General features: G+C 38.8%; 1 protein-coding gene and 1 non-coding gene across 2 annotated transcripts; one reads left to right on the forward strand and one right to left on the reverse strand.

The window, feature by feature from the left end:
* The first annotated feature begins 27,216 nt into the window (after positions 1 to 27,216).
* On the forward strand, positions 27,217 to 32,108 carry LOC118498473 (nuclear RNA export factor 2-like). Its single transcript, XM_036016600.1, has 3 exons — positions 27,217 to 27,526; positions 31,860 to 31,920; positions 32,054 to 32,108. Exons 1-3 carry the CDS (start codon positions 27,363 to 27,365, stop codon positions 32,096 to 32,098), a joined length of 270 nt encoding a protein of 89 aa, XP_035872493.1. The 5' UTR covers positions 27,217 to 27,362; the 3' UTR covers positions 32,099 to 32,108.
* An 18,514-nt stretch (positions 32,109 to 50,622) lies between these two features.
* Positions 50,623 to 50,733, reverse strand: LOC114505824. Its single transcript, XR_003685291.1, has one exon. It is a non-coding gene; the product is annotated as a U6 spliceosomal RNA (small nuclear RNA).
* Positions 50,734 to 72,089: the final 21,356 nt, after the last annotated feature.

Genomic DNA, 72,089 nt, shown 5'->3' on the forward strand with positions numbered 1-72,089 from the left:
ACATCAAAGAAGGATTTATTATTTATTACATAGAACATTACTGTCTACATTTTAGGTACAATCAAGGAAATGAAAATAACAAATGCAGAAGGGAAAGGTGGTGAGCTTATTATCCTTGAGACAATTCACACAGGCTTTGGAAATTACCTTGAAGATAGTCAATAAACATCTACTGTTTTAGACCAGGGTGAGGGGGTTTTAGCAAGAGCAAGCCATAACACTCTGTATGCATCTCTGTATGCATTTTCTAGGCCTGATTCCCATGGGAAAACAGGGTTTGAGCATCTGGCTCCTGCCCACCACATCACTCCTGTAGGTGTTTTCATACAGGGCTGAGTCACATTTGCCAGATTTAAAACAAACCAGTTTTCTTTAAATAACCATAACTATAATTGTTTATTATTGGATAAACAATATTAAAACAGGTATGTTGTAATATTAATAAACTAAAATGTGAGGGAGGCAGTAAAAGTATAAAGTTTAGTAATGCTATGACTGTTAGGTTGTTATCAGCTTAAAGTAGGGTGTTATAAGATAATTTATGTAAGTGTCATGGTAGCTGCATGGGGAAACATGTAGTACAATAGTTACCCAAAAGGTTTTGATAAAAGAGTCAAAACACAAAGCTGTAAAAAGTCATCAAATCACAAAAGAAGACAGCAAGATCAGAAAAAAAGGAGCAATGGACCAAACAGTCAAAAAACAATAAACAAAATGAACAATAGTAACTCATTACCTAATAATAATTACTTTATAGGTAAATAAATTATTCAATCAAACTTATAGGACTGCTGAATGGATAAAAAAGATCCACCAACATGCTACCTGCAAAAGATGCACTTTAGCTTTAAGGACACACATAAAGTGGGAGTGAAGGGATGGAAAAAGATTTTCCAAGAAAATAGTAACCAAAAGAAAGCAGGGATAGCTTTACCTTTATGAAACAAAATAGAATTTAAGCTAAAAATTGTCAAAGGAGACAAAGGAGTTCTCTTTATAATTAATAAAGGTATTAATCCATTAAGAAGATATAACAATTGTAAATATAGGAGTGGGCAGAAGTAAGTTTACAATTTTTCGTATAAAAAAGACATGCAGGTTCTGATTAGAATAATATAAGAACAAACTCTGTGTTCCATATAATCACAACTGTAAACCTACTTTTGTCCACTGCTGTATTTATGCACCCAATATCAGAGCACCTAAATATATAAATAAAATACTAGCAAAACTTAAAGGAAAAAATAAACAGCAATACAATAATAATCAGGGACTTTAATCACCCACTCTCAGCAATGGGTCATCCAGGCAGAGAATAAATAAGGGAATAGCTGATTTCAGAAACATAAACCAATCAATCTAACAGACATTTATAGAACATTCCATCCAATAACAGCAGAGTACACATACTCCACAAGCACACATGGGGAACATTTTCTAGGATGGATCATAGGTTAGATCACAAAATGAGTTTTAGTAAATTTAAGAAGATTGAAATCATACCAAATACATTTTTAACCACAACGGTATGAAACTAGAACTAAATAATGGAAGGAAAACTGAAAAATTCACAAATACATGGAAAATACGTTACTGAACAATCAATGGATTCACCAACAAAAAAGAGAATCCAAATCAACAAAATTATAAGAGAAAGAGGAAACATTACAACTGATACCACAGAAACATAAAGGATCAGAAGAGACTACTATAAATAACAATGCATAAACAAATTGCACAATGTAGAAAGATGTATAAAATCCTAGACACAAACCACTGTTTGTTTCTTCCTAGAAGAAATGGATGAATTCCTAGAAATGTACTATCTAACAAGGCTGATAAGAAAGAAACAGACAATCTAAACTGAACAATAATCAGTAAGAATAAGAATATTGAATCAATAATAAAAAAATTCCAAACAAAGAAAACCCATGGGATACCAGATGTCTTCAATGGTGAATTCTACCAAATATTTAAAGAACAATAACCTTCAACCTTCTCAAGCTCTTCCAAAAAAACTAAAGAGGAGTAAACATTTTACTTATTTATAATGATATTTTATTGATCATGCAATTATAGTTGTCCCAATTTTCTCCCCTTTGTCCCTCTCTGCCCAGCACCCCTTACTCCCTAAGGCAACCCCCACACTATTGTTCATGTCTATGAGTCATGTGCATAAGTTCTGTGGCTACTCCATTTCCTATACTGTACTTTACATCCCCATAGCTATTTTGTAACTACCTATTTGTACTTCTTAATCCCATCACCTCTTTTCCCATTCCCCCACACTCCCTCCCATCTGGCAACCATAAAAATGCTCTCTGTATCCACGATTCTGTCTCTGTTCTTGTTTGCTTAGCTGATTTTCTAGACTCAATTGTTGATAGATATGTATTTATTACCATTTTATTGTTCATAGTTTTGATCTGCTTTTTCTTAAATCCCTTTCACATTTCATATAATAATGATTTGGTGATGGTGAACTCCTTTAGCTTTTTCTTGTCAGGGAAGGTCTTCATCTGCCCTTTGATTCTCAATTATATCTTTGCTGAGTATGAAGGGGCAACTTCTGGCCAAGATGGAGGCATAGGTAGATAAACTGTTCCTCCTTGCACAACCAAAAGAAGCACAACAAATTTAAAAACAAAAACTAACCAGAACTCACAGAAAATAAAACTGTATGGAAGTCTGACAACCAAAGAGTTAAAGAAGAAATATTCAGCCAGACAAGTAGGAGGGGTGGAGATGTGAAGCCAGGGCAGAGAGGGCTCCCATCAAGGTGGCAGCTGGGGAACTGGGCAAGGTGGAAGCTGGCAGAGTGGGAAGTCCCACACATGCATGCAGATAAACTGGGAGGAACAACTGGGGAGCAAAAACAGACTACACAACCCAGGGTTACAATGTGGGGAGATAAAGCCTCAAAACCCATGACTGAAAAAATTTGTGGGGGTTGAGGTGGTGGGAGAAACTCCCAACCTCACAGGAAAGTGCGTTGGAGAGACCCACAGGGTCCACAAACCCACCCACTCAGGAATCAGCCCCAGAAGGGCCCAGTTTGCTTGTGGGTAGTGGTGTAAGTGACTGAAAGCTAGCAGAGAGCTGAACAAGGTGCATTGTTCCCTTTCAGACCCTTTCCCCACATACAGCACCACAACGCAAGAGACATGGGTTACCCTGCCCTGGCGAATACCTATGGCTCCACCCCTTACTACTTAGCAGGTGCACTGAGAAAAAAAAATGCCCAAATGAAAGAACAGATCAAAGCTCCAGAAAACATAACTAAGCGATGAAGAGATAGCCAACCTATCAGATGCAGAATTTAAAACACTGGTAATCAGGATGCTCACAGAAATGGTTGAGTATGGTCACAAAATAGAGGAAAAAGTGAAGGCTATGAAAATTGAGATAAATGAAAATGTATAGGGAACCAACAGTGACAGGAAGGAAACCAGGACTCAAATCAACAGTTTGGACTAGAAGGAAGAAACATTCAACCAGAACAGAATGAAGAAGTAAGAATTCAAAAATATGAGGAGAGGCTTAAGAATCTCCAGGACCACTTGAAATGTTCCAACATCTGAATCATAGGGGTGCTAGTAGGAGAAGAGAAAGAGCAAGAAATTGAAAACTTATTTGAAAAACTAATGAATAAGAGCTTCCCAAATCTGGAAAAGGAAATAGACTTCCTGGAAGTCCAGGAAGCTCAGAGAGTCCCATAAGAAGTTGGACCCAAGGAAGCACACACCAAGGCACATCATAATTACATTACCCAAGATTAAAGAGAAGGAGAGAATCTTCAAAGCAGCAAGAGAAAAGGAGACAGTTACCTACAAAGAAGTTTCCATAAGGCTATCAGCTGATTTCTCCAAAGAAACCTTGCTGGCAAGAAGGGGCTAGAAAGAAGTATTCGAAGTCATGAAAGGCAAGGACTTAAATGCAAGATTACTCTATCCAGCAAAGCCATCATTTAGAATGGAAGGACATATAAATTGCTTCCCAGATAAGGTCAAGTTAAAGGAGTTCATCATCACCAAGCCCTTATTATATGAAATGTTAAAGGGACGTATCTATGGGGGAAAAAAGATAAAAATATGAAGAGTAAAGTGATAAACTCACAACTATCAACAACTGAACCTAAAAGAAATGAAAACAAAAGCAAACTAAGTAAACAACTAGAACAGGAACAGCATCACAGAAATGGAGATCACATGGAGGGTTATCAGTGCAGTGGGGAGCGGAGAAAGGGGGGAAAGGCATAGGAATAAGTTGCATGAACTGTAGGTAGAAAATAGACAGGGGGAGGTTAAGAATTGTATAGGAAATGTAGAAGCCAAAGAACTTATATGTACAACCCATGGACATGAACTAAGGTTGGTGGGAGCAGTGCGGGTAGGAGAGCACATGCAGGGCAGAGGGTAATAAAGCGGTTGGAAATGGGACAGTTGTAATAGCAAAATCTAAAATATATTAAAAATATAAATTATGTCTTTGCTGGGTAGAGCAATCTTGGCTGTAGGTCCCTGCTTTTCATGGCTGAATATTTCTTGCCAATACCTTTTAGCCTGCAAAGTTTCTTTGAGAAATTGCTGATAATCTTACGGGAACTCCCTTGTACACAACTATATTCTTTTCTCTTGCTCCTTTTAAGGTTCCCTCTTTATTTTTAAACTTTGGCATTTTAATTATGATTTGTCTTGGAATGGGCCTCTGCATCCATCTTGTTTGCGACTCTGTACTTCCTAGACTTGCTTGTTCATTTCCTTCACCAAATTAGGGAAGTTTTCTTTCATTACTTTTTAAAATAGATTTTGTATTTCTTGCTCTTTCTCTTCTTCTCCTGGCACCCCTATGATGCAATTGTTGAAGTGCTTGAAGTTTTCCCAGAGGCTGCTTACAGCCTCTCTCTCTCTCTCTCTCTTTTTTTTAATTCTTTTTTTCTTCTTGTGCTTCTGATTGGATGTTTTTTCTTCCTATGTTCTAAATCATTGATTTAATTCTCAGTTTCATCCTCTCTATTGTTGTTTCCCTGTAAATTCTTCCTTATTTCAGTTGGTGTATCCTTCATTTGTGGCTGGACCTTTTTTATGCTTTTGAGGTCGTCACTAAGTTCCTCGAGCATCCTTATAACCAGTGTTTTGAACTCTTCATCTAGTAGATTGCTTTTCTCTATTTTGTTTAGTTTTTTTTTTTTTTCTGGAGATTTGAACTGTTCTTTCATTTGGACCATATTTCTTTGTCTCCTCATTTTGGAAGCCTCCCTGTGTTTGTTTCTGTGTATTAGGTAGAGCTCCTTTGACTCTATGTCTTGGTAGCATGGCCTAATGTAGTAGGTATCTTGTAGGGTCCAGTGGCACAACCTCCCCTATCACCCAATATGGGTATTCCATTTGTGCCCTTCATGTGGCCTGAGTTCACCCTCCTCTTGTAGTCAATCTTTGGTTGCTGTTGGCAGATCAATGGGAGGGATTTACCCAGGCTATTCAGCTGCAGTGACTGGCTGTGACTATTTACCACCAACCTCTGCCCTCTGTGGATGATCAGCTGTGCAGGGGTAGATTGGTGGTGCTCTGACATGGTCTGTAGCTGTCCACTGGGTGTGCAGGCTTTGTTTTTCCTGGGTGCTGCAGGTCAAGGTCAGTCAGTCCTCACCTGAGTTCTGCCTGGGGCCACCCTGCCTGAGCTATAAAGCAATCTGAACTGGCTGCTACTTGTGCCAGGTTTCAAGATTCCCAGGTGAAGCCAAGCTGAGTGTCCAGGCTGGCTGCTGCTAGTGCTGGGCCTGGGGCCACTTAGGAAGTGGTGTGTAGTCTGGGAACTCACTGAGGCTGGCTATTGCCTGAGAGGGCTTCGAGCATATCAAGCATGAGCCAAGAGCAGCCATTCATGTGGAAAAGTCATAGTTAACAGTTTGGGTGGGCCTTTAAATTGGGTGGAACAGGGTCTCAGGGGATCTCTAGGGCAGGGTGAACAGTGTTAGCCAGGTTGATGGAGTCTCAGACATGGGACCTGCCTGCTGGCTCCGTGGCTCTATCAGGGGAGGGCTCAGAAAAGGGACAGTGACCTCTGCCTGTCTTTCTCTCTTGGAGAAAGCTATCCCACAGCTCCTGCCTTGATGCCAGACACTTGAGATCCTCCCTGTATGCCACTGGTGCCTTTCAAGCTACTACCCCGGTGCTGGATCTCAGAGAGAGTGAGTCTGAGTAAGTCTGTGTGTGGTTTCTTTAAGAGGAACTGTTTGTGACTCCAGAAGTTTCTTCTACTCAGTCCCCACTGGTTTTCGCAGCCAGAAGTTATGAAGACTTATCTTCCTGGCATTGGGACCCTGGGGTGTAGGGCCTGGTGTGAGGCTGGGATTCCTCACTCCTGAGATATCCCTCTGAATTTTTATCCACCACATACTGATGTGGGACCAGCCCATTCCACCTCTCTGCCCCTCCTACCGGTCTAGGTGTATGTGGTTTCTTTAATTCTGTAGTTGTCCAACTTCCATTAAACTCAATTTCTGATGGTTCTGAGTAATGGTTGTTCTATATTTTAGTTGTAATTTTTATGTGGTTGTGTGAGGAGGGAAGCCATGTTTACCTATGCCACCATCTTGACCAGACATCTGGAGTGAACATTTTAAAACTCATTTTATAAGGTCAGTGTTACTCTGATAACAAAGTCAGATGAGGACACCACAACCCCCCCACCCTGAAAAAAAGTACAAGCCAATATCTGCAATGATTAATACTCTGAAATATACTAGCAAGCCAAACACAGAAGCACACTAATAAGAGCATACACAATAATCAAGTAGGATTTGTCCCTTGGATGCAGGGTAGTTCTGTGTAGGCAAATCAATAAATGTGATACATGACATTGATAGAATGAAAGACAAAAATCATATAATCATATTAATACATGCAGAAAATTATTTGATAGAATTCAACGTTTTTATCATAATGACTCTCGACAAATTAGGTATAGAAGGAATGTACCTCAACATAATAAAGGCCATGAGGTTTTTCTCTTTTTTCTTTTTTGCTAAATCCCCCCACCCCACAACCCAGCCCATCAACCCCCTCACAGTCGTTGGCCTGTTCTCTATGAGTCTGTCTCTATTTTGCTTGTTAGTTCATTTTATTAGATTCCACATATGAATGAAATCATATGGTACTGGTATTTGTCTGACTAGCTTATTTCACTTAGAGTAAAAAAATCATGGACGCAAACAATAGTGTGATAATTGCTGGGGGCAAGAATCATAGGGGGAGGTAGAGGAGGGCATAGAGGGGATAAGTAGTGATGGAAGGAGAGTTGACTTGGGGTGATGAACACACAATACAATGTATAGACGATGTGTTGTTGAATTGTGCACCTGAGAGGTGTATAATTTTGCTAACCAGTGTTAACCCAATAAATTAAAAAAATAAAAAAAATCCATAACAAAGTCCATATATGACAAACCCACAGCTAACATGGTCAATGATGAAAGGTTGAAAGCTTCTTCTAAAATCAGGAAAAAAAAATACAAGGTTACCCACTCTTACCACTCCTACTCAACATAGTATTGGAAGTCCTAGCTAGAGTGTTCAGGCAAGAAAAAGAAATAAAAAGATAACAGGAAGAAGTAAAATGGTCTCTCTTTGCAGTTGACATGATTTCATATATAGAAAATCTTAAAGACTACCAAAATTTTAGATCTAATCAACCAATATAGCAAGGTTGCAGGACACAAAATCAACATACAAAAATCAGTAGCATTTCTATTTATTACAACAAATTATCTGAAAAAGATATAAACATCTTATTTACAATAGCATCAGAACAATAAAATACTTAGGAATAAATTTTACCAAGGAAGTGGAAACTCTCTACACTGAAAACTAATATATTGATGAAATAAACTGAGAAAGATGCAAATAAATGGAAAGATATCTCATGTTCATGGATTAGAAGAATTATGAATTCAATGTAAATCCCATCAAGATTTCAATGTAGAATTTTTCTACATAAATAGAAAAAAATTCTAAAATATGTATGTAACCCCAAAGACCCAGATAGCCAAAACAATATTGAAAAAGATTAACAAAGCTGGAGGCATTACACTGCTTGATTTAAGCTACACTAAAAAGTTTCAGTCTATAACTGTAGACTATAGGTAACAATACTATATTGCATATTTGAAAGTCATTAAGAGTAAATACTAAAATTTCTCACCACAAGAAAATGTAATTATGTAAGGTGACATATGCTAACTAGATTTATTGTAGTGATCATTTTACAATGTATACAAATATCAAATCATTATGTTGTACATCTGAAACTAATATAATGTTATATGTAAATTTTACTACAATTTTAAAATATACAATCAACAACATAAACTTTAGTAATAAAAACGATATGTATTGGCATAAAATGGACACATAAACCAATGAAAAAAATGAGTGCCCAGGAATAAACCTAATATTTGACAAGTGAACCAGGCATGCTCAATGGAGGAAAGACAGTCTCTTTAATAAATGGTGCTAATAAAATTGCATATCCACATGCAAAAGATTGAAATTAATCTGCTATCTTACACCACCCACAAAAACTAACTCAAAATGGATTAAAGATTTAAATGTGTAAACTGCACATATATTCTCCTGGTGCCAAACCAGATTTACAGGAAAAATACAGGGCAATCAATGTGAATGACCAACTGATGGACAGCTGGACAGGAGTATTATATACAAGGATTTATAGAAGAAACTACACAGAGACTGGTAATCAGGAAGAAGATACAGAGAGGGCTGGTCCCTATACTCAGGTGCAGCGGTTGAGAAGCTGGAGGGATATTTTGGATGCAAAAGTACCCCCTGATTAGTGTGGGGTCATAACCCCATGCTGGGACTACCAAACCAGAGCACCAGGGCTGGGAAGAGGAGCCTGTATAGCATCTGGCAGCAAAAATCAGTTGGGAAGAGGAGGGAGTCTGCTAGAATCCCAGGTGCTTTCCTAAAAGGTTATCACAGAAGCTTGCATTTTGGGCACCTACCCAAGGCTCTGGTAGAAGGAAGGGCATATAGGAGCCATAAAGAGAAGAGCTGGGGAGCATGACTCCAAAGAGAGCTCTGGAGGGTCAGGTACTGAGGTCCTGTTCCTGAGTCAACATCCTACACCTCCATTAGGTGCAATCTCCCAGGGTCCAGCACTCCTATTCTTACAGCACCAGCTGGGGGAGTGCTCTAACGTGGTCCTCCAAATATTGGTGATGCCACCCTGCCAAGCTCAAATCCAGCAGAAAGGACTTTGGCTGCACCCAATACAGACCAGTGGTGAGCTCTCTTTCTGAAGAAACTATAGGCAGAATCTCAGATGGTCATTGAAATGTGTGCTTTGAATGTGGCCAATCTTTCCCCCCTCCCATGAGTTTGGCAGGAGCCACCCCCAACAGATGACTCCCTTGTTAGGGTTTCTGGGATCATGGCTATGGAGCTAAGGGAAGGCATACAGCTTGCTCCCCTCCCGTGGTCCAGTGCCACACCCAGTGGAGGGCTGACTTGATCTTTTTTCTAAGTCCCACCAGCTGGATCCTTCCAGCTGGGCTCAGTTATGCAGGGGAAAAGGGCATGGCTTGGAGCTGGAATCTTTGGAGCATGGCTCTGTCGGGGTCTCTGACAGCATGGCTGCAGATCTTGGGGGAGGTATGCAGCTTGCTCCCCTTGACACACTAGTGCCAAACCCCAATGGAATACTGCTTTGATCTTTTTTTTAACAAGTCCCATTGGCCCTTGTAAAAGGACCAGTTCCATAGGATGGGGGGAAGGCAGCTCCACTCAGAGCTGGGATATTAGGAGTGTGTCTTCCTCTGGCTCCAGTCTGGGCCTCTAGGAAGCATGGCTAGAGAGATAAGGGGAGAAGCGCAGTTTGCACCCCTCCCACAGCCCAGCAAATGCCACTCTCAACAGAAGGCTTTCTTGATCTCTTTGCTCAAATACTGGTGGCCCTGCCCTGCTGAGGTTGCCTCTACAGTGGGGATGGATGGCTGTACCCAACCTAAACCTGTGGTGCGCTCCTCCTTGAGGAGTCAGAGTTACAGACTCCAGCAGAGATTGAGTTGTATGTCTCCAGAGAAGGGGCCACATTCTCCCTAATGAATGCCTGATCACACTCCCCTGAAGTAGGAGACCTACTAGCCCCTTCCTGCCAACTTGATTGCCTTTCCTTACCAAGCTTGGGCCATGTGGAAGTCAGGGGGGTATGGACAGCTTGGGCCCACTCTACAGTCTTTTTCGTAAGTTTCTGGAGGAAGTCCAGACAAACTCTGGGAGTGAGAAAGGTAGAGGTAGAGTAGCTGGCATGTGACACTGACCTCAGAAAGTCTTGGACTTTTATTTATCTGCCCCCAGATCAGAACTTCAAGAAGATAATCCTGGTATGTATCCTGGCCCCTCCCAAACACACCAAGGCACAGTAGACACAGTCGCAAACAGGGTATAGCATGGTAGCTACAGACAGGTAGCCAAGGCTGGCTACATACACTGTCTGACATCAACCTCTACTGGAACCCATGCCAAAAGGAGCAAACTGTCACAAACAGTGGTGGGCTTCAAACCACACCAGAGCTCTACTCAGCTAGCCAAACAAATGGGACAGCCAAAGGTGACTCTGGAAGACACTAGACTCTGCTGGGAACAACTCTCTCTTGGTGCGGGGGGAGCCCCTAAACAGCAACTTATACACGGTGAACAAGGTCTATCCTTATAGTAAGTCAGCCTAAAGGTTAACTATCCACAAACAGACAAGCAGCATTCAAGACTCAATTACATCTGGAAAGAACACATAACCCACACAAAAATCATTTCTGCGGAAGTCAGCTCAGGTGATCTAGAAGATTGCACCACTGAGACCCATAAGGTACCCACAATCAGACAGCCCTCATAATGAACTTGGAAGTCATAGTGGATTTACCTAATACACAGAGACAAACACAAAAAGGCAGTCAAAATGAGGAGACAAAAATATGCCTTAAATGAAAGAACAAGAGAAATCCCCAGAAAAAGAATTAAATGAAATGGAAGCAACCAGGATACCAGGTGCAGTTTCAAACAATGATTATAAGTATGCTCAAAGACCTTAGAGGAAGAATGTATGCTCTTAATAAGAACTTAAACAGAAGTAAGAATTAGAAGGGACATAAAAACCAAAGAGAAGAATGAGTCAGTCATGAAGAATACAATGTCTGAAATGAAGGAATCAACAGATTGTTAGATGAAGCAGAGGATGGAGTCAGCAAAAACCACCCAAAAAGAGCAATAAAAACAAAAAGATAATTAAAAATTAAGAAAAGTCTAAAACACTCTGGGATAACATCAGGTGTAACAACATTTGCATTATAGGAGTACCAGAAGGAGAAGAAAGTGAACAAAGGATTGAGAAACTGTTTGAAGAAATAATAGCTAGAAGAGTTCCAGCCAAGATGGAGGAGGCATAGGTGGAAACCCTTTGCTTCCTTGCACAACCAAAAGGAGGATAACAACCATCTAAAATCAAAACACAACCGGAAATGCCAGAAAATCAAACTGCATGGAACTCCAACAACCACGGAATTAAAGAAACAATCAAACAGAACAACCACACCAGTAAGGCAGCAGATGGAGAGAAGGAAGCCAGTGGATGGTGTGGGCAGGGCTGGCTGTAGTGAGGCAGCGGGTGGCATGGGCAGGGCTGACTTAAGGGGAAACTGAGATTCATAGCTGGCTGTGGACTATAGTGGTTGCCACAGTGAGAGAAACTCCTAGTCTCGTGAGAGTTAGTTGGAGAATGGGCTGGAATGAGCAATAAAGCTGCATTGTTCCCCTTCTGGCGCCTCCCCTACAAGCAGTGCTGCAGCACAGCAAGGAGGGTCGCCCTGCCCAGGTAAATACCTAAGGCCCTGCCGCCTTACAACTTAACAGGTGCCCCAAACAAAGAAATAGAGCCCAAATGAAAAAACAGAGCAAAACTTCAGAAAGAGAGCCAAGCAATGAGGAGATAGCCAACCCATTTGATGGAGAATTTAAAGCCCTGGTAATCAAAATGCTCACAGAACTGACTGAGCTTGGTTGAAAAATGAAAGAACAAATGAAAGATACCCAAAATAAAATAAAGCAAAATATTCAGGAACCAACAGTGAAAGGAAGGAAACTAGGACTCAAATAAACAACTTGGAACAAAAGGAAGAAATAAACATCCAACCAAAACAGAATGAAGAAACAAGAATTCAAAAAAATGAAGAGAGACTTTTGAACCTCTGGGACAACTTGAAACATTCCAATATCCAAATTATAGGGTGCCAGAAGAAGAACAGCAAGAAATTAAAAACTTATTTGAAAAAATAATGAAGGAAAACTTCCCCAATCTGGCGAAGAAAATAGACTTCCAGGAAGTCCAGGAAGCCCAGAGAGTCCCTAACAAGTTGGACCCAAAGACGAACACACCAAGGCACATCATCATTAAGTTACCCAAGATAAAACACAAAGAGAGAATCTTAAAAGTAGCAATAGGAAAGAGTTACCTACAAAGGAGTGCCCATAAGGCTATCAGCTGATTTCTCAAAAAGAAACCTTGCAGGAAATAAGGGGCCAGAAAGAAGTATTTGAATTCAGGAAAGACAAGGACCTACATCCAAGATTACTCAGCAAAGCTATCATTTAGAATGGAAGGGCAGATAACATACTTCCCAGATAAGGTCAAATTAAAAGAGTTCATTGTGGCAGACTCCAGCCAGTAGAGTTCCGCTTTGTTGTGGCTGGAGACAAGAATAAATGCACAGGTGACAGCAATCCTGTGGAGAAAAAAGGAACAGCATGGCTACTCTCTCAAGGGGAGAGTGTCTATGAATGCCTTGGCCACTCTCTCAAAAGGAGAACACCCGACCCTTGCCTAGACAGGCTTTTATTGTTTTTCTTGGGGCTTATATCAGAGAAAGATTTATTGTCTATTACATAGAATATTATTGTCTACATTCTTAGGTACAATTAAGGAAATGAAAATAACATGCAGAGGGGAATGGTGGCAAGCTGATTAGCTCTGTCCATGAGTGAATTTACACAGGCTTTGGAAATTACCTTGAAGATGGACAATACACATTTGTTGTTTTAGACCAGGTTGATAGAGTTTTAGCAAGAGCAAGCCATAACAGTCAGCATGCATTTCTAGGCCTGATCCCAATGGGAAAACTCGTTTTGAAAGTCTGGCTCCTGCCCACCACTTCGCTTCTACAGGTTTTCCATACGGAGCTAAGTCACATTTGCCAGACTGAAACAAACTGGTCCCCTACAGTTCATCATCACCAAGCCCTTATTATATGCAATGTTAAAGGGACATATCTAAGAAAAAGAAGATAAAAAATATGAACAGTAAAATGACAACAAAGTCACAACTATCAACAAATGAACCTAAACAACAAAAAAAGAAAAACAATGAAAACAAAAACTAAGTAAACAACTACAACAGGAACAGAATCAGAGAAGAGGACATCACATGGAAGGTTTTCAGTGGGGAGGGGGAAGGGAGGAATGGGGGAAAAAGGTACAGGGAAGAAGAAGCATAATTGGTAGGCATTAAATAGATGGGGAGAGGTAAAAATGGTATAGGAAACAGAACTAAAAGAACTTATATGTATAACCCATGGACATGAACTAAGGGAGGGAATGCTGGAGGGTTGGGGGGGGGTACAGGGTTGGAGGAGTGATAAAAGGGGAAAACTGGGAAAACTGTAATAGCATAATCAATAAAATATACTTTAAAAAATAAGTGGAAAGACAAAAGAAAAAAAATAATAGCTGGACACTTTCCTAACCTGGCAAAGGAAAAAGTCACACATGTAAAGGAAGCTCAGAGGATCCCGATCAAGATGAACCCAAACAGGCTCATATAAAGACACATCATAATTAAAACGGCAAAGGTTAAATACAAAGAGAGAATCTTAAAAGCAGCAAGGGAGAGAGAGTTAATGTCCTGCAAGGAAGCTCCCATAAGGCTATCAGCTTATTTCTCAGTGGAAACTCTCAGGCAGGAATGGTTTGGCATGAAATACTCAAAGAAATGAAGAGCAAGGATCTACAACCAAGACTATTCTATCCAGCAAATCTATTATTTAAAATTGAAGGTAAAGTGAAGGGCTTCCCAGACCAAAAAAAAAAAAGGAGCAAACAGTTCAATACCACCAAACAAGTACTGCAAGAAATGTTAAATTGCATGTATTACGAAGAAAAATGAGAGAGAGACAGACAGACAGAGAGAGAGTGAGAGAGACATAACAATAAACAATAAAATAGCAATAAATAACAATGTATCAAAATAACCTTAAATGTAAGTGGATTAAATGTTCCAATCAAAAGACATAGGTAGCTGAATGAATATGAATACTTGACCTGTGATGGAAGATGGTGGAGAGGTATGTGGGAGTGGAGCCCAGTTCTCCCTTTGTCCAGCTGGAACACCTAGCCAATCTTTTGAGGAACAGAGTGAACTGCCAACTGAATCCCAGCTTACATGAAGTTTGGAGGCAAAAAATTGCAGAGGACATTGAAAAACAGACAGTGAGGAGATTGTGTTGGGATGCTAAAGTGCCTGGGATCTGCTCAGGGACCTAGGCTGCTATGGCCCCCCACCCAGCTCCTGCCACAGGATACTGGGAAGAGAGTTATTTCACCAGCTCCCTCCCCTACTAGAGCAGGGAGGGCAGCCCAGCACTAAGAGGGACCTGGATGCTTAAAGTTACTGAGGGGAACAGAGATGAAGTGGGAGACAAACAGAGGCAGTGTAGACCCGCTGGGACTGTGGACGTTGGCTAGGTCATTACCAGATAAATTGGGGAGCCAGGCAACATCTGGGGAAGGGAGAAGAGTTGGGCCATGTTGGACCCTGACCTGAACCGTCTCCCTGTAACAGGGTGCAGCCAGGGGGACCCCAAATAGGGATTTGTAATGGGGTCCACAACTCAGCGTGTCCAGGAAATATTAAAAAAAAATATGGGATGTCCTAACCCCCACAGGTCTGAACTGGGGGATGGGACACATGGAGCAGGGCCATTGAGAGTTGTTTTGCAAAGCAACAGTTTTGCAAATAACCTCACTCATGGTCATTTAACATATCTGTATTCTTAACTTGTTTCATGGGTATGTTAAATAGCTGTGGCCATGCTTTGAGCTGGGGGTATGGGACTGACTTCCACCCAGGATGTCACTGGGAGGCAACTCCCCCTTGTTACAGAGCCTGCATGGGAGCTTGGAGAGGATTGGCTCCACACCATGGGGCCACACCTGCCCAGACTTACTATGGCAGCCAAGGAAGGCTGAAAAAAAAAAATCCAGGAATGCTGGCAGGTGTAACTGATTGTGGGAAGAGTTGGAAATGGGGCTGCAGAGGAAGATTGGCACTGGGATTTAAATGCAGGCATGACAGCCATGCTGGAGGGTTGGGATTATGCAGCTTTGGCAAGGGTTGGTACCACACAGCTTTGGGGTGCTCCCTTTTGCCACGTGGCTTAGGAAGCAGGAGAGACCTTGCTGGGAAGGACAGCGGTGAAAGGACTCTTGCTGGTGGGCCATGAGAAGGTGCCACATGGTTTTGGATTAAGAACTTGAGATCGTGGTGGCAATGCAGCAGATGGTGCCGGTAACCAAGGAGCTACCTGAGCAATAGACTTCTACTTCTTTTCCAGAGATATGGTACCCTGGACTGGACAGAGGGAGAAGGAAGGACTGTGTGCATTTGTGGGTATTCTAAAGGACTTTAGTATTTTAATGAAGACATTAAGTCATTATTCCAAGATTGTATAACTTTTTAAATAAGTAATTCCATTCCTTTTCACCAATCTCTGGCATTGAGAGATGTCTTTCTCTGGTGGCGGGCAAGGCCGATCTAGTATGGGGGGGCCCCCAGATCACAAGAGGGGGTCCATTCAGTAATAGTATATCATTCAGTCCCCCGGGTCTGTTCTATAATATCCAGCCTGGTTAGAAAGTTGGGCTGTGTGAAAAGTGGGCGTTTGTTAAGAATGGTGGGCTTAAACAGAGGCATTTACTAAAAAAAAAAAAAAAAAAAAAAAAAGTTCACAGCTGCTTTGTAAGGAACTCTTGCACAGAGGCTGGCTTGCCCCAAGGGTGATTCAAGCGGTTTGCTTGTGCCTTACTCTGGCTGCTGGCTTGGAAGCTGAGTCACACCACTTGCCTGGAGGCTGACTCTGGCTGCCTAGCTGCACCACTCGCCCCCAGGTTGATTTGAGCCTTGACTCCTGCTGCCTGCTCAGAGGTTGAGTGACACCTTTTGCTCAGCAGTTGACTGGTGCTGCTTGCCGGGTGGTGGGCTGCAGCCACAGTGGGCTCTCAAAGAGCAAGGAGGAGGACCTCTGCACGGACACTGGTGCACCTGGTGCATTAAAGTCACAGACCTGGCACAGATGAACGGTGGGGGCCCAGCAGCTCACAGGGGACCTGGGCTGGAGGCTGGGCAACTGTGAATATTGCAGACCAGACCTGGCCCCCATCCTCATAAAACCATAGGAAGGGAAAAAAGCAAAGACCAGCCACCCTCTTCCTGTGGCATCCAGGAAGATCAGCAGGACTTGCTCAATGGGTTTAAAGTCAGAAAAAGGCTTATTTTTTTCTTTCCTTTCTCTTTTTTTTTTCTTCCCACAAGTGAGACAATAAGATCTGGAGTTGTCAAAGGTCCAGAGACAAATCCAAGGGGGAAGCAAAGACTAACCCCCGAAACTGAGAAACTGAGACAAATTTCACTTTACTATCCCATAGAACTGACATATTGTTTATTTGTATTATTATTATTTTTCATTATTTTTGCTATTTTTATTAGTAGTTTTTATTTCTCTTCTTTCTGTTCAGTTTTCTTCATTTTATTTCTTTGATTGATTGCACTGTTTGACTGGTTTTCCTTATTCTCTTTCATGTTGTATTTTAATTTTCCTTCTTTCACTTCACTCGTGGTCCAATAACCCACTACTCTTAATTGTGTACTTTCTATTCTTATTATCCAAATTATATATTTCCTGTCATATTATTGTTCCAGTACTATTGTAAATAGTTGTTTTTCTATGCAATTGTAAATACTGTGCAACACACCTCCCTGCTCTTAGCCCATTTCACTTTATTCTTGAGCTTTATTATTGTTGTGGTTAACTCTATTCTATACACACTACACCTACTTTCTATCTTTTACTCTCACTATATCTCATCTAACCTTACACAAGTGCTCTGTTTTCTGGATTCAGCTCACAGTCCTCCTCCCCTCTAACAAAAGTCTTATCTCTCTTTCACATTTTACAAAAAGTGGCTAGTTGGATGAAATATTACGGTTAATGCTATACTTATCCAAAGGAACTCCTACCTATTCTCTATTTGCTGATACTTTAAATCCCATAGAATACTCTCCCGCTATCTTAATGCATTTTGCCTACCCACTGCCACTGACCACATACAAGAATAGGTGGGAGCTGCAAACATCAGTATACCCACAGGAGGACAGAACCTGCCAACAAAGGAACCACCAAAAGGTAAAAACCCAAATACAACAAGAGAGTCCACACAAACAGAAGAAAGGGAAAACCTAGAGCATCCAGACAAGGAGTTCAAAAGGACCACACCACTGAATCCTACCATAGAAGTTCACCCTACAAAGACAGCTAGCAAAGAGAAACATCAGGAAGCACAGGAAAAAAAAAAGAAAAAAAAAACTGGGGAGACAAAAAAAGAACCTGCAATCAAAAGGAATGGAAGACTCCCCACTACAAGAGCTAAATGAAATGGAGGTAAGCAAATTATCATATATAGCATTGAAAATAATGGTTATAAAGATGCTCAAGGAACTCACAAACAACAATAAGGGGCTGAGTGAGGACTATAACAGCATGAAAAAAGAAATAGAAACTATAAACAAAACCAGGAAGAAATGAAAAGTACAATTTCTGAAATAAAATCACACTACAAGGAATTAGAAGCAGGCTGGAGGAAGCAGAGGACAGAATTAGTGATTTGGAAGATGAGGTGGAAAGAAACACCCAGGTAGAGCAGCTGAATGAAAAAAGACCCAAAAGATATAAAGACAGCTTATGGGAACTCCAAGATAACATGAAACACAACATTTGAATCATAGGAATACCAGACAAAGAAAAGGAACAAGGGATAGAAGCCCTGTTTGAAAAAAAAAAAAAACATGATAGAAAAACTTCCAAATTGAGAGGGAAAAACCATGCAAGTTTAGGAAGCACAGAGAGTCCCAATCAAGATGAACACAAAGAGGCCAACTCCAAGACACATCACAATTAAAATGCCAAGTTTTAAAGACAAAGAGAATCTTAAAGTAGTAAGGTAGAAACAAGAGTAAGATAAGAAAGGGCTCTGATAAGGCAAGCAGCTGATTTCTCAACAAAAAGAGTCCAATCTCAGAGAGCATGGCAAGAGATATACCAAGTAATGAAAAACAAAGGACTGCAAACAAGATTACTCTAATGAGCAAGGCTCTCAATTAAAATGGAAGGTGAAATAAAAGTCTTCCAGACAAAAGAAGGCTGAATACATCTCCACCAAACCAGCTCTACAAGATTTACTAAACAGACTACTATAAGAAGAGAAAAGAAAGGAGTGAAAGAGAGAGGAACACAGGTACAAAGGGTAAAAAATGAACAAATACCTATCAATAATAACCTTAAATATTAATGGATTAAATGGGCCAATCAAAAGACATAGACTAACTGAATAGATAAGAAAACATGACCCACACATATGCTGCCTACAAGAGACCCACCTCAGAACCAAAGACCTATACAGACTGAAAGTGAAGGGTTGGAAACAAATATTCTAAGCAAAAGGAAAGGAAATAAAATCCAGGGTAGCAATACTCATATCAGACAAAATAGATTTCAAAACAAAGGCCATAAAAAGAGACACAGAAGGGCACTTCATAATACTCAAGGGAAGAATCCATTAAGAAGACATAAACATTATAAACATATATGCACCCAATATAGGAGCACCCAAATATATAAGGAAAATCTTGGAGCATATCAAGAAAGATACACACAGCAACACTATTACATAGGGTATTTTAACATCTCACTGCCGAAAATGGATAGATCTTCTAAACAAAATATCAGCATGATATTCTGGCATTGAACAACATCCTAGATAAAATGGGCTTATCTGATTATATATATATATATATATGGAGAGCCTTTCATCACAAACAAGCAAAGTACACATTCTTCTTAAGTGCACATGAAATATTTTAAAGATAGACCACATGACAGGACACAAAACAAGCCTCAATAAATTGAAGAAAATTGAAATCATATCAAGCATTTTCTCTGACCACAAGGGACTGAAACTAGATACTAAAATCAATGAAAAAAAAAAACTCAAAGACTCAAACTCATGAGGATTGAATAGCACGCTATTAAACAGTAAATGGTAAAGAATGGTATCAAGGAAGAAATCAGACTGCTTCTGGAAACAAATGAAAATGAACTCACAACAATCCAAAACTTATGGGACACAGCAAAGGCAGTCCTCACAAGGATGTTCATAGCGATACAGGCCTACCTAAAAAAGGTAGACACATTTGAAATAAACAAACTAACCCTACACCTACAAGAACTAGAGTAACAATAATAAAGACAGCCCAGAGCAAGTAGACAGAAGAGAATAAGCAAGATCAGAGTAGAACTAAATGACATAAACACTAAAAGCACAATTCTACAGATCAATAACTCCAGGAGCTGGTTCTATGAAAAGATAAACAAAATCCACAAGCCTTTAAGCAGTCTCATCAAGAAAAAAAGAGAGAGGATCCAAATAAACACAATCAGAAATGAAAGGGGGGATTACAACTGATACCACAGAACTACAAAGGATGATAAGAAATTACTATGAAGAACTCTGTGACAAGATATTTGAAAACCTGGATGAAATGGTCAAATTTCTAAAAAAAATATAATTTTCAAAAACTGAATGAAGAAGCAGAAAGCCTGAACAGACCAATAACAGCTGATGAAATTGAAGCAGTAATAAAAAAACTCCCAGCACACAAAGGCCCTGGACCAGATGGTTTCACAGGAGAATTCTATGAAGTATTTAAAGAAGAGTTAACACCTATCCTTCACAGACTATTTTAAAAAATCAAAGAAGATGGATGATTCCCAAACTATTTTTATGAAGGCAACATCATCCTAAACTCAAAAACAGATAAAGACATAACAAAGAAAGAACACTTCAGGCCAATATTTCTGATAAACATAGATGGTAAAATCCTCAACAAAATATTGGTAAAACACATTCAGAAATACATTAAAAGGATCATATACGATGATCAAGTGGCATTCATCACAGGGATGCAAGGATGGTTCAATATTTGCAAATCAATAAATGTAATACATTATAAAAACAAAAGCAAAGACAAGTATTGATCATATCAATAGATGCAGAAAAAGCATTTGATAAGGTACAGCAACCATTTATGATAAAAACACTCAACACAGTGGCAAGAAAGGAAGCATTCCTCAACCTAATAAAGGCCATATATGAGAGACCTACAGCCAACATCATACTCAATGGACAAAACCTAAAAACTTTCCCACTAGGAAAGTTTCATGATTAGGAACAAGACAAGATTGGCCAGTTTCACCACTTCTTCAACATAGTATTGGAAGTCCTAGCCACAGCAATCAGACAAGAATAAGGAATAAAAGGCATCCAAATTGGAAAGGAGAAAACAAAACTGTCATTATGTGCAGATGACATGATAGCGTACATAGAAAATTCTATAGAGTCCATGAAAAAACTACTCTACCTAATGAATTAATTTGCAAAGACAATGGAGTACAAAGTCAATATTCAGAAATCAAAGGCATTTTTGTATGCCAGCAATGAAATATCAGAAACAGAAATCAGGAAAAAAAATCCCATTTGATATAGCAACAAGAAAAATAAAATACCTAGGAATAAACCTAACCAAGGAGGTAAAAGACCTATACTGAAAAAACTACACAACACTGAAGAAAGTAATCAAGAAAGACACAAACAAATGGAAGCATATACAGTGTTCACGGATTGGAAGAATTAACATCATCAAAGTATTCATACTGCCCAAAGTGGTTTATAGATTCAATGCAATCCTTATTAAAGTATCAACGAAATATTTCACAGATAGAGAACAAACATTTCAAAAATGTACATGGAACCATAAATGACCCCAAATAGCTGCATCAGTTGTGAGAAAGAAGAACAAAGTAGGAGGGATCACAATACCTGATATCAAACTGTATTACAAGACCACTGTAATCATAACAGCTTGGTACTTTCATAAGAACAGACGCATAAACCAATGGAACAGAATAGAGAGCCCAGAAATATACCCAACTCTCTATGGTCAATTAATATTTGACAAATGGGGAAAAAGCATAAAATGGAGTAAAAATAGTCTCTTCAACAAGTGGTGTTGGGCGATCTGGACAGCTACATGCAAAAAAATGAAACTTGAGCACCAACTTACACCATAAACAAATAAACTAAGGGGGGGTTAAAGGACTTAAATATAAGTCATGACAACATAAAAGTCATAGAGGAAAACATAGGTAGGAAAATCTCAGATATCCACACAGCAATATTTTCACTGACATGCCCCCTAGAGCAAGGGACATAAAGGAAAAAATAAACAAATGAGACTTGATCAAAATAAAAAGCTTGGGCACAGCCAAAGAAAACAGCATTAAAATGAAAAGAGAACCAACTGTATTGGAAAACATTATTTGCCAATGATACCTTAGACAAGGGTTTGATCTCCAAAACATATAAAGAACTCACATGACTCCACTCCAGGAAGACAAACAATCCAGTTAAAAAATTGGGAAAGGACTCGAACAGACACTTCTCCAAAAAGGACATACAAAGGGTCCAGAGATATTTGAAAAGATGCTCAATATTGCTAGCCATAAGAGAGATGCAAATTAAAACCACAGTGAGACACCAATTCACACCTTTGAGAATGGCTATCATAAAAAAAAATCAATAAACAGCAAGTGTTGGAGAGGATGTGAAGAAAAGGGAACCCTAGTCACTCTTGGTGGGAATGCAGAATGGTGCAGCCACTATGGAAAACAGTATGGAATATCCCCAGAAAGCTAAAAATGGAACTGCCTTTTGGCTTGGCAATTCCATTGCTAGGATTCTATCCTAAGAACCCTGAAACACCAATCAAACATACCTATGCACCCCAATGTTCATAGCAGCACAATTTGCAGTAGCCAAGTCCTGGAAGCAACCTAATTGCTTATCAGTAAATGAGTGGATCAAAAAACTGTGTACATTTGCACAATGGAATACTACACAGCAGAAAGAAAGAAGGAGCTCCTACTCTTTGTCACAGTATGGGTGGAACTGGGGACTATGATGCTAAGTGAAATAAGCCAGCCAGGAAGGCAAAAATACCATACAATCTCACATTGAAGTGGATCCTAATCAACAAAAACACAAGCAAGCAAAATATAACCAGAGGCATTGCTATTAATAACAATCTTACAGTATCCAGTGGGGAGATGGGAGGGAATAGTGGGGGGAAAGGGTGAAGGGCTTTCAGGAACAGCTATAAAGGACATGTGGAGAAAACCAAAGGGTGGGAATCATGGGAGGTAGGTGTGGATGGCTGGGCTGGGGGGCTGAAGTAGTGGAAAAATGCAGACAACTGTACTTGACCAACAATAAAATAAATTGAAAAGAAAGAAGAAAAGAATACATGACCCATATATATGCTGTCTATAAAATACTAACTTCAAAAAAATATACACACACTTAAAGTGAAGTCATGCAAAAAATATTCCATGCAATTGTAAATGGAAAAAAATGGGATAACAATACTTATATCAGACAAAATAGACTTCAACAAAGGCTATATAGCAAGAGACAAAGCAGAACACTACATAATGATACAGGAAGTGATCCAACAAGAGGATATAATCCCTGCAAACAATTTGCCCCCAACATTGGGGCACCTAAATATGTAAAGCAAATACTGATGGACATAAAGTCATGAAAGTCAAGGACCTACATCCAAGATTGCTGTATCCAGCAAAGCTTTCATTTAGAATGGGAGGACAGATAGAGTGCTTCCCATATAAGGTCAAGTTAAAGGAGTTCATCATCACCAAACCCTTATTTTATAAAATGTTAAAGGGACTTATCTAAGGAAAAGGAGATAAAATGACAGAAAGTAAAAGAAAGTAAAATGACAGCAAACTCACAATTATTAACAACCACACCTAAAACAAGAACAAAAATAAACTAAGCAAACAACTAGAACAGGAACAGAACCACAGAAATGGAGATCACATGGAGGGTTAGCAACAGGGGAGTGGGAGGAGGAGAGAGGGGGAAAAGATGGTAGCATAGATGGTAGGTAGAAAATAGACAGGGGGAGGGCAAGAATAGTATGCGAAATGTAGAAGCTAAAGAACTCATGACACATGGACATGAACTAAAGAGGGGGTGTGAGTGGGAGAGGGTGTGCAGGGTGGAGGGAAATGAAGGGGGGTTAATGGGACAACTGTAATAGCATAATCAATAAAATATATTTTAAAAAAGACGTGACCCGGACTTCTGGCAAGATGGAGGAATAGGTGGACGCACTGTATCTCCTCGCACAACCAAGATTAGAACAACAATAATTTACAGACAGAATAACACTCAGAACTGACAGAGGATTTATCTGAATGGAAGTCGGCCAGCCAAGAAGTTGAAGTAGACCCGTACATCCAGACTGGTAGGAGAGGACGAGCCAGGCGGGCCCGGGGCTGCTGCGGGTCGGCGCACAGAGGTCGGAGAAAATTTGGCACGAAATCGGCGTGACAGCCATCCTGGGTGCAAGAACACAGCGGTGATCCCTGAGTACGCAAGCTGGGGCTGGCAGACCCAGTGAGGCGGCGATTGTGGACCAGGGCAGAGCTCGCAGCCCAGGATCCCAGAGAAGGGTCTGAGCCCAGGAGAACGGAACTACTGCCATTGTTCCCTCCTGTCCCCGCTCCTGCCCCCGCCCCCACATATAACGTCACAATCTAGCAACTGGGGTGCCCAGCCCCGGTGAACACCTAAGGCTCCGCCCCCCACTGTAACAAGAGTGACCAGACTGAAAAAAAAAAAAAAAAGGAGTGACCAGGAAAGACAGAAGATATGTTTCCAACAGAACAGATCAGTCCCCCAGGACTCATCCTTTTGAGCGACCAAGAAATAGCCAATCTATCAGAGGCACAGGTCAAAACATTGGTGATCAGAAAGCTCACGGAATTGGTTGATTTTGGGTGCAAATGAGATGAAAGGATGCAGGTTACCATAAAAGAGATGCAGGAAGATATACGGAGGAGAGCCAATAGTGAAAGGAAGGAATCTGAGTCTCAAAACAATACAGTGGACCAGAAGGAAGATAGAATCAACCAAGTAGAAAAGCATGATGAAATAAGAATTCAAAAAAACGAGGAAAACCTTAAGAGCATCCAGGACACCTTTAAACGTCCCAACATCCGAATTATAGGGGTACCAGAATGGGAAGGGGGAAAGCAACAACTTGAGCACGTATTTGAACAAATAATAAAGGAGAACTTCCCCAATCTGGCAACGGGAACAGTCTTCCAAGAAATCCAAGAAGCTCAGAGAGCCCCAAAGAAGTTGGACCCAAGAAGAAACACACCAAGGCACATCGTAATTACATTAGCCAAGGTAAAAACGAAGGAGAGAATCCTAGAAGCAGCAAGAGATAAGGGGACAGTAACCTACAAAGGAGTTCCCATCAGACTGTCAGCTGATTTCTCCAAAGAGACCTTACAGGCAAGAAGGGGCTGGAAAGAAATATTCCAAGTCATGAAAGACAAGGACCTACACCCCAGATTGCTCTATCCAGCAAAGCTCTCATTTAGAATAGAAGGGAAGATAAAGTGCTTTTCAGATAAGGTCAAGTTAAAGGAGTTCATCATCACCGAGCCCTTATTTTATGAAATGCTAAAGGGACTTATCTAAGAAGAGAAGATAAAGAAAAGACATGTAGAGTAAAAGGACAGCAAACTCACAATTATTAACAACCACACCTAAAGCAAAACCAAAAGAAACTAAGTAAACAACTAGAACAGGAACAGAACCACAGAAATGGAGGGCACATGGAGGGCTAGCAATAGGGGAGTGGGAGGAGGAGAGAGGGGGAAAAGGTATAAAGAATAAGTAGCATAGAATGTAGGTAGAAAATATTCAGGGGGAGGGCAAGAATAGTACGGGAAATGTAGAAGCTAAAGAACTCATAAGTATGACACATGGACATGAACTAAAGGGGGGGGAACATGGGTGGGAGAGGGGGTACAGGGTGGAGGGGAGAGAAGGGGGGAAATGGGACAACTGTAATAGCATAATCAATAAAATATATTTTAAAAAAAGACGTAAAGGAAGATATCAACAGTAAGGCAGTCATAGTAGGGTCATACTGCTTTGACAAAATCAAAGAAGATCTTAGCAAATAAGATCCTGTAATACATTAAAAAGATAATACACCATTGTCAGGTGGGATTTATTATGGGGATTCAAGTTTGGCACAACATTTACAAATCAAGAAGTGTGATACATTAAGTGAAAAAAAATTAAGAAAAAAATTCATAATTATATCAATAGATTAAAAAATGTATTTGATAAAATTACGTACCTATTTACAATAAAAACTCTCAGCAAATTGGGAATAGAAGGAACATACCTCAAAATAATAAAGGCCATATATGACAAGCCTACAGCTATATCATACTCGATGGGCAAAAACTAAATTGTTTCCCCTAAGACAGGAACAAGACAGGGATGTCTGCTTTCACCGGTGTTATTCAACATAGTACTGGAAATCCTAGCCATAGCAATCAGACAAGAAAAAGAAGTAAAAGGTATCTAAATTGGAAAGAAAGAAGTAAAACTGTCATTGTTTACAGATGACATGACTGTGTACATAGAAAACCCTATAGACTCCACCAAAAATTACTTGACTTAAGTGAATTTGGCAAAGCACCAGGATACAAATTAGATATTCAGAAATCAAAGGTATTTTTGTACACCAACAATGAAATATCAGAAACAAAAACTAGGGAAATAAATCCCCTTTACCACAGGAACAAGAAAAATAAAGTACTTAAGAATAAACTATTCAGAGAAATGTGTACAGCCCCCTCTCCAGATGCCCCACTTGTCCCTCCTGCAGGTTGGGATCTTTCTCAGAACTTTACCAACTTCCCTGATCCCTCCTTTTTTTTCTATTTCCTCTCTGTTCTCCTGGCTCCACTCTGCCCCCAACCCATCTTGGTATGACCTGCATCCATGCCTGTCAGCACCACACAGCTGGGCTGTTAAGGACATAGAGGTGGGGTTTGGTGGCTGTCATCCAAGATCCTTACTTTGAGAACTTGGACCAGTTATGTATAACTCTCATTTTCCTCTTTTGAAAACAGGGGCTAATAATGGCCCCCTATTGGATAGCTACAGAAAATGAATCAAATGAACTTGTGAAGTGGTTGTCCCAGGGCATAATAGGGTCCAATCTTCTCCCACAATGGGAGAAGATTGCTCCTATTGTTGTTCTCTTCATTCCAGCACACTCCCTCCCAGTGAACCACTGTCCCCTTGGGCATGTATGGAGTCTGACTCTGACTGAGGAATGCAGTGGGAGCCTGGGAAGCATTGCATCTCTAAGGAGTAATCGCTGTTGTTGTTGAAGTGGAAGACGGTTTCAGGGTTGTGTGCATGCCTTCACCTGGACCTTCATCGCTACCCCTGCCAGCAGTTCCAGGTGAGTGCTATGCTCTGGGTAAGAACAGGCAGCCCAGTCTTGGATCAGGGGTGTCGGAATGTAGCAGTGCAGGTTTTGGATTATTTTTTAAAGCATTGTGGGGAGCCAACAGTTATATCCAAGGACCAGTCCAGCATTGGGGTTAAGAATGTGGGCTCTGGAGTAGAACACTGGGTTCTCTTTGTGATCCCAACACTAAGTAGATGTATTCCTTAGTTAAATCATATGACCTCTCTGTGACACTATGTGTTCCTCTGAAAATGGGCTTAGACTGTCCTCTCCCTTGGTCTGTTTTTCAGAGTAAATTCAATGGGGTTAAACATACAAATCTAGTGAAGCTAGTAGACCTTCTCTCCAAAGGTGAGCTCAGTGGGAGCAGCATAGTTACCACACAAGGAATCTGGCAGGTAGGTTTAGCCAGGCTTTGGAGGATCTGGTTGCTGAGTGGTGATGGAAGGAGGGTCATTGTTGAGGATCTGGATTTGCCCATCTATCAGTTGTCTGAGGACACATTTTCCCTTCCAGTATGTTTATCATGACTGATGTTTGTGAGGGATGATGCTACCACCAGGGAAACTCAGAGAGCTTTCTCTATCCCACTACCCACATCCTCCTGCAATTCTGAGCCCAGCCTCTCCCAAGGGCAACAAGATATGGTGCTGTTTTTCTCCATCCAGTCTGGCATGAAACCACAGTGGTTTCAGAAGTGAGTATTGGCTTTGCTTGAGAGTAGCAGGTAGCTCAGGGATTGTTTGGCCAAATAATGGGAACACATAGGCAATTTGGAGAAATAAGCATTTAGATATTTTTGCTTCCAAAAATAGTAGGTCCATGAAAAAGGCATCCTAATTTTATGGATATATATATATATATATATATATATATATATATATGGAGAGAGAGAGAGATATCCATATCCTAAGGAATATCCTTAGGAAAATCCTAAGGAATCCATTTAGAAAATATTAGGAAAGATAAACAACTTTAGCACAGTTTCAGGATACAAAAGTTATATCTAAAAATCACTTGCATTTTTACATGCCAATAACAAACTAACAGAAAGAGAAATTAAGTACACAATTCCATTCACAATTGTATCAAAAAATACCTAGGAGTAAACCTCAACAAGGATGTAAGGATCAGTACTTGGAAAATTATAAGACACTGAAGAACAAAATTGAAGAAGATAAACATAAGTGGAAGAACCTACCATTTTCATGGATAGGAAAAATTAACATCATTAAAATCTCCATGCTACACAAAGCAACCTAGAGATTCCATGCAATTCCTATCAAGATTTTAATGACATATTTCACAGAACTAGAACAAATATTTCAAAAATTTATATGAAACCACAAAAGATCCCACATGGTAACATTGGTCCTGAGAAAAAAGAAAAAAGTTGGAGGAATCACTCTACTTATTATCAAAGTGTATGATGTGTCCATGGTAATCAAAAAAGCCTGGTTCTGGCATAACAACAGACACATCAATCAATGTAACAGAATCAAGAGCCCAGAGGTAAACCCACACCTTTATAGTCAATTGATATTTGACAAAGGAAGCAAGCACATACAATGGGCTAAAGATAGCTTATTCAATACATGGTATTGGGAAAATTGGACAGATATGCACAGAAAAATGAAACTAGAACACCTTTTTACACCACACACAAGAATAAATTCAAAATGGTGGAAAGATTTATATGTTAGACCCCAAACCATAAATATCCTAGAAGAAGACATAGGCAACAAAATCTTGGACATTGTTTATAGCATTTTTTTTTATATATTCCCAGGCAAGGAAAACAAAAGAAAAAATAAAGTAAGGAGACTACATCAAATTAAAAACTCTTTGCACAGCAAAATAAATAATCAATAATATAGAAAGACAAGCCACAGAATGGGAGAACATATCCACAGATACATCTGGTAAGGGATTAATATCCTAAATTTATAAAGTACTTACAAAACTCAATATGAAAACAAACAACCCAATTAAAAAATGGGAAAAGGACCTGGAGAGACACTTCTCCAAGGAGGACATACAGATTGCCAATAGACCTATGAAAAGATGCTCAATGTCACTAATCATGAGAAATGCAAATTAAAACCCTGATAAGATACTAGGTCACACTGGTCAGAATGGCTATCATCAATAAATCAACAAAAAACAAGTGCTAGCAAGGATGTGGGGAAAGGGGAACTTTTGCATTGTTAGTGGGAATGCAGGCTGGTGGAAAGCAGTCTGTGGAAGGCAGTATGGAGACACCTCAAAAAAATTAAAAGTGAACCTGCCTTTTGATCTAGCTATGTCACTTCTAAGAATATATCTGACAAAACCCAAAATGCTAATTCAAAAGAATGTAAGCACCCCTATGTTCTTTGCAGCATCATTTACAATCATCAAGATATAGAAGTATCCCAAGTATCCACCAGCAGATGAGTGGATAAAACAACTATGGGACATTTGTGTAATGAAATACTACTCAGCCATAAAAAACGAAGAAAAGTTTACCATTTGCAATGGTATGGATGGACATGGAGAACATTACACTATGTGAAATAAGTCAGTGAGAGAAAGACAGATACCATATGATTTCACTCATATGTAGAATCTAATGAATAAACTGAACTAACAAGGAAAATGATGACAGACTCATAGATGGAGAGCAGGATGGCAGTTAGTAGGGGGGGAGGAGATTAGGTGATGGAGGGATTGATCAAAAAGGATAAAGGACTTGTGGACATGGACAACAATGTGGTGCTCCTGGTGCAGGGGTCATGGGGGACTAATTGCTAATGGAACAAATACCATAAAGATAATAAAAGATCAATATACAAAAACCATTTGTATTTCTTTCCACTACAATGAACAATTCTAAAATGAAATTAAGGAAATGGTTTCATTTATAATAGAATAAAAAATAAAAAATATTTAGGAAGACTACTGTAGTGAAACACTTATACTTTAGAGTCTTCAAAATATTTTTGCAATGAATTAAACAAGACTTAAAAATGGAAGGACATGCTGTGTTTATGATTTTCCAGACTTAATGTTGTTAAGGTAGTTATACTTTTCAAATGGGTCCACAGATTCAACACCATTCCAGTCAAAATCCTAGCTGGCTAATTTCAAGATATTGTTAAGGTGATCCATTCACATGGAAATGCAGTAGACTTAGAATACAGAAAACAATATCAAACAGGAAGAATAGGTTTGAAGGGTTCATAATTCTCAATCCTAAGAATTTCAAAGCTTACTGCAAAGTTATTGTAATCGAGACTGCAGAATGAAACTTATAAAATTTTATTAACCAATGTCATCCAATAAATTCAGTAAAAAAGAAAAAAAAAAGATTGTATGGTACTAACATTTGAGTAGACATATAGGTCAATGCAATAGAATTGAGAGTCCAGAAATAAACCATGACATTTATAGTTAATTGATTTTCAAGTAGGTGCCAAAATGTTTTTAATTTAGAAAAAAGTCTTTTCAACAAATTGTTCTGGGGCACTTGTATATCTACAAGCAAAAAAAAAAAATGAATTTTCACTCTTACCAAGCACCATATACAAATATTACTTAAAATGGATCAAAGACTTAAATGTAAGATCTACTGCTGTAAAAACTGTTAGGAGAAAACATAGGTGTACATCTTCATGACCTTGAATTAGGCAAGTTTCTTGTATATGACCCATAAAGTGAAAACAACTAAAGGAACAAACAACTTTCACTTCATCAAAATGAAAATATTTTGTGTGTTCAAAGACCCTATCAAGAAAGTGAAAATATGATCACAGAATGGGAGAAAGTATTTGCAAATCTCATATCTGATAAAGTATACTTTCCAGAATATCTGAAGGACACTTACAACTCAACAACAAAGACAAACAATGCAATTTGAAAATGAGGAAATGATTTGAATAGACATTTCTCTGAAGATGATATGCAGAAGACCAACAAGCACATGAAAATATACTCAATATCATCAGTCATTAGGGGAATGCAAATCAAAACAATGAGATACCATATCATACACAGTAAGAAGTTTTTTGAATGAAATAGAAGGTAAGTGTAGATGAGGATGTGGGGATATTAGAACTTTCATACATTTCTGGTACAAATGCAAAATGGAGCATTCACCATGGAAAACTTTTGGGAGGTTTCTCAAAATGTTAAACATGGAGTTACCATATGACTCAGTAATCCCACTCCTAAGTATATAAGAAGAGATATTAAAAAATACATTCAAGCAAAATCTTGTACAGGAAGGTTCATAGCAGTATTATTCCACTTGGAAACAACCCAAATGTCTTTTAGCTGATGAATGGATAAAAAATATGGTACATTCATATAGCAGAATATTATAAATTCATAAATAGAACACAGTTCTTACATACATCATGACATAGATGAACCTTGAAAACATTACACTAAGTGAAAGAAGCCAGTCACAGAAGTTCACATATTGTATGATTTAATTTACATGAAATGCCAGTATAGGCAAATCCATAAGTGCTGAAAACAAATTTGTAATTGCCAGCGTCTAGGGAAAGGGAAGGAACAGGGAATGATCTCTTGCACTTAACAAATTTCTTTTTGAGGTGATGAAAATATTTTGGAATTAAATATTTTCAATGGTTACACATTCTTGTAATATACTGAAAATCACTGAATTGTACACTTTGGAATGGTGAGTGCTATGGTAGGTGCACTGTAGTTCAATAAAGTATAACTCAAAACTTGCATTTTTAGGTTTCCATTTGTTATCTTCTTGAATATCTTTCTTTATCAACATTAGGCTCCTGCATTCTTTGAACAGCTCTATTTTTCTGTTGTGAATTCTAGTGGGCATGGATGCTAGTGGAAGATGTTTTGGTTTTCACCAGGCCTTTGTTCTTTATTACACATAGTGCTCTTTCAGGCACATCTGTTCCAGCATAGATTTAGTGACATAGACTTACTTGTGGCATTGCATGGCCAGCATGTCTGCACTGTGGTACTAAGGGATATAACTTGTTCTTCTCCCACCCCAGGTGCCTTCAGGACAACAAGTGGAAATACACCAGAGCTGCTCAGGTCTTCACTATGCTCAAGGTGAGGTCTGGGTATCAAGTAGGTTAGGATGGATGTTTCTGGGCCTTTGGGAAGGCCAAGAAAGTAGAACCTGATGCTATGGAATGAAACTCAGGGAACTGGCTCTTCTGATATCCCCACTCCTCCCTTGCTGATGAAGGGCATGATCTCAGAGGAGGCCTTCAAACAAATCTCTTAAAAAGAGCCCTGAACAACAATAAAATATCTTTTAAAGAGCCATTGGATGTCACTAAAAAGAACCCTCAAATGTCATCTTTGTCTTCATCCCCATCATTTTGTTTTCACTTTTCTCCAGCCTAAGGCCATACACATGACTGGGGCTGGAGGCCTGGCTGATCAAGAAGCTGAAGTTACTTTATAGGTCAGGTAACATAACCACCTGAAGGGTCATTTGTTCAGTTTATTTTCCCCATTCATGATTGCTGTTGTTTTTTTCATAATAAAGAGTGATGTTACATATAGTATGTTGTGTGCCTTGGATTGCTCTTCCCCTGTCCTACCATGAGCCAGTGGGTGTAGGACTGAAAGGTCCTTCCTTCCTCATCCCCAATTCTGCCATTTACCTTGGAATTCCCTAGCAGTTACATCAGGCTTGACTCCATAGGTAGTTTGTCAATAAATTCTGATAAGAAGGGACACATGCTGCTTCCACGGTTGGCCTTTGGAGACAGTGTCACTCAGTCAGATGCTCTACATAGAGGACTACACAAGCTGCATGGGTCTTGGCACACAGAGCCTTGTAGGGGATACCTAATACAACATGTATGAACCTTAAAGCATTATGCTAAGTGAAGGAAGTAAGTCACAAAGGACTACATACTGTATGATTCCATTTACATGACACATTTAGAGTATGAATATCCATAGATACAGAAAGTAGATTAGTGTTTACCAGGGGCAAGAGCAAAGGGGAAACAGGATATGACTGCTTAAGAGATATAGGGTCTCCTTTTAAGGTTTCGAAAGTGTTCCTGAACTAGATAGTCATAGTTGTACAAAATTTGATTGTACTAAGTATCACTGAATTGTTCACTTAAAAATGGTTAAAAGGGTAAGTTTATGTTCTGTGACTTTTTCCACAATAAAAAACCCTACTAAAATGTGGATGAAACTTTTTTCACATTTGCTATGTGAAAAAAGCTATTTATATGAAATATCCAGAATAAGTAAAACACAATGACAGAAAGCAGATTTGTGGTTGCCAAGGCCTGGGTTGAGGGAAAATGAGACTGGGTGCTTAAGACTGTGCAGTTTCTAAATAATTTCTGAATCTAGATAATGATGATGGTTATACAACACTGTGAACATACTTTAATGAGACTGCATTGTACACTTTAAAATTGTTAAAATAGTAATTTTATGTTGTCTATACTTTACCATAATATTTAAAAATCCATAGTAGAGTCCTTTAAAAATGATACTGAATTTTTCATGACTAGTATATTTACTATGGAAATGTGGAAAATACTGAGGAGTATAACACTAGAGAGGGAAAAAAACCTTCCCAATCCAAATCATGACCACAATCACCACTGCTGATATTTGCTTTTCTTGGCAATACTTTTTCCTTATATAACTTATCATCTGGATAACATTGTTTTAGAGGATATATTTTTCAGCTGGTATCATTTCTTTGGAATTTTCCCTACATCTCTAAAATCTTCAAAGACATTTTTAAAACAAATTGCAAAATGCTACAAATAAACAAAAATAGTAGAAACGTGGAATGGAAGAGGTAGAAGCTTTTGCAAGGAAAGGGGTCAAGACAGCATGTTTATAAAATGGGAGAAATAAAAATGTATCTAATCTGCAGGAAAGATAACTGATTATAATGAAATCTACTTTGTGAAGATGTATGTGTACACATACATACACACTCACGTTGACAAAAGTCTAGAAGGATACATACCAAAATGTTAGAATATGCAATGACTTTTTTTTTCACTTCCTTCTAGGAACTACTTTTTCTTCTGTGAACATATATAACTTAAGTAATAAAAAATAAGTTAAAGAATGGGGAAAACTGACATTCCCAGCAGTTTTAATAGAAAAATTTGCAGTAGAAAATAAGCTGAATCATTTTCAGAAAAAAAGAACACTTTTAAAGCAACATATGAGTTAAGAGTATGGTCATGAGTATGGAGATTAACAGAGGGAAAGGGAGGTGAGGGAGGTAGAGGAGGTTAATGAGGGTGTAAACAGTATTGGAAGAGACTTGCCTTGGGGTGAGGAATAAAAAATACAATCTGCAGATGATGTATTATACAATGATACACCTGAAACCTATATAATTTTACTAACCAATGTCACCACCAATACATTCATTAAAATTATAATTTGTTTACATTTTACTAAAAATGAAATAGCCCCACGTGTATATGGGTATATGATGTTTACATAATCAAAATCAATTCAGTTGAGAAGGAATAGTCTTTTCAACAAGTGGTGTTGAGCAAATGGATATCCATATGAAAATAAATTAACTCATCCATAAGTGCACATTATAGAAAATGCAACTCAAAATGGATTGTAGACCTAAATATAAAACTTAAGGTTATGAAATTTCTGGGAGAAAATTCTTGTACTCTTGGGTTAACTAAATTATGCATTTTTATATATATGGCACCAAAGCAAAATCAAAACTCTGTAAGACCATATTTATAAACAGAACTTCACCCAAATTAAAACATTCTTTTCAAAAGACACTGTTTGAGAGAATAGAAAGGTGAGCCCAAAACTGAGAAGTGCATTTGCAAATCATATATCTGACAAAAATCTTGTATCCAGAATACAGACTTTCTCTCCAAAGTCAGTAAGAAACCCTTACACATTCCACTAAATAAATGGGCAGATGATTTGAACTGACTTTTACCAAAGTATACACAAATAGCAAGTAATCACATGAAGAGATGCTCAGCATAACTAGTCATTTGGGAAATGTCAATGAAAACCATAATGAGATACCACTACACCCCTGTGATAATGACTAAAATTAAAAAGACTCAACTCACCAAACATCGGCAAGGTTGTGAAAGAACTCTCATATACTACTGGAGAGAATGAAAAATACTATTACCAGATTGGCAGTATCTGTTGGGAACCGCCCTGACTGGTATCAGAAGCTGAAACCCCCGCCTAGGCTAAGGCTAAGGGAACGCCCTTGGAACCGTAAGCCAGCAAGGAGACAAGGGCTTATCTCCCTGGCAGGAATGCTGCTTCTGCTGCTGAACCCCCAAAAGCTTGGTCGGTAAGACGGGTAAGATTCAAAGACGGGTAAGATTCCCCACGGGGGGAACGACCTAAGGCAGGCACGATCACTTTGGGGGCTGCAGCAGAAGGGGGTGACGGACCCTCGCTCCTCGGCTTTGACATAGCCTGAGTTCTCATCGTCTGGGAGAAAATCTCCTTATTGCCTTAGTTCCTGTGCTAAGCCTGAAACAATGACAGGGTGGTATAGCTCTGTGCTGAAAGGGCAGATTCCCTGGGTGATCAGGCCTAAGAAAGAACATGTAAATTACTGTGAAACCTTCTTTGTTTAAGAATGCTCTCAGTTGAATGAGAGGGGTCCAAGGAGGAAGTTAGTTTGCTCCTCAAAGTCTTACAGCTAGCTGTTTGACCCCGACTCAATAGACCAGCAGAGTTCCTTGTTTTCTATAGTTCCTTACTTCCCCCTGATAAGTACTGTACTTTACCTGAATTATTATGCAAAATGAGCCCAATAAAAGCATGTATGGACGGTAAATCGAGGCCCTCCCCACTAGGGGGGTGGCCATTCTGTCCCTACTTCCCCACAGGACCTGGTTTTCTCTGTGTATGTTTGTTTCTCGCGTGTTTTTCGGCGAGCCATCCACAGCATTCCGTGGTCACTGCTGGCCGGTGACCCACGCACAACAAGTATCTTAGCAACGTTAATCTTACATCAACTATATGATCCAGCTATTTCACTCCTAGTATTTACCTGAAAGTAAGCATATGTCTATGTAAAGACTTATAACACAAATGTTTATAGCACCTTTATTTAAAAGAGCCCCAAACTGAAAACAACCCAACTTCCCATGAGGAACTAGATGGATAAAATTAATTATGGGTTGTTGGGAGTGATGCTGCCACAGGTGGGCACAGGTAACCAGGTTCTTAGTGATCGGGACAAAGAATTGAACCGAACACCCAGAGTTCATAGAAGAGAACATGGGAGCAGGCCAACTCCAAGCAGAGATTGACCTCATGGGCTGGAGGGACTTTATGCTTATAGAGCGGATCCTTCCTGGCTAGTTGTGGTGGGCTTTTACTGAGTATATACAAGTAGTTGCATTAAAGCTACTGTGCATGTGGTTTCCCATGATCCTCCCCGACTGGCCACCAGGGAAGAGAGTCCCAAAATGCTAGGGAATTAATCCCCGTTTCTCCCGGGATCCCCCTGTACTAGGTTCACCTTTCTCTAAGCCAGAGAATTATAGCTCTTCATGCTAGAGATTGGTGAAAAAGAAAAGAGTTATTTATTCAAGTTATACAAACTAAATGTAATGACTTAATGTCTTTGTTAAAATCCCAAAGTCCCTTGAAACAGCCACAAACACACAGTCCTTCCTTCCCCCCTTTGCCCAGTCTGGGGTACCGTATCTCAGGAGAAGAAATAGAAGTCCGTGGCTTAGGCAGCTCCTGGTTTTTCCTAGTAATTTGTGCTCAGCTGGCAGGCCTTCCTTAGTTCCCAGTACCACTGGTTGTGTTGCCAGGATCGCCAGCTAAAGCCGCGTGGTGATTCTTCCCATGGCTGCGGGGGGGGGGGTGATCCCCCTTTCTGGGAGAGCGACGGCAGCGGCGGCAGCAGCAGCACCGAGAGGGCTAGCGCGGAGGTCATGGTGTCTTGGCCAGAGCAGGTGGCTGCAAGGTTAGCTGAGCCTGAGAGCGGTGAGAGCGCGGGCGCAGCTTGCGGAGGCCTGGCGGTGGCAGCGGCGGCCGGGCAGTGATCCGGTGCTCCCGAGTCACTTACTGGTGGCCCCTTCTTGCGGCCACAGCTGCAGAGCCGGCTGGGGCTCGGAGCCGGGTGGCAGAGGAGCTGCAGGCGGCTGCATCCCGGACGGTGTCTGCACGTCTGCGGGAGTCCCCACTCTGCTGAAGCCGCTTGGTTCTCCCTTCAATGGCCGCCAAGTCTGGATTTTTAAATCCCGCGCCATTCTTCTTCTGCAGCCCCATTTCCGACTCCTCCCACACTCGGCCTCACTTGCCAGAACTCTCAAAGCCTTCCAGCTTTACTGGACCGCCATTGTGGGTCTGGGCAGGTGTGGCCCCATGTCATGGAACCAATCATTTCCAAGTTCTCACGCAGGTACAGGCGCGGTAACCAGGGGGAGTTGCTTCCCAGGCTCCGTAACTAGGGAAAGTTACTTCCATTTCCCTGGCTTAGAGCTTGGCCAGAGCTATTTAACATATCTATGCAACCAGCCAAAGGCCATAGATATGTTAAAAGACCACGCCAGAGGGTTGCTGCACGGCTGTTGCTATGGGAAACAGCTCTAAATGGCCCTGCTCCATTTGTCCCTTCCCCTGGGGTGGGGGGTGAGGACATTCTATATATTTTTCTAGTATTTCCTGGACACCTTGAGTTCTGAACCCCATTCCAAATCTCTATTTGGGGACCCTTTGGCTGCACCCTCCTACAATGCCACAGAAGTGGCAGCATGAGAGATCCCCCTGGTTTCTCCCATTGAAGTTTCAACAATTTGAACAGCTATAATTCAACAATTTCTTTGCTCCTCCCAGAGAGCAAAGACACACCTGAGAGATCCACTCATTGAATCATGTTAAGGTGGGCAAGTGAGAGTGAACTGGAGAGACAAGAAGGGAGAAATGCTGAGACAAATACAGACACAGCCCTGTAGCTGGGAGCTCAAGGCAGAGCTCAGCCCAGAGAAGGAAGCAATCAGGTTGTGGTTGTCACTCCCTTCAGCTGGGAGAGGCAAAGGGATTTGGTGGGCATTTCTGCAGGAGTGAACTGTACTGAGCTTTGGCTGAGCCCAGTGATCTCAGCAGAAATGAAGCACAGAGGTGTGGCTACAGTTGTCTGGCAACCAGCATTCCAGACAGAGAAAGAATGCCACAAAGCCTGGTCACCCCTTAACCTCCCAGAGCTTACCTTCCTTTGCCCTCAGTGTCAGGGTGCAGAACACGTTATGTGTAAACCCAAGAACTGGTACTACAGAATCCCATTTCTCTGAGCCAAGTGTGCACTCTGTGACTGGCCTCAAGATTGGTGGTATAGGGGCAACTCCACAGACCTCCAAGGTAGCCAGTACTGGGAGGGCAAAACAATACAGAAAGCTGTCAGGTTCCCCCAATCAACCCCACCTCCACACATCACGGCTACATTGATGACAGCTTATGACTTCAGGGGATAGCTCATGAATATGGAGCCCCATCACCCACTGTGTTCCCCTGTGGTGTTGGTCCCCTAGGACTGGGGCAACTGCATCACAGGGGACACACCCACTTTCCCATTTTCCACCATTGAGTGGGGATCTGAAAAGCCAGAAAAGCTCAAGAGAACTAAAAAAACGTCTGATTCAGCACTACCTACCAGAAAATAATAGAAATACTTCATCATAGCAATCTACTAGAGAAGCGCCATTCATACACAGATGCCTAAAAAGACCAGAAATCCATTAAATATCATGAATAATCAAGGTAGCTAGGCAGCTCAGAAAATGAAAAATCTCTAGAAAACAAACTTAAAGACCTGAAAATATGTGATTTAAATGACAGAGAATTCAAGATGACAGTGCTGAAAAAAACTCAAGGAAGAAAATACAGACAGACAGTTTAATGAGCTCAGAAAACAAGTCACCAAACAAAATGAGTACTTTATACCAAAGAGATTGAAACTTTAAAAAAGAACAAAAGAGAAATTCTGGTGATGAAGGACTCAATGAAAAAAAAAAAGATTAAGAATGAACTGGTGAGCACAGGAAGTACAGGAGATCAGATAGGGAAAAATAGCAATGAAGATAGAAATCTAGAAATGATGCAGAAGTAAGAAGAGAGCCTTGAGCATAAAAAGAAAGAAATCTATGAGAACTGTGTAACTCCATCAGAAAGAACAGTATAAGAATAATAAACATACTGGAAGAAGAAGAAAAGAGAGAAAGGAATGGACAGCCTATTCAAAGAAATAGTTGATTAGAACTTCCTAAACCTATGGAAAAAGCTAGATCTTCAAATCCAAGAAACAAACAGAACAACCAATTACCCCAATCAAAAAAGTCCTTCTCCAAAGCACATTGTGTTAAAACAGTGAAAAATTAATGTCAAAGACAGAATTCTCAAAGTGGCCAGGGAAAAAAAGGGAGTAATCTATTAAGTCCATTAGGTTATCATCAGACTTTTCAGCAGAAACTGTACAAGCTAGAAGAGACAGAGCCAAATATTCAAAATGCTGAAGAAGAGAAATTACTAGACAAGAATAATATATCCAAAAGGTAGGAATTCCTTCTTTCTTTCTGTTACATAGTATTGCATTGTGTAAATGTACCACAGTTTGTTTTGTTTTGTTTTGTTTTGTTTTTTATCCACTCATCTACTGATGGGCACTTAGGCTGTTTCCAGCACTTGGCTATTGTAAATAGTGCCACTGGGAACATAGAGGTGCATAAGTTCTTTTGAATTGGTGACTCAAGATTCTTGGGGTATATTCCCAGCAGCAGAATTGCTGGGTCAAAAAGCAGGTCCATTTTTAGTTTCATTTTATCTGAGGTATATTTTATTGATTATGCTATTACAGTTGTCCCATGCTTTTTCTCCCTTTTATTCCCCTCTTCCCTGCAGCCCCTCCCACCAGCATCTCCCCCCCTTAGTTAATGTCCATGTATTGTACATACAAGTTCTTTGGCTTCTCCATTTCCTATACTATTCTTAACTTCCCCCTGTCTATTTTATACCTACCATTTATGCTTATTCCCTGTACATTTTCTCCCATTCTCCCCCCTCCCTGCTGATAATGCTTCATATGATCTCCATTTCTGTGATTCTATTCCTGTTCTAGTTTTTTTACTTAGTCCATACCATTTCCCACAGTGGCTGCATCAGTTGACATTCCCAGGAGTGCACTAGGGTTCCCTTTTCTCCGCATCCTCACCAGCACTTGTTGTTTGTATATTTATTAATGATAGCCTTTCTAATATGTATGAGGTGATGTCTCATTGTGGTTTTAATTTGCATCTCTCTGATGGCTAGTGATGTTGAGCATCTTTTAATGTGTTTATGGACCCTCTGTATGTCCTCCTTAGAGATGTGTCTATGCAGATCCTTTGCTCGTTTTTTAATTGGATTGTTTGCCTTCCTGGTGTTGAGTTGTATGGGTTCTTTGTATACTTTGGAGATCAAACCCTTGGATGGAACTGGAGAATATTATGCTAAGTGAAATAAACCAATTGGTGAAAGACAAATAGCACATGATCTCTCATATAAGAGGAATCTAAGGAGCAAAATGAACTAATGAACAAAACAGAACCATAAGCATGGAAACAAGAAACAGACTGAAAATTCCCAGAGGATATGGGGGAGGTGGGATAATGGTGGAAAGAAGGGAAAGGTACTTGACAAAGAACATGTATGGATGACCCATGGACATGGACAACAGTGTGGGAACTGATTGTGGGAGTTTTAGGTGGGATGGGCAGAGGGGAGCAAAGGGGAAAAATTGGGACAACTGTAATGGAATAACAATAAAAATGATTAAAAAGGAATAATATATCCAGCAAAGTTATACTTTATTTTTTAAAAGTTTTAAAAAATATTTTATTTACCTACTTTTAGAGAGAGGGTAAGGTAGAGAGAAAAAGAGGGAGAAAAACATCAATTTGTGGTTGACTCTCACACCAACCATGGGGAACCTGAACTACAACCCAAACATGTGCCCTGACTGGGAATCGAACTGAGACCCTCTGGTTTGTAGGCCAGTCCCCAATCCACTGAGCCACAGCAGCCAGAGCAATACTTTATTTATTTTTTTTAATTTTTAAATAATTTTTCATTGTTGTTTAAGTGCATTTGTCTCCATTTTCCAGCCACCACTTTCCCCTGGCCCCCCACCCACCCTCAATCCTTTTTGTTTTTTAAAAGGAACATAGAAGATTTTTTTCTTTTTAGTGAGGCATTTTCGATAAGAAGAATACAGACTCTGTCTGCAGAACCAAGTATAAAGGGTAGATTCATAGTGTTCCAGATACAGACTTTGATGGCCTGCTCAAATACTGGTACCCTTCAGGAAATAAGAACTGCCAGGGCTATACTTTAGATATGAAGTAGAAATAAAGACTTTTCCAGACATACAGAGTCCAAGGGAATTTTTCACCAGAAGATCTCCATTGCAGGAAATACTCAAAGGGGTTATGCTACCTGAAATGAAGAAAAAAAATCACAAAATTATGAGTAAGATCACCAACAGACTTATAGCATAAACAGAGAAAATTTGTGACAACAAAAACAAAAAAGTGTGGGGGTAAATGTCAGAATTTGCAAAAGAGGATGGAAATCAGATGCAATGAAAAGAAAAAGGACCATTGTATTTATGAAATTTTCTTTTTCAGAAACCTAATGATAAACACCCCAAAACTCCAAAACTGAGTCATATAACTTTAAAAAAATGAGGAAATAGTGGAAAGTGGTATGGAATACCACAAAACAAAATCAATGGACAGAAACACAAAGGAAAAGAACCAACCGAGGCACAGAGCTACCAGAAAACCAAAGATAAAATGGCTATAGAAAATCCTCATATATCAATAATTACGCTAAATGTAAATAGACTGAATTCACCAATAAAGAGGTACAGAGAAATGGATTGGATCAAAAACCAACCCAACCATATGCTGCCTTCAGAAGACACACCTAAGCTACAAAGACAAAGATAGACTCAAAGTGATAGGGTGGAAAATTATTCTCCAAGCAAATGACATCCACAGAAAAGTAGGTGTAACCATACACCTACTATTGTCTGACCAAATAAATCTCAAGATAACAAAGGTAACAAGAGACAAAGATGAACATTTTGTAATGATAAAGGGGACCCTACATCAAAAAGACATAACACTTCTCTATATGTACCCAATCAGGGAACATTGGAATATATAAAGCAACTACTAACAGAACTAAAGGGAGAAGCTGGCAAAACCATAATCATAGTTAGAGACCTAAATACTTCATTGACAGCTCTAGACAGATCGACCAAAAAGAAAATCAATAAAGAAATATCAGCCTTAAATGACACATTAAAACTAAAGGACATAATTGACATTTACACAGCTTTTCATCCCAAAACATCAGATTATAATTCTTCTCTCGTGTATATGGAGCATTCTCAAGGATAGACCATATATTGTGTCAAAAAAATAACCTTAACAAATTCAAGAATAAAATCATACCAAGCATATTCTCTGACCACAATGCTTTGAACTTGGAATTCAACTGCAAAAAGAGAGGTAAAGAAATGCACAAATATATGAAGATTAAATAACATATTACTTAAAATGACTGGGTCAAAGAAGAAATAAAAGTTGAGATTAAAAGGCATATAGAAACAAATGAGAATGATATGATATATTAAAACTTGTGGGATGTAGCCCTGGATGTTGTCACTCAGTAGATTGAGTGCTGGCCTGTGAACCAAAGGGTCACCAGTTTGATTCCCACTCAGGGCATATGCCTGGGTTGTGGGCCAGGACCCCAGTAGAGGGCATGCAAGAGGAAACCACACATTGATGTTTCTCTCCATCTTTCTCCATCCCTTCCCCTCTCTCTAAAAATAAATAAATAAAATCTTTAAAAATGAAAAATAAAAACCCCTGGGATGCAGCAAAAGCAATAATAAAAGGGAAGTGTATATCATTACAGGCCTATCTCAAGAAACAAGAGTAATCCAAAGTGAAAAAAAAAAAACACCTAACATTTCACCTTAAAGAATTAGGAAACAAAGAACAAAAGCAAACCAAAGTCAACAGAAGAAAGGAAATAATAAAAATTAGAGCAAAATTGAATGAAAAAAAAAAGACTATACAACAAAGAGATGGTTCTTGAAAATATTAATAAAATTGACAACCCCCTGGCTAGACTCACTAAAGAAAAAAGAGAAAAGATGTAAACAAAATCAGAAATGAAAGAGAAGTTTCTACAGATATCACAGATATAAAAAGGATCATCCTAGACTACTATGAAAGATGCTATGCCACCAAATTCAATAACCTAGAAAAAATGCATACATTCCCCTTTTTTTGTGATGAGTCTGGTTTGTCAATCTTGTTTCTTTTCAAAGAAACTAATAATCAGTTCTTGGTTTCATTGATATTTTTATTGTATTTTTAGACCATGTGTCATTTATTTCTGCTCTAATCTTTATCATTTCTTTTCTTCTACTCACTTTGGTTTTGTTTGTTGTTCTTTGTCAAGTTCCTTTAAGTGTGAAGTTCAATTATTTATTTGAGACCTTTCTTGTTTCATGAGATAGGCTTGTAATACTATATATATCCCTCTTAGGACTGCTTTTCCTATGCCCCATAGATTTTAGGTTATTGTGTGATTGGTATACAATATATTAGTTATTATTTTCAGGAATGCAACATAGTTATTTGATATGTTTATACCTTAGAATGTAATTGCCCCACTAATTCTACTAATCATCTGCCACTAAACACATCACAATAATTTGATGTATTCACCCTCACCTTTTTCACTCATCCCCTCAAATCCTCCCTTCTAGTAATCATCAATTTGGTCTCCATTTTTTAGTCTGTTTTTATTTTGTTTTTGGTTTTTTTTATGTTTTTTTTTTTTAATTTCACATAGACCTGAAATCATATGGTACTTGTCTTTCGCTGTCTGACTTTTTTAACTTAGAATAATACCCACAGGGTTCATCCATATTGTCACAAATGACAATATTTAATCTTTTTAAAAATACATTTTATTGATTATACTATTACAGTTGTCCCATTTCCCCCCTTCATTTCCCTTCACCCTGTACAACCTCTCCCACCCACATTCCCCTCTTTAGTTCATGTCCATGTGTCATAAATTCTTTAGCTTCTACATTTCTCATACTACTCTTACCCTCCCCCTGCCTATTTTCTACCTACCATCTATGCCACTTATTCTCCATACCTTTTCCCCCTCTCTCCTCCTCCCACTCCCCTGTTGCTAACCTTCCATGTGATCTGCATTTCTGTAGTTCTGTTCCTGTTCTAGTTGTTTGCTTAGCTTCTCTTTGTTTTTATTTTAGGTGTGGTTGTTAATAATTGTGAGTTTGCTGTCATTTTACTGTACATGTTTTTTATCTTCTTTTTCTTAGATAAGTCCCTTTAACATTTCATAAAATAAGGGCTTGGTGATGATGAACTCCTTTAACTTGACCTTATCTGAGAAGCACTTTATCTGCATTTCCATTCTAAATGAAAGCTTTACTGGATAGAGCAATCTTGAATGTAGGTCCTTGCCTTTCATGACTTGGAATACTTCTTTCCAGCCCCTTCTTGCCTGCAAGGTCTCTTTTCAGAAATCAGCTGACAGTCTGATGGGAACTCCTTTGTAGCTTGCCTTCTCCTTACCTCTTGCTGCTTCTAGGATTCTATACTTCATTTTAATATTGGGTAATGTAATTATGATGTGCCTTGGGGTCTTCCTCCTTGGGTCCAACTTCTTTGAGACTCTCTGAGCTCCCTGGACTTCCTGGAAGTCTATTTCCTTTGCCAGATTGGGGAAGTTCTCCTTTATTATTTGTTCAAATAACCTTTCCACTTGTTGCTCTTCTTCTTCCCCTTCTGGTACCCTTATAATTCAGACGTTGGAATGTTTAAAGATGTCCTGGAGGTTCCTAAGCTTATCCCCATTTTTTTTTTTTTTGAATTCTTGTTTCTTCATTCTTTTCTGTTTGGTTGTTTCTTTCTTCCTTGTGATCCACTCCATTGATTTGAGTTCCAGTTTTCTTCCCATCACTATTGGTTCCCTGTGAATTTTCCTTTATTTCACTTAGTGTGGCCTTCATTTATTCATCTAATTTGTGACCAAATTCAACCAATTGTGTGAGCATCCTGATCATCAGTGCTTTGAACTGTGCATCTGATAGGTTGGCTATCTCTTGGTCACTTAGTTGTATTTGCTGTGGAGCTTTGATTTATTCTTTCATTTGGGCCACTTTTTTTGTCTTGTCGCACCTGTTATGTGTGAGGGGCAGAGCCTTAGATGTTCACCAGGGCGGGGCAACCCAATTACTGGATTGTGATGCTGTATATGGGGTAGGGGTCCAAGAGGGAACAATGGCACTTGCTCCACTCTCTGTCAGACTTCAGTTACTTCTGCCACTTCCACAAAGCAAACTAGGCATTTCTGGTGCTGATATCCATGTGGGTGGCCTTGTGCACATTCTAGGACCCTGTGGGTCTCTGGAACAAACTCTGCTGTGAGGCTCGGAGTCTCTCCCAGCACCTCAGTCCCCACAGGTGTTTTCAATCAGTGCCCCAAGGCTCTATTTCCCAGCACTGGATCCCTGGGTTGCACGCAATGCCTTGCTTCACAATCGCCACCTTGCTGGGTCTGCTGGTTGATATCATGGGTCTGGGGTCTGCCAGCCTCTGCCTGCATGCCCAGGGTCCATGCACTGTGTCTTGTGCACTCGGGATGCCTTATGTGCCCAGTTCCACCTCTCTTTGTGCCAGGACCCTTCTTCGCCCAGCTGTGGGACTACGCCCCTCCTACTGGTCTGGATGAACATGTCTATTTTAACTCATTGGTTCTCCGACTTCCATGTGTTTCAAGTTTCTGTCAGTTCTGGTTGTTATTCTTTTTATAAATTGGTGTTGTCCCTATCCTGGTTGTGCAAGGAAGCACAGTGTGTCTACCTATGCTTTCATCTTGTCCAGAAGCCTAAACTTAATCTTTTTATGGCTGAATAGTATCCATATACATATGCTACTACTTCCTTATCCATTAATATATTGATGGACAATTAGGTTATTTCCATATCTTCACTATGGTAAGCAATGCTGCAATGAACATAGGGGTGCCACAATTGTTGTTTTCTTTATTTTATTTTATTTTATTTTATTTTATTTTATTTTATTTTAATCATTGTTCAAGTACAGTTTTCTGTTCTTTACTTCCATCCAAGCTCACCCACCCATCCCTCCTTATGTCCCTCCCATTTCCAACCCCTCACTAGTTTTTCTCCCTGTATCCTTTATATTTGTTCCTATAAACCCTTCCCATTCTCCCCTGAAATTTTCTCCCCTCTCCCCTCTGGTTGCTCTCAGCCTGTCCTCTATTTCAGTGTCTTTGGTTATATTTTGCTTGTTTGTTTTGTTGTTTAGGTTCCTGTTAAGGGTGAGATCATATGGTATTTGTTCTTCACTGCCTTGTTTATTTCACTTAGCATAATGTTTTCCAGCTTCCTCCATGCTGTTGCAAAGGATGAGAGCTCCTTCTTTCTTTCTGCTGCATAGAATTCCATTGGGTAAATGAATCATAGTTTTTTGAACCATTCATTTACTGATGGGCACATAGGTTGTTTCCAGCACTTGGGTATTGTAAATTGTGCTGCTATGAACTTTGGGGTAAAAAGGTTCTTTTGGATTGGTGTTTCATGGTTCTTAGGATATAATCCCAGCAGTAGAATTGCTGAGTCAAAAGGCAGATCCATTTTTAGTTTTCTGAGGAAGATCCATACTGTTTTACATACTGGTTGTACCAGTCTGCAGTACCACCAACAGTGTATTAGGGTCCCCTTTTCTTCACAAACTCTCCAATACTTGTTGTTTGTTGCTTTGATTATGATGGCTATTGTGACTGGTGTGAAATGGTATCTCATTGTGGTTTTAATTTGCATCTCCCTGATACCTAGTGATACTGAGGATCTTTTCATGTGTCTCTAGATCCTCTGTGTGTCCCTCTTGGGAAAGTGTCTGTTCAAGTCCTTTGCCCATTTTTTAATTGTGTTTCTTGTCTTAGAGTGGAATCGTGTAAGTTCTGTATATATTTTGGAGATTGGAGATTAAACCCTTGTCTCAGGTATCTTTGGCAAATATGTTTTCCCATACAGTTGGTTCTCTTTTTATTTTAATACTGTTTTCCTTAGCCATGCAGAAGCTTTTTATTTTGATGAGATCCCATTTGTTTATTCTTTCCTTTATGTCCCTTGCTCTAGGGGACATGTCAGTAAAAATATTTCCACATGAAATATCTGAGATTTTCCTCCCTATGTTCCCTTCTAGGACTTTAATGGTGTCACAGTTTATATTTAAATATTTTATCTACCTTGAATTTATTTTTGTGTATGGTGTAAGTTGGTGCTCGAGTTTCATTTTTTTGCACATAGCTGTCCAGTTCTCCCAACACCCTTTGTTGAAGAGGTTATTTTTACTCCATTTTATGTTGGTGCCTCCACTGTTATATATTAATTGACCATAGAGGCTTGGGTTTATTTCTGGGCTCTCTGTTCTGTCCATTGGTCCATGTGCCTGTTTTTATGCCAATACCAGGCTATTTTGATTACAGTGGCCTTGTAATACAGTTTAGTATCAGGTATTGTGATCCCTCCTACTTTACTCTTCTTCCTCAAAATTGCAGCAGCTATTCAGGGTTGTTCATGGTTCCATATAAATTTTTGAAGTGTTTGTTCTATGTCTGTGAAAGAACCTATTGGTACTTTAATAGGTATTGCATTGAATGTGTTAATTGCTTTGGGTAGTATGGACATTTGTATGATATTACTTCTTCCAGTCCATGAACATGGTATATGTTTCCATTTGTTTGTGCCTTCCTTGATTTCTTTCCTCAGTGTTATGTAGTTTTATGAATACAGGTCTTTTACCTCTTTGGTTAGGTTTATTCCTAGGTATTTTATTTTTCTCTTTGCTATTTCAAATGGGATTTTTTTCTTGATTTCTGCTTCTGCTGTTTCATTGTTGGTGTATAGAAATGCCTTTGATTTCTGGATATTGACTTTGTATCCCACTGTTTTGCCAAATTTATTTATTAGGTTAATCAGCTTTTTGCCCAAGTCTATAGGATTTTCTATGTACGTTATCATGTCATCTTCAAACAGTGACAGATTTGTTTCATCCTTTCTGATTTGGATGCCTTTTATTTCCTTTTCTTGTCTTATCACTGTGGCTAAAACTTCAATACTATGTTGAATAGAAGTGGTGAAAGTGGACAACCTTGTCTTGTTCCTGATCTTAGAGGAAAAGTTTTTAGTTTTTGCCGATTGAGTGATGTTGGCTACAGGTCTCTCATATATGGCCTTTATTATGTTGAGGAATGCTCCCTCTATTCCCACTCTGTGGAGTGTTTTTATCATAAATGGGTGCTGTACCTTATGAAATGCTTTTTCCACATCTATTGATATGATCATGTGATTTTTGTCTTTGCTTTTGTTTATGTGCTGTATTACATTTACTGATTGGCGAATATTGTACCATCCTTGCATCCCTGGAATGAATCCCTCTTGGTCATGGTGTATGATCTTTTTAATGTATTGTTGGATGCGGTTTGCCAGTATTTTGTTGAGGATTTTAGTGCCTATGTTCATCAGCCATACTGGCCTGAAGTTTTCTTTCTTTGTTGTGTCATTATCTGCTTTTGGGAATAGGATTATGCTGGCTTCATAAAAAGAGTTTGGGAGTGTTCCATCATTCTGGATTTTTTTTTTTTTTTGGAATAGTCTGTGAAGCATAGGGGTTATTTCTTCCTTAAATGCTTTGTAGAATTGTCCTGTGAAACCATCTGGTCCAGGGCTTTTGTGTTTCTGGAGTTTTTTCTTCATTGCTGCTTCAATTTCTTTTGCTGTTATTGGTGTGTTTAGGCTTCCTGCTTCGTCTTCAGTGAATTTTGGAAGATAATATTTTTCTAGGAATTTGTCCATTTCACCTGGGTTTTTAAATTTCTTGTCATACAGATCTTCATAGTAATTTCTTACAGTCCTTTTTATTTCTGTGGTATCAGCTGTAATCTCTCCTCTTTCATTTTGGATTTTGTTTATGTGGGTCTTCTCTCTTTTTTTCTTAATGAGTCTGCTTTAATGTATGTTGATTTTGTTTATCTTTTCAAAGAACCATCTCCTGGATTCATTGATCCTTAGAATTGTGCTTTTAGTCTCTATGACACTTAATTTTGCTTTGATCTTGGTTTTTCCTTCCTTACTTGCTCTGGGCTGCCTTTGTTTTTGTTCCTCCAGTTCTTTTAGATGTAGGGTTAGGTTGTTTGTTTGAAATCTTTCTGTCTTTTTTTAGGTAGGCCTGTATCGCTATGATTTTCCCTCTCCGGACTACCTTTGCTGTGTCCCATAAGTTTGGGGTTGTTGTCAGTTCATTTTCATTTGTTTCCAGAAACTTTTTGATTTCTTCCCTGATATGATTTTTTACCCATTCACTATTTAATCGCATGCTATTCAACCTCCATGATTTTGAGTGTTTTGGGTTTTTTTCCTTGGGGTTGTTTTCTAGTTTCAGTCCCTTGTGATCCAAGAAAATGTTTGGTGTGATTTCAATTTTCTTGAATTAGTTGAGGCTTGTTTTGTGTCTTATCATGTGGTCTATCTTTGAAATGTTCCATGTGTATTTGAAAATAATGTATATTTTTCTTCTTTGGGATGGAGGCCTCTGTATATTTCAGTTAAGTCCATTTCATATGGGACATTGTTCAGTGCCACAATATCTTTGTTGATTTTTGGAAGATCTGTCCATTATTAACAGTGGAGTGTTAAAATCCCCTAGTATAATTGTGTTGCTATCAATATATTTCTTGAAGTCCTCTACAATTTTCTTTATGTATTTGGGTTCTCCTATGTTGGGCGCATATGTATTTACAATGTTTATGTCTTCTTGGTGGATTCTTCCCTCAAGTATTATGAAGTGACCTTCTGGGTCTCTCTTTATGGCCCTTTTGTTGAAGTCTATTTTGTCTGATATGAGTATTGTTATTCCGGCTTTTTTTTTCCTGTCTGCTTGGAATATTTGTTTCCAGCCCTTCTCTTTCAGCCTGTGTAGGTCTTTTATCTTGATGTGGGTCTCTTGTGGGCAGCAGATGTGTGGGTCATGCTTTCCTATTCATTTAGCTATTCAATGTTTTTGTGATTGGAGCATTTAATCCATTTATGTTTAAGGTTATTATTGATAGGTACTATTCATTTCCTTTTATGAACCTGTGTTCCTCTCTCTCTCTTTTCCTTCCTTTCCTTAAAGCATTCCCTTTATCATTTCTTGCAGAGCTGGTTTGGTGGAGGTGTAATCTTTTATACTTCTTTTGTCTGGATAGCGTCTTATTTCACCTTCTGTCTTTACTGAGAACCTTGCTGGATAAATTAGCCTTGGTTGCAGACCTCTGGTTCTCATTACTTGGAATATTTCTTGCCATTCTCTTCTGGCTTGGAGCGTTTCCATTGAAAAGTCATCTGCTAGCCTTATTGGGGGTCCCTTGTATGTTACTTCCTGTTTCTCCCTTGCTTCCTTTAAGATTCTCTGTTTGTCTTGAAATTTTGCCATTTTAATTATGATGTGTCTTGAGGTGGGCCTCTTTGTTTTCCTCTTGATTGGGACTCTCTGTGTTTCCTGGATTTGTGTTAGTTTTTCTCTCATCAAATTAGGGAAGTTTTCCATCATTCCTTTTTCAAATAGGTTTTCTATGCCTTGGTCTTCTTCTTCTCCTTCTGGTATCCCTGTTATATGGAAAAATATGGAAGGCTTCACGAATTTGTGTGTCATCCTTGCACATGGACCATTCTAACCTTCTGTGTATTGTTCCAGTTTTTAGTATATGTGCTGCCAAAGCGAGGAGCACATCTATTCAATTTAATGTTTTTGTTTTCTTTGGATAAATGCCCATAAGTGTTATTGCTGGGTTATATGATAAATCTATTTTTACTTTTTTTTTAGGGACTCCATGCAGATTTCTATAGTGGCTGCACCAATTACTCTCCCTACCAACAGTGCACAAGTCTTCCCTTTTCTCCACATTTTTCACAATACTTATTATTTGGTGACTTTGATCCTATCCATTCTGACTTGTGTGTGGTGGCATCCCATTGTTGTTTTGATTTGCATTTTCCTGATGACTAGTCATGTTGAACATCTTTTCAAATATATTTTGGACATCTGTATGTCTTCTTTGTAATATAGTCTTTTTAAGTCTTCTGCATAATTTTTATGACGATTGTGTATTTTTTATTGAGTTTCTTACATATTTTGGATATGAAACACATATTAGGTAATCATTTGAAAATGTATTCTCCCATTTGATAAGTTTTCTTTTTGTTTAGTTGATGGTTTCATTAACTGTTCAGAATCTTTTTAGTTTGATGAAGTTCAATTTGTTTATTTTGTTTTTGTTTCCCTTGCTCAAGGGGATGTGTCCAAAAAGATATTACTCAGACTGATGTCAAATAATTTACTGCCTATGTTTTCTTCAAGTTTTATGGTTTCATGTCTTACATTTAAGTATTTAATCCATTTTGATTTTTTGTATATGGTGTAAGATAGTTGTTGAGTTTCATTTTTTTGTATTTATCTGTCCAGTTTTTCCAACACCACTTGTTGAAGAGACTGTCATTACTTTATTGTATATTCTCACCACTTTTATCATAGATTAGTTGACTACATAAGTTAAGGTTCATTTTTGGGCTCTCTGCTCCATTCTATTGATCTTTGTGTCTGTTTTTCTGCCAGAACCACACTCTATTGATTATTATAGCTTTATAGAATAGTTTGATATCAGTGAAATGACACTTACATCTTAGTTCTTTTTCCTCAAGATTGCTTTGGCTATTCATGGTCTTTGGTATTTCCATATAAATTTTAGAATTATTTGTTCTAGTTATGAGAAGAATAACATTGGGATTTTGTTAGGAATTACATTAAGTCTGTAGATTGCTTTGGGTAATATGGACATTTTAATGATATTAATTATTTCAACCCATGAGCACATTTTATTCATTCTTTTTGTGTCCTTTTCCATTTCTTTCTTCAATGTCTTATAGTGTTTAGAGTACAGGTGCTTTACCTCCTTGGTTAAGTTTATTCCTAGTTATTTTATTCTTTTTTCATGCAATTGTAAATGGGATTTTTTTTAGTTTTCTCCTTCTGATTGTTTATTATTAGTGTATAGAAATGCAATGGATTTAAGCATACTAATTTGTATCCTGTTACTTTACTGAATTCTTTTATTAATTATATTAATATTTGGTATGTTATTTAGGGTATTCTATATATAGTATCATGTAATCTACAATTAGTGAGTTTCACTTCTTTCTCGCCTACTCGGATGACTTTTATATCTTATGTTTGTTTGATTGCAGTAATTGGGACTTCCAATACTATATTGAATAATAGTAGTGAGAGTGGGAATCCTCGTGTTGTTTCTGATCTTAGAGGACAAATTTTCAGCTTTTCACCATTGAGTATGATATTAGCTGTGGGCTTCTTGATGTAGGCTTTATTGAGTTAAGATATAGGTTATTTCCATCTATATCCATTTTGTTGAGAGTACTTTTTATTATAAATGGATGTTGAATCTTGTCCAATGTTTTTCGGCATCTATTGAGATAACCACATGATTTTTATCCTTGGTTTTGTTAATGTGATGATCACATTCATTGTTTTTCAAATGGTGAATAACACTTGTCTCACTAGTATCAGTCCCACTTGAACTTGGTATATAATCCTTTTAGTGTACTGTTGAATTTAATTTGTTAGTATTTTGTTGAGAATTTTGGCATGTATGTTCATCAGGGATAATGGCCTATAATTCTCTTTTTTTTGTAACATTTTTGTCAGTTTTTAGTATCAGGTTTATGCTGGCCTCATAGAAGGATTTTGGAAGTGTTTTTTCCTCCTCAACTTTTTGGAACAGTTTTTTTTTTTAATTTATTGGATTGACATTGGTTAATAAAATTGCATAGGTTTCAAGTGTGCAATTCTATGATACATAATCTGTATATTGCATTGTGGTTTACCACCCAACATAAAATTTCCTTTCATCACCATGTATTTGACCCCCTTTAAGCTTTACTACCCCCACCACCTTTCCCTCTGGTAACCACCAATCCATTGTCTGTGTCTATGAATTTTTGTTTCTGTTTGTTTCTCTTGTTTGTTCATTTGTTGCTTTCAGTTTTACATCCCACACATGAGTGAATTCATATGGTTCTTGACTTTTTCTGTCTGACTTATTTCACTTAGTATGATATTCTCAATATCTATCCATGTTGTTGGAAATGGCAATATTTCATCTTTTCTAATGGCTGTGTACTTAGTATTCCATAGAATATATGTACCTCATCTTCTTTATCCAATCACTCAGTGAAGGATACTTCAGTTATTTCCATGTCTGGGTCACCATGAATAATACTACAATGAACACAGGGGTGTATATATCTTTACATATAAATGTTTTCAAAGATTTCCAGTATATATCCAGAAGAGGGGTTGCTGGGTCAAGTGGTAATCTTATTGTTAATTTTTTGAGGAACCTCCATAACTTTTTTCATAGTGGCTGTACCAACTTACACTCCCAGTGAATGAATGTTCCTATTCTCTATAACCCCTCCTTGACAAATTTAAGAAGATTGAAGTCATACTAAGCATATTCTCCAACCACAATGTTTTGGAAGTAGAAATCAGCTGAAAAAATATAGTGGAAAAAATCAGAAATATGTGGAGATTAAACTACCTGCTACTAAAAATGACTGGGTCAAAGAAGAAATATAAGATATATAGAAACAAATGAGACATGTTAAAACTTTAGGGATACAGCAAAATCAGTAGTAAGAGAGAAGTTTATATTATTACTGGCTTATTTCAAGGAACAATAAAAATCCCAAGTAAACAACCTAACATTACATATTGAAGAACTAGAAGAAAATAAGAACAAAAGCAGCCCAAAGTAAGCAAATAAAAGTAATGATAAAAATTAGAGAAGAGTAAATTGAAAATAGATGAAAACACTATACAAAAAATAATTGCACAAAAGAGCTGTCTGCTTTAATAGATTAATGAAATCAACAAACCTCTGGATAGACTCACTAAGGAAAAAAATAAAAATACTCAAACAAAATCAGGAATGAAAGAGGAGAAGTTACCACAGAACCCAGCAAAATACAAAGGGTCACATATGAATACTATGAAAGACTATATGCCACCAAGTAAATAACCTAGGAGAAATTTAAAAGTTCCTACAAATATATAACCTTTCTAGACTATATCACAAGAAACTGGAAAACCTAAATAGACTGAGCAACAGTGAGGATAGTGACAGAACCAACAAAAACCTCCCCAAAATGAAAAGTATAGGACCATCTGGCCTTCCCCAGTGAATCCTGCCAAACATTCAAAGAAGATTTAATACTTATAATTCCTTTTTTCTCTTTCAGACACTTTAATCACTCATGTCTCAGTACATTGTAAGGTGCATTTCTTAGTTTGAATATATGTCTTCATGTGATAAACTACTTCAGAAACAGCTTGTTTGGTTATAAAATATTATCATAATGTTATTTTGCACTTTTCAAATTTTATGTTTTTTTTATTTTTTATCTTTTATTGCTGTTCAAGTACAATTGTCTCCATTTCCTCCCACCATTCCCCTACCTGCCCCATCCCTCCCCACCTCCCACCCTTGATCCTAACCCCTTTGGCTTTGTCCATGTGTATTTTATATATATTCCTTGATGACCCTTCCCCTATTTTTCCCCATTATCCCTCTCTCCCCTCACATCAGGTTACTGTCAATTTGTTACTGTCAATTTCAGTGTCTCTGGATGTATATTTTCACAATGGAATACCATGCAGCAGAAAGAAAGAAGGAGCTCCTACCCTTTGCAACAACATGGATGGATTTGGAAAGCATTATGCTAAGTGAAATAAGCCAGGTGGTGAAAGGCAAATATCATATGATCTCATCTACAAGTGGAATCTAATCAACAAAACAAACAAGCAAGCAATATTAATACTTATGATTCTTGAACACTTCAAAAATATTGAAGAGGTAATACTTCCTAACATATTTTGAAGAAACGTGTTATTGCTATTCTATTACAGTTGTTGCAATTTTTCCGCTTTGCCCTCCTCCATTCCCAATCCCATCATCATTCCCCATATGGTAGTCCAGGTCCATAAGTAATTCATGCATGTTCTATAAATAGTCTCTTCCCATTCTTTCTACCATTATCCCTCTCCCCCACACTAGTCATTGTCAATATGATCTATGTTTCCATGCCTCTAGTTCTATTTTGCTCATTAGTTTATTTTTATTAGGTTCTTCTTATAGGTGAGCTCATATGATATTTCTTTCACCAACTGGTTTATTTCACTTAGCATAATATTCTGCAGGTCCATCCATGCTATCTTGAAAGGTAGGAGCTCCTTCATTCTTTCTGCTGCATAGTATTCCATTGTGTAAATGTACCACAGTTTTTTTGATCCACTCACTTACTGATGGACAATTAGGTTGTTTCCAGAACTTGGCTATCATAAATTGTGATGCTATGAGCATAGGAGTGCATAGGTTCTTTTGAATTGGTGTTTCAGGATTCTTAAGGTATAATCCCAGCAGTGGAATTGCCAGCTCAAAAGGCCATTTTTAGCTTTCTGAGGAAATACTATACTGTTTTCCACAATGGTTGCACCAGTCTGCAACCCACCAACAGCCCACTAGGGTTCCCATTTCTCCACATCTTTGCCAGTACTTGTTGTTTGTTGATTGGTTAGTGATGGTCATTCTGACTGTTGTGAGGTGCTATCTCAATGTGGATTTAAGTTGCATCTCTCTGAGGACTAGTGATGTTGAGCACATTTTCCTGTCTTTGGATCCTCTGTATGCTCTTCATGAAGAAGTGTTTATTCAGGTGTTTTGTCTATTGGATTGGATTGTTTGTCTTCTTAGTGTTGAGTCACATGAGTTCTTTATATATTTCAGAGATCAAATCTTTGGTGTATCATGGGCAAATATGGTTTCTCATATGGTCATTTCCTTTTCATTTTGTTGATGGTTTCTTTAGCCATGTAGAAGTTTCTAAATCTGTTGTATTCCCATTTGTTTATTTATTTCCTTTATTTTCATTCCCTGGGAGATATATCAGCAAAAATATTGCTATGCAAGATATCTGAAATTTTACTGCCTATGATTTCCTCTAGAACTTCAATGGTGTCATGCCTTACATTTAATTCTTTTATCCATTTTGACTTTATTCCAGTGTATGGTGTAAGTTAGTAGTCTACTTTCATTTATTTTTGCAAGTAGCTGTCTGGTTATCCCGACACCATGTATTGAAGAGGCTACTTTTACTCCCTTGTATTCCCCTCCCCCTTTGTCAAATATTAATTGACCATAGAAACATGGTTTATTTCTGGGCTCCTTATTCTGTTGCATTGATCTATGGGTCTCTTTTTAGGTTAGTATCGCACTGTTTTTATTACAGTGGCCTTGTAATCAGGTATTGTGATCCCTCCTACAAGGCCACTATAATCAAGTATTGTGATTCCTCCTACTTTGTTTTTCTTTCTTGACATTGCTGAGGCTATTCAGGGTCTTTTTAGGTTCCATATAATTTTTTAAAGATTTTATTTATTTATTTTTAGAGAGGGAAAAGGAGAGAGAAAGAGAGGGAGAGAAACATCAACCTATGGCTGCTTCTCACGTGCACCTCACCAGAGAGCTGGCCCACAACCCAGTCAAGTGTCCTAGATTGGGAATTGAGCCAGCAACTCCCCAGCTGACAGACTGGCACCCAATCCACTGAACTACACCAGCTAGGGCTGCTTTCATATAATTTTTAAAAAGATTTTATTTATTTATTTTTAGAAATAGGGGAAGGAAGACAGAGAGAGGGAGAGAAACATCTATGTGTGGTTGCCTCTCGCACAAACTCTACTGGGGACCTGACCTGCAACCCAAGCATGTACCATGACTAGGAATTGAACTGGTGACTCTGATTCACAGGCTGGCTCTCAATCCACTGAACCACACCAGCCAGGGCCCATAGAAATTTTTGAAATAATTTTTTTTAGTTCTGTGAAATATGCATTTGTATATTACTAGAAATTGCTTTGCTATAGATTGCTTTGGGTAGTATGGATATTTTAATGATGTTAATTCTTCCAATCCATGAACATGGCATATATTTTGATTTATTTGTATCTTACTTATTTTTTTCTCCTTCAGTTTTCTATAATTTTCTGAGTACAGGTCTTTTGTCTCCTTGATTAAGTTTACTCTTAGGTGCTTTATTTTTCTTGCTCCTATAGTAAATGAGAGTTTGTCCTTGTTTTTCTTTCTGATATTTCATTAATTAATGTACAAGCATGCCATCGATTTCTGAATGTACTTTGCTGTTTATCCAAATTCGCTTATTAGGTTGAGCAGTTTTTTTGGTGGAGACTATTGGGTTTTCTATGTACACTATCCTGTCATCTGCCAATAATGATGGTTTTACTTCCTCCTTTCCCATTTGGACACCTTTTATTTCTTTTTCTTCTCTGATTGATGTGTCTAGAACTTTCAATACTGTGTTGAATAAGAGTGGTGAAAGGAGACATCCTTATCTTGTTCCTGCTCTTACTGGGGAAGCTTAATATTTTGCCTGTTGAGTATTACATTGGTTGTAGGTTTCTCATATATGGTTTTTATTATATTGAAGTATGCTTCTTTTATGCCTACATTACTGAGTGCTTTTATCATAAATGGGTGATGGGTTCTATCAAATGCTTTTACACCATCCATTGATATGATTATGCTATTTTTCCTTAATTTTGTTTATGTAATGTATAAAATTATTGAGTTGTGAATACTGTAACAGCCTTGCATTTCTGGGCTGTATCCCACTTGATCAAGGTGATATAATCTTTTAATGTATTGCTTGATCCAGATTCCCAATATTTTTTTGTTTGTTGAGGATTTTAACATCTACGTTAACAGATTTATTGGCATGCAGTTTTCTTTTTTGATGTGTGTTTACCTGGTTTGAAATTAGAATAACACAGGCATCATAAAAAGAGTTTAGGAGTCTTTCCTCTGCTTAAATTTTTGAAACAGTTTCAGAAGAATGGGAGCTAGTTCTTCTTTAAATGTTTGGTAAAATTCTCCTGTGAAGCCATCTGATCTAAGGCTTTTGTTTGCCAGTGTTTTTGTTTTTCTTTTTTTGATTACTGCTTCAATTTCACTAACAATGTAATTGTAATTGGTTATTCAGGCTTTCTTCTTCTTCTCGATTCAGTTTTGGAACATTGTATGTTTCCAGAAATCTTCCCATTTCACCCAGGTTGTCCAATTTCTTGGCATATTGTTGTTCATAGTAACTTCTTACAATCCTTGTTATTTCTGTGGTATCAGTTGTAAGTTCTCTTTCATTTCCTTTTTTTAAGAAAAGATTTTATTTATTTTTAGAGAGGGGAAGGGAATGAGGAAGAGAGGGAGAGAATCATCAATGTGTGGTTGCCTACTACATGCGCCCTACTGGGAACCTGGCATGAAACCCAGGCATGTGCCTTAGACTGGGTATCGAACCAGTGACCCCTTGATTGGCAGGCAAGGGCTCAATCCACTGATCCACATCATTCCAGGGCTCCTCTTTCATTTATGATTTTATTTACTTGGGTCCTCTTTCTTTTTTTCTTGATGGCTGTGGTTAAATATTTGTCAGTTTTATTTATCTTTTCAAAGAACCAGCTCCTGGATTTATTGATCCTTTGGATTATTTTTTTAAGGTTCTATGTCAATTAATTCTGCTCTGATCTTGGTTATATCCTTCCTTCTTCTTACTTTGGGCTTTGTTTGTTGCTGTTCTCTAGTTCTTGTAATTGTAGGGTTAAGTGTTGGGAACCGCCCTGCCTGGTTTCAGAAGCTGTAACACCCCCATGGCTAAGGCTGAGTAAGTGACCTTCAGACCATAAGCCACTAAAGAGACAAAGTTTATCACCCTGGCAGGGGCGCTGCCTCTGCACCTTTTACTTCACCCTGCTTGGTCCCTAATGCTTGATCAGTTAGGAAATGATGGGTAAGATTCCTCAAGGGAGGAATGAACTAAGACAGGCACAATCATGGGGAGGCCCCAGGGAAGGACTTGGGGGACTATAGCAAAAGGGGGTGGTGGACCCTTTCCCCTTGGCTTTGACACAGCCTGAGTCCTCATTCTGTCTGCAAGAAGTCTCCCAATCTCTTGGCTGCCTTACTTCCCCTGCCTGACTTAAGCCTGAAACAATGACAGAGGGTGGTGCAGCCCTACACTGGAAAGGGTGGGTTCCCCAGGGTGATCCGGCTTAAGAAAGAATACATAAAATTCTGTGAAACCTGCTTTGCTAAGAATGCTCTCAATTAAATGATAAAGGTCTGAGCAGGGGATGAATTTGTTTCCCAAAGTTTTGTAACCCTTTAGCTAACAGACCCTGACTCAGAATAAGCCCTCAAAGTTCTTTGTATGCTATCTATTGTTTGATCCTTACTGTCTGACCATGAATAATGAGCTTTACCTGTATTCCTCTGCAAAATAAACCCAGTAGAATCCCATTGAGGAAAAGGCTCTTGGCCCTTCTCCTTTGAGAGATCTGCCACCTCTCCTCCCCAGGCAGATCATGTCTTGATAGACTTATTCTCATCCATGGTGGTTGGGGGTGGGGGTCCTGTGGGTGGAGCCCCCCCAAAAGTTAAGTTGTTTATTTGAGATATTTTTATCTTCTTTTGTAGGCCTTGATTGCTATAAACTTGCTTCTTAGTACTGCCTTCACTGTGTTTTTGGTTGTTGTGTTTTCTTTACCATTTTTTCCAGATAGTTTTTTATTTTCTCTTGATGTAATTGCTAACCCATTCATTGTTTAATAACATGTTATTCAGTCTCCATGAATTTGAGTGTTTTTGAGTTTTTTCCTTTCGGTTGGTTTCTAGTTTCAAGACATTATGATCCAAGAAGTTGCTTAATATGATTTCAATTTTCTTGAATTTATTGAGGCTTATTTGTGTTCTGCCACGTGGTCTCTCTTTGAAAATGTTTCATATGCATTTGAAAATAATGCATGTTTTGCTTCTTTGGCTTACAAAATTAGACCAGATCAGGTGCATTCAGGGTAGTATGGCGGCAGACCATATTTTGCTTCTTTGGGATTAAAGGTTCTGTATACACCAGTTACATCCATTTGATCATAGTGTGTCTTTCCATGCTACAATATCCTTGTGGATTCGTTGGAAGATCTATCAATTGTTGACAGTGGGTGTTTAGTTCCAAATAATAGCTGTGTTGCTGCTGATAACTTTCTTGAAGTCTTCCAAGTTTTTCTTATACATTTAGGTACTTCTATGTTGAGTTCATATATGTTCACAAGGACTATATCCTATTGTTGGACAACTCCCTTAAGTATTTAGTTACCTTCTTTGTCTCTTGTTATGGCCTTTGGAAGTCTATTTTGTCTGATATAAGTATTGGTACTACAGATTTTATTTCATGTCCATTTACTTGTAATATTTTTTCCATTCTTTTGCTTCTGGTTCTGAGTCGGGTCTCTTATAGGCAGCATATGTGCAGGTCATGTTTTCTTATCCATTCAGCTACCCTATGTCTTTTGATTGGACCATTTAATCTATTTACATGTGAAGTTATTTCTGTCGGGTACTTATTCATTGTCATTTTTTCTCTTTGTACTGTGTTCTTTTCTCTTACTCTCTCTGTTTTTCTTCATCTTCTTAAAACAGTCCTTTTAGCATCTCTTACAATGCTGGTTTTGGGGAGATGTGTGCCTAAACTTTTTGTTTGTCTGTCAATCTCCTTACTTGCTTTCCACTTTAATTGAGAGCCTTACTGGATACAGTAGTTTTGGTTTCAGGCCTTTGCTTTTCATTACTTGGAATATTTCATGCTATTCCCTTCTGGCTTGTAGTGTTCTGTTAAGAAGTCAGCTGATAACAGAGGACTTCTGGCCAAGATGGAGGCGTAGGTGGGCATATTGTGTCTCCTCGCACAACCAAAATTAAGGACAATAAAAATTTAGAAACAAACAAAACAAAACAACCAGAACAGACAGAAAATTGAACTGTATGGAAGTCCGACAGCCATTCATCCAGACTGGTAAAAGGGGTGGAGTCAGCGACCGGCAGAGATGGGTCACAGCAGGAAAAAGTGGTGGCTGGCAGACCCCAGGCACACAGGTGGCAGCTAGCAGACCCCGGGCATGGGAAAGCAATGGGCAGACCCATTGAGGTGCGCAAGGCAGCTGGCTGTCCGCAGTCCCACATTCACACGCAGATAAATGAGGTGAGAAATGGACAGCAAGATAGACCACACAATCCAGGGAACCAGTGCGAGGAAATAAAGCCCAAAAGCACTGATTTAAAACACTTGTGGAGGTTGAGGTGCAGGGAGAAACTCCCAGCCTCACAGGAGAGTTCACTGGGGAGACCTACAGGGTCCTGGAACATACACAAGCCCACCCACCCCTGAATGAGCACTAGAAGGACCCAATTTGCTTGTGGGGAACAGCAGAGGGGACTGAAATCCAAGAGAAAGCAGATGAAGCTCCATTGTTCCCTCTCTGACCCCGCCCCTACATACAACATCACAACCCAGCAACTAGGTTGCTCCATGCTGGTGAACACTTAAGGCTCCACCCCTTATACATAACAGGAGTGACCAGATTAAAAAAAAAAAGATGGCTCCAACTGAAGAACAAATGAAAGCCCCAGAGGCAATACTTTTAAGTGACCAAGAGATAGCCAACCTATCAGATGCACAATTCAAAACACCAGTGATCAGGATGCTCACAGAATTGATTGATTTTGGTCACAAATTAGATGAAAAAATGAAGGCTACACTAAGTGAGATGAAGGAAGATGCACAGGGAATCAACAGTGATGGAAAGAAAACGGTCTCACATCAATGGAGTGGACCACAAGGAAGAAAACAACATACAGCCAGAAAAGAATGAAAAAACAAGAATTCAAAAAATGAGGAGAGGCTTAGGAACTTCCAGGGCATCTTTAAATGTTCCAACATCTGAATTATAGGGGTACCAGAGGGGGAAGAGGAAGAGCAACAAGTGGAAAACTGACTTGAACAAATAATAAAGGAGAACTTCCCCAATCTGGCAAAGGAAATAGACTTCCAGGAAGTCCAGGAAGCTCAGAGAGTCCCAAAGAAGTTGTACCTAAGGAGGAACACACCAAGGCACATCATAATAACATTACCCAAGATTAAAATGAAGTATAGAATCCTAGAAGCAGCAAGAGGTAAGGAGACGGCAACCTACAAAGGAGTTCCCATCAGACTGTCAGCTGATTTCTCAGAAGAGATCTTACAGGCAAGAAGGGGCTATAAAGAAGTATTACAAGTCATGAAAGGCAAGGACCTACACCTAAGATTGCTCTATCCAGCAAAGATTTCATTTAGAATGGAAGTACAGATAAAGTGCTTCTCAGATAAGGTCAAGTTCAAGGAGTTCATCATCACCAAGCCCTTATTATATGAAATGTTAAAGGGACTTATCTAAGAAAAAGAAGATAAAAATATGAACAGTAAATAGGCAGCAAACTCATAGTTATTAACAACCACACCTAAAACAAAAGCAAACTAACCAAACAACTAGAACATGAACATAACAATAGAAATGGAGATCACATGGAGGGTTAGCAACAGGGGAGTGGGAGGAGGACAGAGGGGGACAAGATACAGAGAATAAGTAGCATAGATAGTAGGGAGAAAATAGAGGGAGGATAAGAATAGTATGGGAAATATAGAAGCTAAAGAACTTATGACACATGGACATAAACTAAAGGGGGGAATGTGGGTGGGAGGAGGTGTGCAGGGTGGATGGAAATGAAGGGAAGGAAATGGAACGACTGTAATAGCATAATCAATAAAATATATTAAAAAAAGAAATCAGCTGATAGCCTTATCAGAGCTCCCTTATATATTACTTGTTGTTTCTCCCTTGCTTCCTTTAATATCCTCTTTGTCTTTAGATTTTGTCATTGTAATTACAATGTGTCTTGGAATGGACTCCTTTGGGTTTATCTTGATTTGGACCCTCTGTGCTTACTGGACTTGCATGACTTTTCCCCTCACCAAGTTAGGTAAGTTTTCTATCATTACTTTTTCAAGCAGGTTTTCTATCCCTTGTTCCTTGTCTTCTCCTTCTGGTATCCTTATTATATGGATATTCTTATGTTTCATCTTGTCCTGCAGTTCCCTTTGCCCCTCTTCATGCATTTTGAGTCTTTTATCATTTTGTTGCTCTTTCTGGGTGTTTTTTCCTACCCTGTCCTCAAACTTGCTGATTTAATCCTGTGTTTCATCTTGCCTGTTTCAATTCCTTCCAGTGTATTCCTTTCCTCCTGGCCCTTTTTAATAGTTTCTATATCTTATTTCATGGTGGCTAGTTTCCAGTAAGTTTCTTGTTATTTCCATAGAGTTCCTTATAGTTCTCACTAAACTCCTTCAGCATCCTTATAACCATTATTTTGAACTCTATATCTGATAGATTGCTTGCCTGTATTTCATTTAGCACTCTTTCTGGGGATTCCTCCTTTACTTTTTATTGTGGGTTGTTTCTTTTTCTCTACATTTTACGTGACTCTTCTTGTTTATGTCTTCATGTTAGAGTGATCTGCTTTGAATCCCTGCCTTCTGTGGTAGAAGACCTGTGGGTCTCAGTGGTGCAATCTCCTTGATCTTAGCTGGATGTACTTGTGATGCCCTTTATGCTGTTGATGTGGGCTCTCTTGTAACTGGGTTATGATTTTGGTTAGGCCATTCTTGGTGGGTTCTTCCCTATGGCTGCCTGACTGAGAGTCACTGCCTACCACATCTTGTATGATGTTATACAGGTGCTATCAGAACAAAAGAAAACACCAGAAAACAAAACACACATCTGACAAAATAACCCTCACACACAACCACACTGTCAACAACAAGTGAGCAAATATTAATAAAGGTGTAAAGAGATTAAGACTATTATAAAAAGTAAAAATGAATATGAAATGACTAATGGAGAAAAAATTCAGAGGGGAAAAGGAGGAGAAATTATAAGAGTAAGGAACAGAAACACAGAAAAGAAAGAAATGAAAGAAAATATACCTTTTATGTAAAAAAAGAGGGAAGGAGGCAAAATGTTGTAAGAAAGAGGAAGAGTATAACATGAGCTTTAAATTTTTTAATAGTGGGAAAATAGCATCTAAATTCAAGAAAACCTCCACCACAGCAATATCAACAACAAATAATCAAAGATTAGTACAGGTGGAAGGGAAAAAGAAGGAAAAAAAGAGAAAATAATGTTATGAGTTTTCTAAAGAAAAAAAGTGATTTTGAGAGGAGAGGGGGACAAAATTAATTAGAATTAAGAATGAAAACCAGGCTAAGAGAGGGAAGAAAATAAAATATAAAATGAAAAAAAAAAGAAAGGGCGAGAGAAATGCAAAATGGAGTAGGAGAGGGGAACAGTACAATTTGAGATTTGAAATATAAACATAGAAGAGGGGGAAGATGGTGGCAAGGTAGTTGGGAGCTTAACCCACTTGCTTGTGTACCCACCTGGGGCATCTAGCTGATTTTCTGAAGAACAGAGTGAATAGCAAGTGGAATCAGAGCTTACATGAAGTTTGGAAGCTAAAGATCAAAGAGGACATATGAAAATGGATGGTAAGGACAATTTGGAGGCTGACAAGAAGGTCCCTGTGCTTTGCACCTGGGACTGTGGCTGCTGCGGTTCCCAGTCCCTGAGCCAGGGACCACAGCTGCCATAGGAACTTTGGTGGAGAGCCAGGTCAGTAATTCTAACTTCGCAGCTCCTTTCAATCCCAGAGCAGGGAAGTCAGTTCCGCCTAATATAAACCTGGATGCTTGAAGTCGCTGAGGGGATAAAGAGACAGTGGGAGACATATAGCAGGGGGCTTTCTCCAGCTTGGATGGGGTCACTAGCCAAACAGTAATAGAGAAATCTGGGAGCACAGAGACACCTGGAGATGGGAGAAGAGTAGGGCCATGACTGACTGTGACCTGGGGAGTCTTGGGACTGGTCAGAGAGTTGGGCTGTGTGAAAAGCTCGGCTTTTGTTAAGAACAGCAGCCTACAGCCAAGGGAAATTCACTAAAAAAATGGCACACAGCCAGTATGCAAGGACTTCTCTCGCACAGTAGCTGGGCCAGGGAAGAGGGAGGAGAAGGCGTGCCTCATGGACTGATCAGACAAGGGCAGCAAGGGCTCAGAGAGTTAGCAGTACCCAGAGAGACTTAATTTAATAGGGTAACTAAACTTCCCTAAGGGACTTTGAGAGTGTGCAGCACTCAGATCATCAAAGACGGAGGAGGAGGGGTGCGAGTTGTTCTTAAGCAGTGCACTTATGGGTAGCACAACATAGTGGATTAAAGGTGCCGGCATGCGGCAGACAGACAGTGGAGGCTACACTGCGCTTTGAGGGCTTGAGCTGGAGGTTGGGCAACTGTAAATATTGCAGCCCAGATCTAGTCCCAATCCTTGCAAAACCACAGGAGTGGAAAAATGTGAAGCCCAGATTTCTTCTTCCTGCAGCATCCAGGAAGATCAGCCCCACAACACACTTGGCGGGTTTAAAGTCAGCAAGAGGCTTTTTTATTTTTCCCTCAAGTGTGAGATAATAAATTGTGAATGTGTTGTCATTTTAATGTTCATATTTTTGATCATCTTCTTTTTCTTAGATAAATCCCTTCAACATTTTATATAATAAGGATTTGGTGATGATGAACTCCTCTAACTTGACCCTATCTGGGAAGCACTTTATCTGCCCTTCCATTGTAAATGACAGCTTTCCTGGATAGAGCAATCTTGGATGTAGGTCCTTGCCTTTCATGACTTGGAATACTTCTTTTCAGCCCCTTCCTGACTGCAAAGTTTCTTTTGAGAAATCAGCTGATAGTCTTATGGGGACTCCTTTGTAGAAAAATGTCTCCTTATCTCTTGCTGCTTTTAAGACTCTCTCCTCTTTAATCTTGGGAAATGTAATTATGTGTCTTGGTGTGTGCTTCCTTGGGTTCAACTTCTTTAAGGACTCTCTGGGCATCCTGTATTTCCTTGAAGTCTATTGCCTTCACCAGATTGGGGAAGTTTTCCTTCATTATGTTTTTTAAAAAATATTTTTAAATTTATTTTTAGAGAGAGGGGAAAAGAGGGAGAAAGAGAGGGAGAGAAACATCAATGTGTGGTTGCCTTTCATGCGCCCCCTATTGGGGACCTGGCCACAACCCAGGCATGTGCCCTGATGGGGAATTGAACCTGCAACCCTTTGGTTCTCAGGCCCATGCTCAATCCATTGAGTTACACCAGCCAGGGCCTTCATTATGTTTTCAAATACTTTTTCACGGTTTTGCTCTTCCTCTTCTCTTTTTGGCATGCCTATGATTCTGATGTTGGAATGTTTAAAGTTGTCCTGTAGGTTTCTAAGCCTAACCTCATTTTTTTTGATTTCTTGTTTTTTCATTCTGTTCTGGTTGAATGTTTATTTCTTCCTTCTGCTCCAAAATGTTGATCCGAGTCCCGGTTTCCTTCCCTTCACTGTTGGTTCTTTATATAGTTTTCTTTATTTCACTTTGCATAGCTCTCACTTTTTCCTCTATTTTTTCACCATACACAACCATTTCAGTGGGCCTCCTGATTACCAGTGTTGTGAACCCTACATGTGATAGGTTGGCTATCTCTCCATTGCTTAGTTATATTTTTGGAACTTCAATCTGCTCTTTCATTAGGGTCTTATTTATTTATTAATTTTTTTGGTTTGGGCACACCTATTACTTTGTCAGGGATGGAGCCTTAGCTATTCACCAAGGCAGGGCAACCCATGCTATTGCCTTGTGGTTATGTATATGTGAGAGGGGTTCAAAAGGGAACAATGCCACTTGCTTGGCTCTCGGCTGGCTTTCAGTTACTTCCCTTGCTACCCACAAGAAAATTGGGCACTTCTGGTGTTGATTTCCAGGTTTTGGGGCTTATGTGAATTCTAGGACCCTGTGAGTCTCTCCAACGAACTCTCCTGTGAGCTTGGGAGTTTCTCCCACCACTGCAATTCCAACAGGATTTTACTGCCAGAGGTTTTGAGGCTTTGTTTCCCCCCACTGGATCCCTGTGTTGTGTGGTCTGTTTTGTACCATAGTTATTCCTCCCTGTTTGTCTGCATGCTAATGTGAGACTGCCTGGTCCACCAGCCACCTTTGTGCCTGGTCCGCTATCAGCTATCTAGCCAGGTGTCCTCTATGTCCAGATTCCTATCTGATCCCATCCTACCAGTCTGGATAAATGTTTCTTCTACAACTCCTTGGTTCTCAGACTTCCATACAGTACAATTTTCTGGCAGTTCTGTTTTTTTCCACATTTTTTATTGTTGTTCAAGTACAGTTGTCTCCATGTTCCCCATACTACTTCTCGCCACCCCAGTCATCCCAACCTCCCACCCTTGATTCTACCTCCCTTTTGGTTTTCTCCATGTGTCTATTATAGTTGCTACTAAAAACCCTTCCCCCTTTCCCAAACATTATCTATCCCCCCTCCTTCCCTTTGGTTACTGTCAGTTTGTTCTCTTTTTTAAAATTTTAATTGTTATTTAGGTACAGTTTTCTGTCTTTTACTCCCATCGCAGCCCAACCCCCCACAGCCCTCCCCACCTCCCTCCCATTTCCACCCACCCCTAGTTTTTGTCCATGTGTCCTTTATACTTGTTCCTGTAAACCCTTGTCAGTTTGTTCTTAATTTCAATGTCTCTGGTTATATTTCGCTTGCTTGTTTGTTTTGTTGATTATGTTCCAGTTAAAGGGGAGATCTTATGGTATTTGTCCCTCTCTGCCTGGCTTATTTCACTTAGTATAATGTTCTCCAGTTCCATCCATGCTGTTGCAAAAGGTAGGAACTCCTTCTTTCTGTTGGGTAGTATTCCATTGTGTAAATGTACCATCGTTTTTTGATTCATTCATTTACTGATGGGCACTTAGGTTGCTTTTAGCACTTGGCTATTATAAATTTTGTTGCTATGAATATTGGGGTGCATAGGTTCTTTTGGATTGGTGTTTCAGGGTTCTTACTATATAATCCCAGCACTGGAATTGCTGGGACAAAAGGCAGTTTCATTTTTAATTTTCTGAGGAAATTCCATACTGTTTTCCCAAGTGGCTGCACCAGTCTGCATTATCACCAACAGTGTACTAGGTTTCCCTTTTCTCCACATCCTCTCCAACACCTGCTGTTTGTTGATTTGTGTATGATGGCCATTCTCACAGGTGTGAAGAGATATCTCAGTGCGGTTTTAATTTGCATCTCTCTGATGGCTAGTGATGCTGAGCCATCTTTCATATGTCTTTGGGACCTCTGTATGTCCTTGTAGAAGTGTCTGTTCAAGTCCTTTGCCCCTTTTTTAATTGGATTGTTTCTCTTCCTGGGGTAGAGTCATGTAAGTTCTTTATATATTTTGGAGATCAAACCCTTGTTTGGGGTATCATTGGAAAATATGTTTCCCCATATAATTGGTTCTCTTTTCATTTTAATGCTGTTTTCCTTAGCAGTGAAAAAGCTTTTTAGTTTGATGAGATCCAATTTGTTTATTCTTTCTTTTATGTCCCTTGCTCTAGAGGACATATTGGTGAAAATATTGCTGCATGGGAGGTCTGAGATTTTTCTACCTATGTTTTCCTCTTGGATTTTCATGGTGTTATGACATATATTTAATTATTTTATTCACTGTGAATTTATTTTTCTGTATGGTGTAAGTTGGTGATCGAGTTTCATTTTTTTTGCATGTAGCTGCCCAACAACATTTGTTGAAGAGGCCATTTTTAGTCCATTTTATGCTTCTGCCACCTTTGTCAAATATTAATTGACCATAGGGACTTGGGTTTATTTCTGGGCTGTCTATTCTGTTCCATTGGTCTATGTGTCTGTTCTTATGCCGCTACAAGGTTGTTTTCATTACAGTGAACGTGTCATACAGTTTGATATTAGATATTGTGATACCTTCTATTTTGTTATTCTTTCTCAAAATTACCGCAGCTATTCAGGGTGGTTTATGTTTCAATGTAAAATTTTGAAATGTTCTATATCTGTGAAATATTTCATTGGTACTTTAATAGGGATTGCACTGAATCTATAAATCGCTTTGAGTAGTGTGGCCATTTTCATGATGTCGATTCTTTCAATCCATGAGCATGGCACATGCTGCCATTTGTTTGTATCTTTCTTAATTTCTCTCTTCAGTGTTGTGTAGTTTTCTGAGTACAGATCTTTTATGTCCTTGGTTAGGTTTACTTATAAGTACTTAATTTTTTTCATTGCTGTAGCAAATGGGATTTTCCCCCTGATTTCCATTTTTGATATTTCATTATTGGTGTACAAAAATGCCTTTGTTTTCTGAATATTGACTTTGTATCCTACTGTTTTGCCAAATTAACTTATTAAGTTGAATAGTATTTTGGTGGAGTTTATAGGGTTTTCTATGTACACTCTCAGTTCATCTGCAAAAAGTGACAGTTTTGCTTTCTCCTTTCCAATTTGTATGTCTTTTATTTCTTTTCTTGTCTCATTGCTGGATAGGACTTCCAATACTATTTTCAATAGGAGTGGTGAAAATGGACATCCCTGTCTTGTTACTCATCTTATTGGGAAAGCTCTTAGCTTTTGCCTGTTGAGTATTATATTGGCTGTAGGTCTCTGGTATATGGCCTTTATTATGTTGAGGAATGCTCCCTCTACTCTCACTTTGCTGAGTGTTTTTTATCATAAATGGGTCTGTAACTTATAAAATGCTTTTTCTACATCTATTAATATGATCATGTGATATTTGTCTTTGCTTTTGTTTATGTGATGTGTTACATTTATTAATTTGCTAATACTGTACCATCCTTGCATGCCTGGGATGAAACCCACTTGATCATGGTGTTTAATCTTTGTAATGTATACCTGTATGTGGTTTGCCAATATTTCCTTGAGGGTTTTAGCATCTATGTTTATCAGCAATATTGACCTGAAGTTTTTTTTTTTTTCTTTGTTATGCCTTTACCTGATTTTGGGATTACAATTATGCTGGATTGATAAAAAGAGTTTGGGAGGCTTCACTCTTCTTGGATTTTTGGCATAGCCTGTGAAGGGTAGGGGTTAGCTCTTCCTTAAATGCTTTGTAAATTTCTCCTGTGAAACCATCTGGTTCAGGGCCTTTGTGTGTTGGAATTTTTTTGTTCACTGCTCCAATTTCATCAGCTGTTATTGATCTGTTCAGGCTCTCTTCTTCTTCTTCATTCAGTTTTGGAAGCTTATATTTTTCTAGAAATTGGTCCATTTCACCTAGGTTTTCAAATTTGTTGGTATAGAGTTCTTCATAGTAATTTCTTACAATCCTTTGTATTTCTGTGTATCAGTTGTAATCTCTCCTCTTTCATTTCTGTTTATTTAGATCCTCTCTTTTTTTTCTTGATGAATTTCCTTAAATGCTTATTGATTTTGTTTATCTCTTCAAAGAACCAGCTCTTGGGTTTATTAATCCTTAGAATTGTGCTTTTAGTCTCTATGTCATTTAATTCTGCTCTAATCTTGGTTATTTCATTCCTTCTACTTGTTCTAGGCTGTCTTTGTTGTTGTTGTTCCTTGAGTTCTTGTAGGTGTAGGGTTAGGTTGTTTATTTGAAATGTTTCTATCTTTTTTAAGTAGGCCTGTATTGGTATGACATTCCCTCTCAGGACTGAATTTGTTTTTTTTGTTGTTGTTTTTTTTTCTCCCATAAGTTTTGGTTTGTTGTGAGTTCATTTTCATTTGTTTCCAGAAACTTTTAAATTTTTTCTTTGATCTCATTCTTGACCTATTCATTTTTTAAATAGTGTTATATTCAATCTTCATGAGTTTGAGTATTTTTTCAAGATTTTTCTTTGACATTGTCTTCTAGTTTCAGTTCCTTGTGGTAGGAGAAAATGCTTGATATGATTTCAATTTTCTTGAATTTGTTGTGGCTTATTTTTTGTCCTATCATGTAGTCTATTTTTGAAAATATTTCATGTGCATTTGAAAATAATGTGTATTTTGCTTCCTTGGGATGAAAGGCTCTACATGTATCAGTTAAGTCTATTTGAACTAGGAATTTGTTCAGTGCTGCAATATCTTTGTTGATATTTTGTTTGGAAGATTCATCCATTTTTGAAAATAGGATGTTAAAATATCATACTATAATTTTGTTGCTGTCAATATCTTTCTTGAAGTCCTCCAAGGTTTTTGTTATGTATTTGCATACTCCCGTGCTGGGTGCATATTTATTTACAATGTTTATATCTTCTTGATAGATTCTTCCCTTGAGTATTATGAAGTGACCTTGTGGGTCTCATTTTATGCCTTTTATTTTGAAGTCTATTTTGTTTGATATGAATATTGCTACCTAGCCTTTTTCTTCCTGTCCATTTGGTTGTAGTATTTTTTTCTAGTCCATTACTTTCACTTTGTGTAGGTCTTTTGTTCTGAGGTGGGTCTCTTGAAGGCAGCATATGTATGGGTCATGATTTCTTATTGATTCAGCTACTCTATATCTTTTAATTGGAACATTTAATCCATTTATGTTTAAGGTTATTATTGATAGGTACTTATTCATTGCCATTTTCCCTTCTTCATGCCTGTGTTCCTCTCTCTCTCAGTCTTTTTTTTTTTTCCTTTTCTTAAAGCAGACCCTTTTGCATCTCCTGCAGGGCTGGTTTGCTGGAAGTGTAATCTTTGAGCTTTGTTTTGTTAGGGAGAACCCTTATTTTGTGTTCCAATTTAATTGAGAGCCTTGCTGGATACAGTAACCTTAGTTGAAGGCCTTTATTTTTCATTCCTTGGAATATTTCTTGCCAATCCCTTCTGGTTTGGAATATTTCCACTGAGAATTCAGCTGCTCATCTTATCAGGTCTCCCTTGTATGTTACTTTCTCTTTCTCCCCTGCTGCCTTTAAGATTCTCTATGTCTTTGAATTTTGCCATTTTAATTATGATGTGACTTCAAATGGGCCTCTTTGGGTTCCTCTTGATTGGGAGTCTTTGTGTTTCCTGGATTTGTGTCACCTTTTCTCTCATCAAATTAAGGAAGTTTTCCATCACTATTTTTTCAAACAGGTTTTCTATCCCTTGCTCTTTTTCTCCCTCTTGTGGTATCCCAATTATATGGATTTATTATGTTTCATGTTGTCCTGCAGTTCCCTTA

Source organism: Phyllostomus discolor, chromosome X, assembly GCF_004126475.2.
Source record: "Phyllostomus discolor isolate MPI-MPIP mPhyDis1 chromosome X, mPhyDis1.pri.v3, whole genome shotgun sequence".
NCBI lineage: Eukaryota > Metazoa > Chordata > Mammalia > Chiroptera > Phyllostomidae > Phyllostomus > Phyllostomus discolor.

Coding starts and splice junctions, on each gene's coding strand:
- LOC118498473 (XM_036016600.1), top strand. CDS start 27,363: ATGTTTGTGAGGGATGATGCTACCACCAGGGAAACTCAGAGAGCTTTC. Junction 27,527..31,859: donor AAACCACAGTGGTTTCAGAA/GTGAGTATTGGC, acceptor CTCCCACCCCAG/GTGCCTTCAGGACAACAAGT. Junction 31,921..32,053: donor AGGTCTTCACTATGCTCAAG/GTGAGGTCTGGG, acceptor CCTCCCTTGCTG/ATGAAGGGCATGATCTCAGA.